This window comes from Carcharodon carcharias, chromosome 3, assembly GCF_017639515.1.
Source record: "Carcharodon carcharias isolate sCarCar2 chromosome 3, sCarCar2.pri, whole genome shotgun sequence".
NCBI classification, from domain to species: Eukaryota; Metazoa; Chordata; class Chondrichthyes; order Lamniformes; family Lamnidae; genus Carcharodon; species Carcharodon carcharias.
Genome location: NC_054469.1, coordinates 13,429,550 through 13,500,261, shown reverse-complemented (window position 1 = coordinate 13,500,261; position 70,712 = coordinate 13,429,550). Strand labels below are relative to the sequence as shown.

General features: G+C 45.8%; 1 protein-coding gene across 1 annotated transcript; it reads left to right on the top strand.

The window, feature by feature from the left end:
- The first annotated feature begins 13,550 nt into the window (after positions 1–13,550).
- c3h8orf82 (chromosome 3 C8orf82 homolog) lies at positions 13,551–40,540 on the top strand. The gene is made up of 3 exons (XM_041184413.1): positions 13,551–13,765; positions 33,055–33,103; positions 39,052–40,540. Exons 1-3 carry the CDS (start codon positions 13,631–13,633, stop codon positions 39,498–39,500), a joined length of 633 nt encoding a protein of 210 aa, XP_041040347.1. The 5' UTR covers positions 13,551–13,630; the 3' UTR covers positions 39,501–40,540.
- Positions 40,541–70,712: the final 30,172 nt, after the last annotated feature.

The window sequence follows — 70,712 nt, the reverse complement described above, 5'->3', positions numbered from 1 at the left end:
CCGAATGTCAAGGGAGACAGTGAACTATATCTGTCAGATGATACACCCTGAGATCTGCGTCAACTGTGTGGGTGGACACCCCATGCCAGCGGCTCTGGAGGTCACAGCTACCCTCAACTTCTATGCCTCTGGCTCTTTCCAGAGGTTAGTAGATGATCTTTGCGGAGTCTCCCAATCAGCTGTCCACAGTTGTGTCAAGCAGGTGACAGACACTCTATTCAGGGTGCATTGGCTTTTATCCACTTACACTGGGACGATGCCAGCCAGACACAGCGAGCCAGAGGCTTCACGGCCATTGCTGGCTTCCCCTGTGTCCAGGGTGCTATAGACTGTACACATGTGGCCATCAAGGCGCCAGCAGGTGAGCCCGGTGCCTTCATCAACAGGAAGGGCTTCCACTCCATGAACGTGCAGATAGTGTGTGATCACAAGATGCTGATTCTACAAGTCCGTGCAAGGCACCCAGGCAGCTCTTGCGACACCTACATCCTCAGACACTCCCACGTGCCGGGGCTCTTCAGTGCTCCAGCCCGGCTGGATGTTTGGCTGCTGTGTGACAAGGGCTATGTCCTCAGAAAGTAGCTAATGATACCTCTCTGCCATCCAAGAACAGAAGCTACAATAGGAGCCATGGCACCACAAGAGGTGGTGGAGAGAACCATTGGTCTTCTCAAGATGCGCTTCCGATGCCTGGACCGTTCAGGGGGTGCACTCCAGTACCCCCTGGATCGTGTGTCGCTGATAGTGGTTTCACGCTGCGCTCTCCACAATCTGGCGCTGGAAAGGGGCGACGCAGTGGATGAGGAGGATGTAGACGCAGTTGCTCTGGAAGCACATAAGTCCAGCAGTGAGTCCGAGGATGAGCACGCACAGGAGAACACTGTCCCAGGCATACTCCAGGGAGGCAGGGACACCCGGGAGGCTTTATTCCAAGGAACCTTCAACTAGCACACCACATCTTCAACACACACCAGGGCTGCAGGCTCCATACTCGATAACTGAGTGCTAAAATTGTCTGGATAGTATGATTAACTAAGGCCCTTGTCAATAAAGCTCAATGTCAAACAACTCACTCATAACATCATGGGTTCCTATCCACCTGCAGAAGTGAGGAATCACCCTGAGGCATGGCAAAGTAACTTCAGAAACCAAAAAAAAAATGGTGTTGTACATCACACCAAGTCTTAAATGAACTAATATGGGGCAACTGAAAAGCACCAGTGAGAAAGCTGTGGTGTGCCTAAGGTGCATTAAATTTATGCTACATCTTGGTGCTGTCCCCTCGCTGGGCGTGTCTTGTGAGGCAGCCTGCTCACTGTGCTGTCCTGTTGGCCTCGATGACCATAGCGGCCGTCCCTTGGCCTGTGGAGCCTGTGCTGGCCCCGCCAGGGAGAGAGCTGCCAATCCCACAGCTGGCATCTCCCCAGTCGTCTCTGCCTCATCAGATGCAATGGTCACTGACAGAGGGGCGGAGGAGCTGCCGCCCTCATCCGGGAGGGGCCTGAGAGGAGCCCGTAGAGTCGACAGGCAGCTGTGAGGTCGGTTCAGACCCACCCCGTTCACCATGGATGGATGGGCACCAAGCTAGGATTCTTGGTGCCCACACCATCTCCCACACGGGCACTGACCAGCTGAGGCCATTGCCACTGTGAGGGCTTGCTGGTCGAGCATAACCCCAGGAAGCCCTGATTGTTCTCCTGGGAGAAGCCTCTCCATGAGAGTCGCCACTCCCTCCATGGAGGAAGCATGGTGCTCAGCCATGTGACTCCTTCAGCATGGGCACCATGCCACACATAGCCTCATGCATCTCCGCCAGGTCCTTCCGCATACCCTGCTGCACTTCCAGCATTTGCTGCCTCACAGATGACTCCACAGGCACATCATCAGCCACCGGCCAAGCATGTGCCTGGTCCCCTGCAGTCCTCCGACTGCTGGTGCCCTGGGCACTCTCTGTCTCTGCCCGTACCTCAAGCGAGTGTGAAGTGCTCTCACCGCTGTGCCCCGGGACACTAGCTGAAGATCTAATTCCCACTGAGGTGCTAATATCTGCGCTGGTGCCTGCCTGACAGAGATGGTGTGACATTAGTGAGTGGATTTGTTCTGGGGCTTCAGAGGTGAAAAGCGGGCCCTCTGTATCCTCCTCCCGGCCCTGCTCTGGTGATGCTGAAAGGAAGACCAAGGACTTTTGATTAGTTACAGTGCAGATGTCAACTTGCATGCCACTCCGCCAGATCACTATGTGCTCATCTTTCCATAATCAATGGTCAACCCATGTTGCAAACTACAATCACGGAGCATTCAGCAGTGCCATGGCTTCTGTGACACGCATGGTGACCTGACTGCTTGCCAGACATACCACCCTGTGGCACTCCAGCCTCACTGCCACCGGTGGACCTGGGCACATGGCGCCTCTCCAGGTCCATGGCCTGCTGCTGAAAAGGTGTCAGGATGGCCAACTGGGCCTGGCCTCCGCCAGTCCACATCCGCTCGGTGGAATCATGCGCAGTCTTCTCTTGCAAAGGAGAGAGGAGCATTGATTAGTCCAGCCTGTACCTGGATTCCCATCACATCCCTGCCAACCCAGCCACAGTGGGACATTGCAGGACCCCAGTTCTTCATCACCCCGCAGCTGCCGCACACTCACCCAAACAAGCCAGGGCTGACCCCTCCCGCCATTGCCCAAATGCTGCCTCCTTCACATGTGGCACCGCAAGGTGTAACCTTGCTAAACAAGGAGGCACAAGCACGTGGAACGCAAAGGCCAGTAGATGGATTGATGCCCCGCCACCTAGAAGCTCCCCTCCCAGCATGTTAGCACCCTGACTTTAACATGCTTCCCAGTTCCAGCACAATGCCTAGGTGCAGATCCTTGAGTTTCACCTCCACCCCATACTCTGGGTGTCAGTGTCACACAAGCTGCAGGTGCAGAACCCATCCTAGCTCAACTCTTTCAGGGTGAACTGGGCATGGGCAATATCTGCTGGCACACCCAGCGAGGGATACATGCCATGAAGGATTCAGTGCCACTGCTGTACTCAGAGTTGCTGGGGCTGGGGGAGGGTGTTGGGGGGCAGTGGGGGGAAAAAGGGACGGCTGCATTGTGACCTCAGCCAACACGGTACTCACCCTCCCTGAGGGCAGGAGGTCGTTGAATTTTTTTTGGCACTGGACCCATGCACGGCGCACCCACATCACGGGAGCTGACACTCTCGGCCACCTCCTCCTGAGCAGCTTTGATCAGGTGGGGAGGCCTCTGCCTCCCGTCCCTCAGAAGCAGGACCTCCTGCTGCGCTGTCACCTCCTCCAGGAGGGCAGCTAGACTCACATCTGAAAAACGAGAAGCACACTGCCCCGCTGTCCTACCCTCGGCCTGGCCTGCCCCGCTGCCCTACCCTCCGGCCTGGCCTGCCCTGCTGGTCTACCCTCCGGCCTGGCCTGCCTTGCTGGTCTATCCTCCGGCCTGGCCTGCCCTGCTGGTCTACCCTCCGGCCTGGCCTGCCCTGCTGCCCTACCCTCCGGCCTGGCCTGCCCTGCTGCCCTACCCTCCGGCCCGGCCTGCCCTGCTGCCCTACCCTCCAGCCCGGCCTGCCCCGCTGCCCTACCCTCCGGCCTGGCCTGCCCTGCTGCCCTACCCTCCGGCCTGGCCTGCCCTGCTGCCCTACCCTCCGGCTTGGCCTGCCCCGCTGGTCTACCCTCCGGTCTGGCCTGCCCCGCTGGTCTACCCTCCGGTCTGGCCTGTCTTGCTGGTCTACCCTCCGGTCTGGCCTGCCTTGCTGGTCTACCCTCCGGACTTGCATGCTGATCAGTAGCCCTCTGCAGAGCTCTCCTGCTGGCCATTGTAAGCAGCCTTGCAAAGGCTGCCAGGCCTTCATTCAAACAGGCTGCCGGGTCGCCAGTGGATCCGGTGGTCTGTGCATGCTCGCCACTGCCCGCCCACTCCCGCTATCTTCAGGAATCGAGAAATACAGTGGGCAAGCCTTAATTGGCCCGCCCGCATAAAATGGCGGCGCGGACCCGATCGCGGGCAGCAATCGGGTCTGTGCCCACTCAACCCGCCCGACAAGGGGAAGATTCTCCCCTATGTGTGTGTGTGAGGCTGGGGAGCAGTGTCTATTTGTGTGTGTGTATGTGTGAGGGTGGGGAGCAGTGTCTATTTGTGTGTGTGTATGTGTGAGGGTGGGGAGCAGTGTCTATTTGTGTGTGTGAGAGGGTGTGGAGCAGTGTCTGTATGTGTGTGTGTGTGTGTGTATATGTGAGGGTGGGAATCAGTGTCTGTGTGTGTGTGTGTGTGTGTGTATATGTGAGGGTGGGGATCAGTATCTGTGTGTGTGTGTGTGTGTGTGTGAGGGTGGGGAGCAGTGTCTATTTGTGTGTGTGAGAGGGTGTGGAGCAGTGTCTGTGTGTGTGTGTGTGTATGTATGTGAGGGTGGGGATCAGTGTCTGTGTGTGTGTGTGTGTGTGTGTATGTGAGGGTGGGGATCAGTGTCTGTGTGTGTGTGTGTGTGTGTGTATATATGTGAGGGTGGGGATCAGTGTCTGTGTGTGTGTGTGTGTATATGTGTGTGAGGGTGGGGAGCAGTGTCTATTTGTGTGTGTGAGAGGGTGTGGAGCAGTGTCTGTGTGTGTGTGTGTGTGTGTATGTATGAGGGTGGGGATCAGTGTCTGTGTGTGTGTGTGTGTATATATATGTGAGGGTGGGGATCAGTGTCTGTGTGTGTGTGTGTGTATGTGAGGGTGGGGATCAGTGTCTGTGTGTGTGTGTGTATATGTGAGGGTGGGGAGCAGTGTCTGTGTGTGTGTGTATATGTGAGGGTGGGGATCAGTGTCTGTGTGTGTGTGTGTATATGTGAGGGTGGGGATCAGTGTGTGTGTGTGTGTGTGTGTGTGTGTGTGAGGGTGAGGGTGAGGAGCAGTGTCTGTGTGTGTATGTGTGAGGGTGGGGAGCAGTGTCTATGTGTGTGTATGTGTGTGAGGGTGAGGAGCAGTGTCTGTGTGTGTATGTGTGAGGGTGGGGAGCAGTGTCTCCGTGTTCTTTGCTCCTGAGGAAGGTCCGGTAAAGTGCTTGATGGGCACTAAATGCCACTGTAGGATGATCCTTAGCAGGGCAGTGCTCTGTGATGGGCTGGGTGACCCATCATGTTGGGTAACCAATGGCAGGAAGCTGGGGGAGGGGCAGTTGAAGGTGGGAGCAGCAACAGGCCCTCCGGAGAACAGGTGACGCTGGGTTCTCGAGCTCGGGGGGAGATACCCCGTCACCTCCATTATATACTGCTCTATATGTGAGGCGGGAGGCAGTGTCTCTGAGTCTGCAGGTTATTGGTTTACAACGCAGTCCAGAGACTTGAACACATCATCCACACTGACACTTCAGTACAGAACTGAGGGGTGCTACCTTTCAGATGAGGGCAGCTGGTGGCACAGTAGTAATATCACTTGGCTAGTAATCCAGAGGCCCAGGCTAATGCTCTGGGGATGTGGGTTCAAATCCCACCACAGCAACTGATGAAATTTAAGTTCAATTAATAAAATCTTGAACATAAAGCTAGTCTCAGAATGATGACCATGAAACTATCATCAATTGTCATAAAAACCCATCTGGTTCACTAATTTCCCTTTAGGGAAGGAAATCTGCTGTCCTTACCCAGTCTGGCCTATAAATGATTGAAGATGGCAGGGCATGTTGAGAGAGCAGCTAATAAAGCATGAAGTATCTAAGGCTTTAATAATAGGGACATTGAGTACAAGAGTAAGGAGGTCATATTGAATTTGTATAAGACACTAATTAGGCCTCTTCTAGAGTACCGCGTCCAGTTCTGGGCGCCATACTTGAGGAAGGATGTGAAAGCATTGGAAAAAGTACAGAGGAGATTCATAGACGTTTACAGCACAGAAGGAGGCCATTCAGCCCATTGTGTCCACACCAGTCAACAAAGATCTGACTACACTAATTCCATTTTCCAGCGCTTGGCTCATAGCCCTGGAGGCTATGGCAACACAAGTGAATATCTAAATACTTCTTAAATGTTACAAGAGTTTCTGACTCAAGCACCCTTTCAAGCAGTGAGTTCCAGACTCCCACCACCCTCTGGGTGAAAACATTTCTCCTCAACTCTCCTCTTAGTCTTATACCTCTTACCTTAAATCTATGCCCCCTGGTTATTGACCTCTCTACTAATGGAAAATGTGCCTTCCTATCCACCCTACCTATGCCCCTCATAATCTTATACACCTCTATTGGGTCCCCTCTCAACCTTCGCTGCTCCAAGGAAAACAACCCCAGCCTATCCAATCTTTCCTCATAGCTCAGACCCTCCAGCCCAGGCAGCATCCTGGTAAATCTCCTCTGCACCCTCTCCAGTGCAATCACATCCTTCCTATAATGTGGTGACCAGAACTGCACACAGTACTCCAGTTGCGGCCTAACCAGCGTTTTATACAGTTTCAGCATAACCTCCCTGCTCTTGTGTTCTATGCCTTGGCTAATAAAGGCAAGTATCCCATTTGCCTTCTTAACCACATTATCTACCTGTCCTGCTACCTTCAGGGATCTGTGGATATGCATACCAAGGTCCCTTTAAGTACTTTCCAGGGTCCTACCATTCATAGTGTAATCCTTTGCCTTGTTAGGCCCCAAAAGTGCATTACCTCACACTTTTCCAGGTTGAATTCCATTGCCACTGCTCGTCCCATCTGACCAGTGCATTGACATCCCCCTGCATTTTACAGCTACCCTCCTCACTATTTACACCTTCCCAATTTGTGTGTCATTCCCGAACTTCCTAATCATATCCTCTACATTTAAGTCCAAATCTTTTATGTACACTACAAACAGCAAGGGCCCCAGCATTGAGCCCTGTAGAACCCTACTGAAAACAGACTTCCAGTCACAGATACATTCCTCTACCATCACCTTCTGCTTCCTGCCTCTCATCCAATTTTGGATCCAATGTGCCACTTTGCCTTGCATTACTTTCTTGACCAGTTTGCCATGAGGGACCTTATCAAAAACCTTGCTGAAGTCCATGTAGACCACATCAAATGCATTGCCCTCATCAACACACCTGGTTACCTCCTCTAAATATTCAATCAAATTTGTCAAACATGACCTTCCCTTAACAAATCCATGCTGACCATCCCTGATTAATCTCCAAATGCAGATATATTCTGTCCCTCAGAATTCTTTCTAGTAATTTCCCTACCACCAAGGTTAGACTGACTGGCCTGTAGTTTCCTGGTCTATCCCTTCTTCCCTTTTTTAATAACGTTGGCAGCCCTCCAGTCCTCTGGCACCTCACCTGTGACCAGAGAGGATATGAAAATTACTGCCAGTGTCCCTGATATCTCTTCCCTTGCCTCCCTCAACAGCCTGGGATACATCTCATCTGGGCCTGTGGATTTATTCACTTTTAAGGCTGCTAAACCTGCTAGTACCTCCTCTCTCTCTATGTTAATTTCCTTAACTATTTCACAGTTGTCCACCCTGATATCTATACCTGTGTCGTCCTTTTCTATTATGAAGACGGAAGCAAAGTAGTCATTGAAGACTGTACCCATGTCTTCTGGGTCCACACACAGATTACCTCCATGGTCCCTAATTAGCCCTACTCTTTCCCTAGTTATTCTCTTGCTCTTTATATTTTTAAAAAGCCCCTTTGGGTTTTCCCTTATTCTAGCCACCAATGCTTTCTTATGCACTCTCTTAGCTTTCCTAATTGCCTTTTTAAGTTCACCACTGCACTTTTTATACCGCTCCAGGGACTCTGCGTATTGAGCCCTCAGTATCTGCCATAAGCTTCTCTTTTTTCCTTAATCCTAACCTTTATGTCCCTTGACATCCGGGTTTTCAGACTTGTTCCCCCGCGTTGTCTTTACGGTAACATATTTGTCTTATACTCTCGCTATTTCCTCCTTGAATGCCTCCCACTGCTCTGACACGGTTTCATCTGCAAGTAGCTGCTCCCAATCCACTTGGTCCAAATCGTATCTCATCTTAGTAAAATTAGCCTTTCCCCAGTTTAGAACTTTTATTCCCAGCCCAACCTTATCCTTTTCCATAACTATCCTAAATCTAACTGAGTTAAGGTCACCATCTACAAAATGCTCCCCTACGAATACACCTGTCACCTGCCCAGGCTCATTTCTGAATATTAGGTCCAGAACTGTCCCTTCCCTTATTGGGCTTTCTAAGAAAGTTCTCCTTGGATGCAACTTAAGAGTTTTGCTCCCTCCCTACCTTGCACACTAAAATTATCCCATGCTAATCGTTGGTTAGTTAAAATCCCCTGCTATTACTGTCTTACTATTCTTACACTTCTCTGAAATTTGATCACATATTTGATCCTCTATCTCTCCCTGACTGTTTGGGGGTCTATAGCACACACCCAATAGCGTGTTTGCCCCTTTTGTGTTTTTCACTTCTACCCATGTGACCTCATTTGATGATCCTTCCAAGAGATCATCCCTCCTCACTGCTATAATCAATTCCTTGATCAATATTGCGCCCCCCTTCCTCTTCTATTCCCCTCTCTATCTTGTCTGAATACCCTATAAGCAGGAATATTGAGCTGCCAATCCTTCCCTTCTTTTATCCAAGTCTCGGTTCTAGCTATGATATCATACTCCCACCTGCCTATCTGTGCCTTCAGCTCGTCTGTCTTATTCCTCAGGCTCCTTGCATTAAAATATATTCCATTTAGCCTTGCTAAAATGACTTCTTTCTTATCTAGCCCATGTTTCCTCTGCCTTCCAGGCTCATTTACTAGTGTTTTAGCTTCTAATTCCATCTCAGCTGCTCTCCCCTCTGACCTACTTTTCAGGATCCCATTCCCCTGCCAATTTAGTTTAAATCCATTGCAACAGCACTAGCAAACCTCCCCGCGAGGATGTTGGTCCCATTCCTGTTCAGATGTAACCCGTCCAACTTGTACAGGTCCCACCTTCCCCAGAAACGGTCCCAATGCCCCAGGAAGCTAAAGCCTTCTCTCCTGCACCATCTCTTCAGCCACGCATTCATCTGCTCTAGCCTTCTGTTCCATACTCACTACTGCGTGGCACCGGGAGTAATCTGGAGATTACTATCTTTGAAGTCCTGCTTTTCAATTTCCTACCTAATTCCCTAAAGTCTGCTTGCAGGACCTTATTTCTCTTTCTTTCTATGTCATTGGTTCCAACATAGACCATGACCTCTGGCTGTTCACCCTCCCCCTTCAGAATGCCCTGCAGCCGTTGACGCTGGTACCCGGGAGGCAACATACCATCCTGGAGACATGTCTACGGCTGCAGAAGCACCTGACCACTCCCCTCACAAATGAATCCCCTACCACTATTGCCTTTCCACACTTCTTCCTCCCCCAAGCTCCGGACCATCCACAGTGCCATGGCCTTGGCTCTGGTTGGCCTCCACAGAAGAACTGTCACTCCCACCGTTTTCCAAGGCCGAAAAACGGTTTTCAAGTGAGATGCACTCAGGGATTCCCTCACTACCTGCCTGGTCCCCTCCTTCTGTCTGGCAGTCACCCATTCCATCTCTCCTTGCACTTCCTTAAGCTGTGAGGTGACCACATCCTGAAACGCGCTGTCCACGAACCTCTCAGCCTCGTGAATGCACCGTAGCGCCCCCAGCTGCCGCTCAAGCTCCAAAGCCCAGAGCTCCAGTTGCTCCAGTCAGAGGCACCTCCTGCACAGATGGTCATCCAGACCACTAGGAGCATCTAGGATTTCCCACATAATGCAGGATGTGCAAATCACAAGACTGAGCGCCCCAGATATATCTTATCTAAATAGAATATGGACCCTTCCTTTTATTTTGCTCATACTCCTACTTGAGTTCAGGCTAGATGCTAGATCCTCTAGATAGGCTAGATCCTCTAGGTGCTACTGACTGCCTGTCCCAGGGTCCTCCTCTCGCACTCTCCTCTAGGAGCTGCTGACTGCCTGTCCCAGGGTCCTCCTCTCGCACTCTCCTCTAGGAGCTGCTGACTGCCTGTCCCAGGGTCCTCTTCTCACACTCTCCTTACAAGAATGATTCCAGGGATGAAGAACTGTAGCTGCGTGGATATATTGGAGGGGTTGGGACTGTTTTCCTTGGAGAAAAGAAGGCTGAGAGGAGACTTGACAGAGATATTCAAGATCCTGAGTGTGTGGACAGAGTAAACAGTGAGAAAATGTTCCCACTCAAGAGAACATCAAGAGCACAGATTCAAAATAATTGGCAAAAAGAGCAAAAAAGATGTGAGGAAGATGTTTTTCATCCAGAGGGTGGTTGGAGTCTGGAACGAACTCCCTGAGAGGGTGGTGGATGCGGGTTCGATCGAGGTATTCAAAAGGGAATTGGATTGCCACCTGAGAAGAATGAATGTGCAAGGTTACAGGGCTAAGTCTGTGGACTTGGGCTAGGTGGAATGCTCTTTCAGAGAACCAGTGCAGACTCGATGGGCCGAATGGCCTCTTTCAGCAGTGTAAAGATTCTGTGAAGTGACTCCAGACCCACAGCAATGTGGTTGACTTAACTGCCCTCTGAAATGGCCGAGCAAACCACTCGGTTCAAGGGCAATTAGGGACAAATGGCCTTGCCGGCGACGCACACATCCCATGAAAGAATAAAAAGATGGGACTCAGTGGTTAGGATCTGGAATGCACTGCCTGAGAGTATGGTAGAGACAGGTTCAATAGTGGCTTTCAAAGGGGAATTGGATAGTTATCTGAATAGAAAGAATTTGCAGGGGTGCATTGAAAGGTTGGGGGAGAGTGGGAGTTGCTGATTTGCTCTTGCAGAGAGATGGCACAGAGGCGACAGGCCGAAGAGCCTCCTGTGCTGTCACCATGCTACGATTCTATTCTGACTGGTGGAGTCAGGCTGCCCCCTTGTGGTTTACATGTTGGTTGAATGGCTGTTCCCAAGGCAGTGGGGGGTGCTTGCCCAATACGTTGCCTTTCATGATGTCAGGACGTCTCATGACTTTTCACAGGTGATGACGTACTTTTGAACTGCGTCATTGTGACGTTGGAAAGCCAAGTAATGCAAAGAAAGCTCCCACAGACAATGAAACAAAAATGGCCGGATAATCCACGGTTAATGTTGCTGGTTGTCAGGTGAACCTTGGCCAGGACACCAGGGAGAGTCTCCCTTTGAATCGTGGCATGGGATCTTTATCGACCGCCCGAGAGAGTGCGGCACTGGAGTGTCAGCCTTTCGGATTTCGGGTCAAATCTCCGGATCGAAACTTGAACCAAGAATGTTCGGAGTCAGCTGGCAATTTCTATACTCGTATTTCACTTCAGAAATGTTTGATTCACCACATTGTGCTGTTTTATGTACTGATTTTTATTAATTACACATACTAACGTACATACCAATGAGGAGCAGGAAGACAGTTCCAAAGACTTACCATCCTCTGAGGGAAAAAAATTCTCCTCATCTCAGTCTTAAATGGGAGACCCCTTCGTTTTAAACTGTGTTCCCTAGTTTTAAATCCCCCAATGAGTGGAAACATACTTTCAGCATCCACCCTGTCAAGTCCCCATGGGATGTCCCCTTACATGTTTCAGTAAGATCACCTCTCATTGTTCTAAACTCATTGGGCCGAATGGCCTACTCCTGCTCCTATTTTCTATGTTTCTAATGGATACAGGTCCAGTCTGTCCAACCTTTCCTCACAAGGTAACACTACCAACACCAACCCACCCTCCTCAGTCATCCAGGATCACTAAGGGCTGTCTTTAATGTCAGATTAACAACACCACCTACTGGTCAAGCTCCTCCAGGCCTCTGAAATTCAACTGTCTAAATGTCTGCTGCTTGTATCCTAGCTTGTATTCAGTCCTGTTCCTCCATCGCCCCTGTGCTTGCTGACCTGCATGGGCTCCTGGTCCAACAATGCCTTAGATTCATCAATGACCTACCTTCCATCATAAGGTCAGAAGTGGGGATGTTCGCTGATGTTGCACAATGTTCAGCACCATTTGCGACTCGTCAGATACTGAATCAGTCCATCTCCAAATGCAGCAAGACCTGGACAATATCCAGACTTCGGCTGACAAGTGGCAAGTAACATTCGCACCACATAAGTGTCAGGCAATGACCATCTCCAACAAGAGAGAATCTAACCATCGCCCCTTGACGTTCAATGGCATTATCATCACTGAATCCCCCATTATCAACATCCTGGGGGTTACCACTGACCACAAACTGAACCGGACTAGCCATATAAGTACTGTGACTCCCCAAAGCCTGTCTACCATCTACAAAGCACAAGTCAGGAGTGTGATGGAATACCCCCCACTTCCCTGGATGTGTGCAGCTTCCACAACACTCAATAAGCTCGACACTGTCCAGGACAAAGCAGCCCCACTTGATTGGCACCACATCCACAAATATTCACTCCCTCCATCACCGATGCACAGTAGCAGCAGCGTGCATCATTTACAAGATGCGCTGCAGCTACTCACCAAGGCTCCTTAGGCAGCACATTCCAAACACACGACCACTACCATCTAGAAGGACCAGGGCAGCAGATACATGGGAACACCACCACCTGGAAGTTCCCCTCCACATCACTCACCATCCTGACTTGGAAATATATCTCCGTTCCTTCACTGTCACTGGGACAAAATCCTGGAACTCCCTCCCTAACAGCACTGTGGATGTACCTACACCACATGGACTGCAGCGGTTCAAGAAAGCAGCTCACTACCACCTTCTCAAGGGCAACTAGGTATGGGCAATAAATCCTGGCCCAGCCAGCGAAGCTCACAACCCGTGAATCAATAAAAGAAGAAAAATTAAAATTCACATCCTCATGGAGGGGGCGGGGCGGAGGCTGGGCAGGGGGCGGGGCAGAGGTGCGGGGGGGGGGGGGGGGCAGGGGGCGGGGACAGAGGCGGGGCAGGAGCAGAGGCTGGGTAGGGGGCGGGGAAGAGGGCGAGCAGAGGGCGGGGACAGAGACGGAGGCTGGGCAGGGGGCGGGGACAGAGGGAGGGGAAGAGGGCGAGCAGAGGGCGGGCACAGAGGCGGAGGCTGGAGAAGAGGCTGGGCAGGGGGCGGGGGGAAAAGTGCGAGCAGAGGGCGGGCACAGAGGCGGCAACGGAAAATCTGGAGCGGAAAATCCCGGCTCGTTCACTCTTATTTCTCTCACCCCAGTCGATGCCGCCAAGACCTTGTCCCGTTTTTCCAGCGCTTTCAATTTCCTCCGTTTATCAAGTTTTATTTATTTTCCGCATCTCTCCGGACGCTCTTGTCAAGCGTTTTGTGAGGGTTTTACCTTGTGTAAATGCCAATTATTGTCTTCCCGTTTATTTCACAATGAATTATATTTCCACTCTATCGTAACATGAAAGAAATGTGTGTTTATTGTTTTTTTTTACCTGAAATGGCTTCTCTTAATGAGATTTAAATCCTGAGTGAGGATCTCCCGCTTCTTCTGAAGCTGCAGCTGTTTTCCGGAACCACATGAGCGGCACCGTGACTCCGGTCGGAGCGTTTCCGGCCACGGACTTCCGTCCCTTAGCCTCTCTACCCCCGCCCCTTAGCCTCTCTACACCCCCCTGCCCCGCCCCCGTCCTAGCAACACCCTAGCAACGCGGGAGCCTGGGCCTTGGCCTTGGGGGCTCACAGCCCAGCCCAGCCTGCGAGATGTCGCGGCCTTTCCTGTGCACCGGCCGCCGCCTCCTCCTCCTCACCTTGTCCCGCTCCCTGAGTTATCGCCAAGGCCAGAGCCCGGAGCCCAGGATCCGGGAGTATTTCTACTACATCGATCATCAGGGACAGGTAAAACCCCAGGACGTGGGTAAATATCAATGTAAACACCCGTGACGGGATAAATATCAACGTAAACACCTGGGACAGGGGTAAATATCAATGTAAACCCCCGGGACAGGGGTAAATATCAATGTAAACCCCCGGGACAGGGGTAAATATCAATGTAAACCCCCGGGACAGGGGTAAACATCAACGTAAACCCCCGGGACAGGGGTAAACATCAACGTAAACACCCGGGACGGGGGTAAACATCAACGTAAACCCCCGGAACAGGGGTAAACATCAACTTAAACACCCGTGACAGGGATAAATATCAATGTAAACACCTGTGACGGGAAAATATCAATGTAAACACCCGTGACACGGGTAAATATCAACGTAAACCCCTGGGACAGGGGTAAACATCAACGTAAACACCCGTGCCAGGGGTAAATATCGATCTGAACACCCGGGATGGGGGTAAACATCGATCTAAACACCCGGGATGGGGGTAAACATCGATCTAAACACCCGGGATGGGGGTAAACATCGATCTAAACACCCGGGATGGGGGTAAACATCGATCTAAACACCTAGGACGGGGGTAAATATCAACATAAACCCCCAGGACAGGGGTAAATATCAACATAAACCCCCGGGACAGGTATAAATATCAACGTAAACACTCCGCACTGGGGTAAATATCAACGTAAACACCCCGGGTCATGTGTAAATATCAACGTAAACACCCCAGACAGGGGTAAATATCAACGTAAACACCCGGGACAGGGGTAAATATCAGTTTAAGCACCCGGGACACCAAAGGGTTGGTATGTAGGAGTGCTAAGGACCAGAGCATTGGAGAAATCTGAAACCACCTGTGAGGTGGTAAATTTGACTAAAAACAGCTGAGCACTGAGCTTAGGACAAAAATGCAGTCATGCGAACGTGTAAATCCTGTTAATTCAAAATCATTTTTCTTGCACTAAACAATAAATTACCCAATAATTGGAAATAAACATCCTATCTCACAGCAAGGTATGAATTTTGTGTTCAGAAAATTAATGATCAAATAACCAAAATGGAACAACTGTGAATTGAGAGGAATGTGCTGTACCAGGGCAGTTAACTAAAGATGCTTATGAAATATGGGCTGAAATGTCAGAGACTGGATTAACATTGATTAAACAGTTAAGAGACTGGGGAAGTATCAACATAAAAAAACCAAACTGGATAGATAATATTTAATATAACCCCAGAGCCCAGTAAAATAACAAAAGGGCCATTTTTAATAGTAATCCACACTACCATGGTCTTGACAAATAGCTACAGAACACCTGGTAAATATAAAAAGAAACACTAAGATTATCATAAATCCCAGAACCTGGGAAACATTGATACAAATATTGGAGACAAAGAAATATTAATATGTTCAGAAACCAAATAGATATTGATTAAGTTAAATTGTGGTGTAAATACTTGGAACTTGGTATGTATTAATATAAAAAGGTCAATGACCAAGTAAATATTATTAGCATAAATAGCTCAGAAACCAGCTAAATATTGACAGAAATGTCCAAAACAAGGTAAATGTCATACATACCTACGAACAAGGAACAGGAATAGGCCATTCAGCCCCTCAAGCCTGCTCCGCATTTAATAAGATCATGGCCGATCTGATAGTAACCTGAAATCTGCATCCCACCTACCCCCGATAACCTATCAACCCCTTGCTTACCAAGAATCTATTCACCCCTGCCTTAAAGATATTTAAAGACTGCTTCCACCACCTTTTCAGGAGCTGGTAAACGTGAATAGAAATTCTTGGACCTATTAAATATTAATCTAAACCCTGGGACATTGTAAACAAAACAGAACCATTTAGATTTACCTTATCTGTACAGTTAAATATTTTGTACAAGGTCCCTCTCAGTCATCTGCTTTCAGGTCAGAAGAGTCCCAGTCTTTCCTCATTGTTGTGCCTCCTTCGAACTATAATTGTTCCCACAGCAAAGTCATTAAGAATTACTATGAAGGAAGCTACTACACTTAGAGATAATGACTGTGCTGCTCCCAAGCCTGTGTAGCTAGAGGCTTAAAGTTATCCGGACAAATGAAAATGCTCTAAGGATACATAAATTGTATTTCCAAACCCACCATCTAGAAGGACAAGGACAGCAGTCAAATGGGAACATCACCACCTGGAAGTTCCCCTCCAAGTCACTCACCATCCTGACTTGGAAATATGTCGCTGTTCCTTTATTGTTGCTGGGTCAAAATCCTGGAACTCCCTTCCTAACAGCACTGTGGGTGTACCTACACCACATGGACTGCAGCGGTCCATGCTAATCAGGGGCTTCACTGTCCCTCATGGGCTTAAATGTGCAATGATGGTCAAAATGGAATGGCTAATTGGAATCCAGCTAATGTAGATTATCAAGAGCACAGACCCTGGTTGTTCTGTACAGTGTTTCCTTGCCCTTAGCAAGTACTCACTGCTTCCTTTCATTCAGAATTGGAAAGAGCATTCAGCAGGATAGATGAACAAGGGGATTTAGGAGTTGTGATTTTTACAAGTGACTTGCTGTTACATTGACTGCACTTCAAAAAGTAATTCCTCACTTGTGAAGTGATTTGGGATGTCCTGCTTTTGTGAAAGGTGCCATATAAATTCAAGTCTGTCTTTCTTTTGTTTCAACCACAGAGTGTAGGATTACATGTTGGCCTGACCATGTATACTCCCTTCCTTGACTCAGTTCATCTGCTGCTAAACCCTCAACCATGCCTTTGACTGTTCCAATGCACTCCTAGCCTGCCTTCCACGTTACACCCTTCAAACACTCAAGCTCATCCAAACCTCTCCTGCCCATGTCCTAACTCACACCAATTCCCATTCACTCATCAGCCCAGTGCTTGCTGACTTACATTGCCTTGGTTTTAAAGTTTACATCTTTGTTTTCAAATCCTTCCATGGCCTCTCCTTTAAGATGCTCCTTGAAACAGACCCCTTTGACCAAGCTTTTGGTTATCTGTCCTAATACCTCCTTACGGGGCTCAGTGTCAAATTTTGTCTGATGGTCCTTCTGCAATGAATTTTTTTAACATCAAAGTCAGTACATAAATTGTTGTTGTTAGTGAACCATTTGGGACTTTTAAAATCACAAAATCTTAAACCTGCGTCCCTTATCCTTGTACCATCAGCTAATGGGATTCTTTGTCTACCTTATCTAAAATTGTCACAATCTTGTACACCTCTATCAAATCTCCTTTGCTCCAAGGAGATCAACCCCAGCTTCTCCAACCTAACCCTGTAGCTTAAAACCCTCATCCCTGGAACCATTCTGATAAATCTCCTCTGCACCCTCTCAAGGACCCCTAAAAAGGTTCAATGCACCTTCCCTGCTTTTGTACTCAATGTCTCTGTTTATAAAGCCCAAGATCCTACATGCTTACCACTCTCTCACGATGTGTGAGAATATCCTGTAAACATCCTGTGACTAGAACTAAATGCTGAAATTGAATGATTATCAATTTAAACTCATCATTAGGAAAATCATCATCAATATAAAACTAGCCACAGTTAGTCGTTGGACCACGGAATGTTTTTCCACAAGAACCGGTTGAGATAAAGAGACCACTGCATTCTTTAGGGGAAAATTGAAATACTGTTTGAAGACGAGAAAGATGCAGAGAGAGAATGGGACAGTGGGATTAGCTTTGAATTGTTCTAGCAAAGAGCCAACATGGATATTATGGGCAGAATGATCTCCTATGCTGTGATTATCCAATGCTCTAAACAGAGGGAACTGATAAATAATAAAGTGATACAAAAATAGAAATATTAATATTTATCAGATGAGGGACAGGCCAGACTGTGCCTGAATCTCCTCCAAGACTAGAACACACTCAGCATTCCTGCTCCCGATCACCGTCCCCACTGGATGTTAGATGAGATCCAGTTGTGTGTTTAAAGGATAGTTGTTACTATATGGTTGAAAGTATCAGGTCAGAATGACATTAAGATTCCATGTGCTTTTGATCATAGAATCATAGAATAGTTACAGCACAGAAGGAGGCCATTCAGCCTGTCATGTCTGTGCTGGCTTTCTGAAGGAGCAATTCACCTAGTGCCATTCCCCTTCCTTTCCCTGTAGCTCTGCAAATTTTTCTTTTTTGGATAGTGATCCAATTCCTTTTTGAATGCCTCAATTGAATCTGCTTCCATCATATTCTCAGGCAGTGCATTCCAGATCCCAACCACTTGCTGAGTGAAAAGATTTTTCCTCATATCACCGTTCCTTCTTTTACCAATTACTTTAAATCTATGGCCCCTGGTTCTTGATCCTTCCACCCATGGGAACAGTTTCTCCCTCTTTACTCCATCATGATTTTGACTACCTCTATCAAATCTCCTCTCAACCTTCTGTTCTCCAAGGAAAACAGCCTTAACTTCTTCAATCTAACTACATAACTGAAGTTCCTCATCGCCAGAACCATTCTCATGAATCTTTTCTAGACTCTCTCCAATGCCTTTACATCTCCCCTAAAGTGTGGTGCCCAGAACTGGAAGCAATACAGTTGAGTTCGAATCAGTATTTTATACAGGTTTGGTGTAACCTCCTTGCTCTTGTACTCTATGTCCCTATTATTAAAGCCTAGGATGCTGTATGCTTTATTAACCACGCTTGCAACCTGTCCTGCCACTTCCAATGGTTTATGCACATATACATCCCGGTCCTCTGCCCCAGCACCCCCTTTTGAATTATACCCTTTACTTTATATTGTCTCTGTGTGTTCTTCCTACCAAAGTGAATCAATTCACACTTCTCTGCATTAAGTTTTATCTGCCACTTGTCCAACCATTCCACCAAACCATGTCCTTTTGAAGTTTTACACTAATCTCCTCATGGTTCACAGCATTCCAAACTTCATATCATCGGCAAATTTTGAAATTGTGCTATGTACACCAAGGTCTAGGTTGTTAAGATATATCAGGAACAGTAGGAGTTCTAACACTGATCCCTGGAGAACCCAACTATTAACCTTCCTCCTGTCTGAAAAACAACTGTTCACCGCTACTCTCTGTTTCCTGTCACTCTGCCAATTTCATATCCATGTTGCTACTGTCCCTTGTATTCCATGAGCTCGAACTTTGCTCACTGGTCTGTTGTGTGACACTGTATCGAATGCCTTTTGGAAACCCATATACACCACATCAACAGCATTGCCCTCATCAACCTTCTCTGTTGGCTCATCAAAAACTTAAAGCAAGTTAGTTAAACGCGATTTGCCCTTAACAAATCCATACTGGCTTTCCTTAATTAACTCTTTATTTGTCCAAGTGACTATTAATTTTTTCCTGAGTTATTCTTTCTCAAAGCTTCCCCACCACTGAGGTTAAACGGACTGATCTGTAGCTGCTGAGCTTATCTATATATCCTTCTTTTGAATTAGGGTGTATCATTTGCAATTCTTCAAACCGCTACCCTGAGACTAAGGAGGACTAGAAAATTATGGCCAGTGCCTCCGTAATTTCCATTCTCACTTCCCTCCATATCCTTGGATGCATCTCATCAGTCCTGGTGTCTTATCAACTTTAAGTGCAGACATCCTATCCAATAGCTCTTCCTTATCAATTTTAAACCTTTCAAGTGTCTGAACCACCTCTCTTTCACCATGACCTGGACAGCATCTTTTCCCTTGGTAAAGACAGATGCAAGGCTTACTGTGTTCTGCCAGTAGAGGTTGCTGCAGCTCTGTATCAACAGAAAGCGACAGCAGCAGAAAGTTCTTGCTGCATCACCTTCCATTCATTAAAGGGACAGTGTATACGACTGAATTATCACCCAGTCTCAACACTATAAGGGAGTTTTGCATGGTGTTCCTCATGGCGTCTGTCAATCTTCCTTATTGTTTAAAACTACAGGTTAGAGGCAGCCTGGCAATGAATGTACTTTAAGCTGCCCTCATGAATATATTATGAAGTTATATCCTAGTGAGTTTCTAATGTCACAGCAGAGGGGCAAGACTAGGTCTTGCTTCCAGCCTGCCCCTAACCTGCAATCCCTCCTATACAGCAACATGTGGGGGTGGTGGTGGTGCTGGGGGAGAGGAGACAGCTAGAGCAGACAATTCAACAATTTTAGCGCATAGCCTCTACTTCCATTTTGTTTGGTATTTTTTCTGGTTTCTTTCTTTATTCCTTTGCATTCTAACATCATTCACTGTTCATCTGGACACATCTTTTGTTTCGTTGCTTTACCTATTACCACCCTCTTTGGCTCTTCGACAATGATTACCTGGTCATTTGTATCATTACTGTTGGGAACTGTGCTGTGCAAAAATTGAGAGGCCCATTTCATTACACTACAACTGTGGCTACGCTTCAAAATAATTTCATGAGTTGTAAAACACTTTGGTTGTGAGTATAGTTTGGATGGATATCTAACACTCGTTTGTGTCTGTCAGACTTTGAGTGTGACATCGTGAGGCGTGCAAAATTCTGCCACGTTTCTATATATTTCAGTGCTGGTGCGATGCCAGAAATGTAGGTCGTACATCCCAGCAATTGAGTGATCAAATTAAACAACATGTTCCTTCAGTTGTTTGGAATAGATAGAGTACAGGTCGTTCTCTGCAGCCTGCACTTGCAAAATGAAAACAAAATGTCTGCTGTTAGATGTGATTCTGCAATTGGACAGCACTTGCTAAACTTGCACTACACTAGCTACACCGGCAACCAATTTAAGATAATCAGTCAAACTCATTTATGCTAGCTAGAAGTGACATACATTCATACACAGAGACCCATTCTCTGCAAAAAAAAAGGCCTTTCAAGCCTTGTGCCTTTCCATGGCCTTGTCCAATCAGATACCAACCAAACCATACCTTATTCTCCTCTAGTATAAATTGTTGTGATCTTTTGAAATTTAGCATTTTTTTGCTTGTCCTGATAAGTGCAAGCTGAAAAGCTTCGGCAACATGTCTCACGGAAAGGCAGTCTTGCCTCTCATTGGCCTGAACATCTGCTATAACTGATTAGCCCCTAACTGATTTAAGCATTGCCTATAAATTACACTGCGTGCCACTAAAGAGACACATCAGTTTGTACACTGCCACGTTTAAAACCAGGCTAATAAATTTTGCACTGTGACAATCTGCTTGTCTCTCTTAACCAAGATGTACTCTGACTTATTGGGAATAAGACTTTGGAAGAACTTCCAGTATTAGTTGTCTGCTGTGGCTCAGTGCGTAACACACTTGACTCTGAATCAAAAGGCTCAAGCTGTCCTCCAGGCACCAGAGCACAAAACCTAGGCTGGCCATCTAGGGAAGTGCTGCAAGGCAGAGGTGACATCTTTGGGATGGAGACATTAGACCAAGGGCTCCTTCTTGACTCTCTCTGGTGGTCACAGAAGATCCCAGAGTGGTATTAGAAGAAGAGCAGAGGGGTATCATTCCCCCCCAAACCCCCCCCCCCACAAGTGTGTATTTAGCAACATTTATCTCTCAACCGGCACCTGAAACAACATTGTAGTTCTTAGCTTATTGTGCACAGCAAGCTCCCACAACATATTGGCAGCTGCAATTCCTATATTACAACAGTGACTATACTTCAAAAGTGCTTATTTAGGATGTACTGAGGTGATGGAAGTCACTATGTAAATGTATCTTCCATTCTTCCTTATTTATAGAGTGGGGTACAGTATGCTGGTATGGTGGGAGTGTCAAGGGACCAGTAATCCAGAGGCCCAGTCTAATGCTTTGGGAGTACAGATTCAAATCCCACCATAGTAGCTGGTGAAATTTAAGTTCACTTAATAAAATCTGGAAGTGAAAGCTAGTTTCTGTAATGGTGACTGTAGATTTTCATAAATCCCATCTGGTTCACTAATGTCCTTTAGGGAAGGAAATCTGCCGTCCTTACCTAGTCTGGCCTACGTGTGACTGCAGACCCACAGCAATGTCGCTGACTCTTAACTGTCCGAACAAGCCAATCAGTTCAAGGGCATTTAGGGATGGGCAACAAATGCCAGCTTTGCCAGCAACACCCACATCCCATGAAAGGGTTAAATAAGAGGACTCTTGCTGTAATTTTTGACCTTCCAGACATTTCCGATTTTATTTTTTAAAATTTGATTTAACAGTAACTACAATATACAAAACGAAAAAGAGCAGAAGTAAAGGGAGGACAAAAAGTAAGAGCTGTGGGAGAACTTGAACACAGCAGCAGAGAGCATTGGGGCAAGGAGGCAAAGATCATACCTGTATAATGTCACACAGAACCATCAGTCAAAGAATGGGAGGGGACAGAGACAAGCGGCCAGCACTGAGATTGTCTTAATTTCCAAGTAGCTTAGTTCAGAGCGAGATGCAGAATGGTCTGGAGTTAATCTTCTTGTAGCATCATCCTGTTATTGTGAACATGTCATGTGCCTCAAACGATTATCTGCTTTGATTGCCACGCTTTCTGGCATATGTCAGTTCATCTCTTTCTCCTTTCAACTTGTCAGGATCTGTTATTCTGTTTCTTCACTGCTCAGTGGCCTTTTCTTTCTCTCTCTCTTGTTTTTTGCCCTCCCCCTTCTCTTGCTGATTTCCAAGTTGCCAACGCCAGTCATTAATTTGGCTTTCTTGTCATCTAATTCTGATGTGCTGAAGCTGCCTATTTTCACAGAATCTCACAGAATTTTAACGGCACAGAAGGAGGCCACTCGGCCCTTCGTATCTGCACCAGCTCTCGGAATGAGCATTATGACCTAGTGTCATTGCCCTACCTTTGCCCCGTACCCTTGCACATTGTTTCAATTCAAATAATCGTCCAATGCTCTCTTGGATGCCCCGATTTAACCTGCCTCCACCACCACAAAAAGAGTCTCTTTTTTCAGCAATACTCAAGTTCTGTACTATCAAATGACTATTTCTGGCTATTCTCTGAATAAAGATACTCCTTTAAGAACAATTGTTATCCAGCCTTTCCCCCACACCCACAACAGGCTTGGCTTGTTTCTCCAATGATCCAGCTTGTGTGTGGTTTCACTTCCAGGCAATGCATTCCAGACCCGAACCATTTGTTCTGTGAAAAAGTTTTCTCTCACATCACGTTTGCTTCCTTTGCAAATCACTTTAAATCTGTGCCCTCTCATTCTTGATCTTTTTTGAGCAGAAACAGCTTCTCCCTATCTGTTCAGCCCCTCATATTTTGAACATCTCTATCAAATCTCCTCTCAGCTGCCTTCTCTCCAAGGAGAACAGTCCCAACCTCTCCAATCTATCTTTATAACTGAGGTTTCTCATCCCTGGAACCATTTTGTAAACCTCTTTTGCACTCTCTCCAATGTGTTCACATCCTTCCTGTTATGTGGCATCCAGAACTGCACATGACACTCCAGTTGAGGTCTGACAAGTGCCTTATATAAATTCAGCATAACCTCTTTGCCCTTGTACTCTATGTCCCTATTAATAAAGTCCAGCATACTATATTCTTTATTAACTGCTCTTTTCACGTGTCCTGCCACGTTCAATGATCTATGCACATACACCCAGGTCTTTCTGCCCCTGCACCCCCTTCAGAATTTCACCCCTTATTTTATATTGTCTGTCCATGTTCTTCCTACCAAAATGCATCACCTCACACTTCTCCACATTGAACTTCATCTGCCACCTATCTGCCCACTCCACCAACTTGTCTATGTCCTTTTGAAGTTCCACACTGTCCTCCTCGCAGTTTATAACACTCCCAAGCTTCGTATCATCCGCAAACTTTGAAATTGTCCCCTGTGTACCAAGATCTAGATCATTAATATATATCAGGAAAAGCAAGGGTCCCAATACTAGCCCCTGGGGAACTCCACTACAAACCTTCCTCCAGCCCGAAAAATATCTATCGACCATTACTCTCCGCTTCCTATTTTTCAGCCAATTTTGTATCCATGTTGCTACTGTCCCTTTCATTCCATGAGCAATAACATTTCTCTCAAATCTGTTGTGTGGCACTGTATCAAATGCCTTTTGAAAGTCCTTGCACACCACATCAACAGCATTAGCCTTATTGACCTTTTCTGTTATCTCTTCAAAAAACTCCAAGTCATTTAAACATGATTTCCCCATTAAAAATCCATGCTGCCTCTTCCTTATCAACCCATATTTTTCCATGTGACTACTAATTCTATCCTGAATAATTGCTTCTAGAATCTTGCCCACCACTGTCATTAAACTGACTGGTCTGTAATTGCTGGGCTTATTCTTACAACCTTTTTTGAACAAAGGTGTTATGTCTGCAATTCTCCAGTCCTCTGGCACCATCCCTGAGTCTAGGGAAGACTGAAAAATTATGGTCAGTGCCCCTGCAATTTCTGCTCTCACTTCCTTTAAGGTCCTTGGATGCATCTCGTCCCGTCCCGGTGCCTTGTCAACTTTAAGTATTGACAGTTTATCCAATACCACATCCTTATCAATTTTGAATCCTTCTGGTGACAGTGTTTCCTTATCTGTTACCATTGCCTGGGTAGCATCTACCTCCTTTGATCCAGCTCCATGTTTCTTCTCCTGTCTAACTTATTCCGGACAGGGAGTTCTTAACAAGGTGAAACCATACACAAGTTGGATCATTGGAGAAACTATCCAAGCCTGCTGTGGGTGTGGGGAAAAGGCTGGATAACAATTGTTCTTAAAGGAGTATCTTTATTCAGAGAATGGTTAGAAATAGTCATTTGGTAGTCCAGAACTTTGAGTATTGCTGAAAAAAGAGGCTTTTTTTTATTGAAGCTTTTCATCTTGCACTCATCAGGACAATTCACAAGAAAGTACCAATGTCAGGGGAAACAACATATTTATACAGAATGAGAAGAGAGTACTGATTCTTTGGCAAGTGGACTCTGATTGGTAAAGGCGTTACTGTGGGGAATGCACTAGTTGATGGTGACTGACAGTTTACTGCCGATCATTATTTGAAATTGAAACCAGGCTACTTGACTCTGATTGGTTGAGACATTGCCCTTGGGAATGAACCAGCGAATGGCTGTTACTGTTTAGCTAAAACAGATGCAGTGTGTGTCTGCAAAGAACAGGACCCTGTGTAAATTAATATGTAGCTTCCAATGTAAATGTGTCACACTGAGTCAACTGACAATCTTAGTTGTCAGTGTCATTCTGAGAACATAGGATTATTTAGAAAATGTTATAGAGTCATAGAGGTCTACAGCACAGAATAAGGCCCTTCGGCCCATCGGGTCTGTGCCGGTCAAACTAGTACCTAACTATTCTAGTCCCATTTTCCAGCACTAGGGCCTTAGCCTTGTATGCCATGGCATTGCATGTGCACTTCCAAATACTTCTTAAATGTTATGAGGGTTTCTGCCTCTATCACCCTTTCATGCAGTGGGTTGCAGATTCCCATCACCCTCTGGGTGAAAAAAATCTTCCTCACATCCCCTCTAAACCTCCTGCCCCTTAACTGAAATCTATGCCCCCTGGTTAGTGATCCCTCCACCAAGGGGAAAAGTTCCTTCCTGTCTACCCTATCTATGCCCCTCATAATTTTATACACCTCAATCATGTCCCCCCTCAATCTCCTCTGCTCCTGGGAAAATAACCCCAGCCTATCCAATCTCTCCTCATAACTAAAACTCTCCAGCCCAGGCAACGTCCTGGTAAATCTCCTCTGTACTCTCTCTAGTGCAATCATATCCTTCCTATAATGCAGATTCCAGAACTGCACGCAATAATTTAGCTGTGGCCTAACCAGCATGTCATACAGTTCCAGCTGTATAAGAGATGTGATAACTGGGCATTTAGAAAAGAATGGTGACATTGGGCAGAGTCAAGATGGATTTCACAGAATCACAGTGCAGAAGAGGTCCCTCGGCCCATCGAGTCTGCACCGACACGTGAGAAACACCTGACCTACCTACCTAGTCCCATTTACCAGCACTTGGCCCATAGCCTTGAATGTTATGATGTGCCAAGTGCTCATCCAGGTACTTTTTAAAGGATGTGAGGCAACCCGCCTCCACCACCCTCCCAGTTAGTGCATTCCAGACTGTCACCACTCTCTGGGTAAAAAGAAGTTTTTCCTCACATCCCTCCTAAACCTCCTGCCCCTCACCTTGAACTTATGCCCCTTTGTGACTGACCCTTCAACTAAGGGGAACAGCTGCTCCCTATCCACTCGTCCATGCCTCTCATAATCTTGTATTGATCAGGTCGCCCTTCAGCCTTCTCCGCTGCAACAAAAACAAGCCAAGTCTATCCAACCTCTCTTCATAACTTAACTGTTTCATCCCAGGTAACATCCTGGTGAATCTCCTCTTCACCCCCTCCAGTGTAATCACAACCTGCCTATAATGTGGGGACCAGAACTGCACACAGTACTCACCAAGGCTCTATACAACTCCAACATGACCTCCCTACTTTTGTAATCTATGCCTCGATTGATAAAGGCAAGTGTCCCATATGCTTTTTTCACCACCCCACTAACATGCCCTCTGCCTTCAGAGATCTGATTTATGAAAGGGAAATCATGTTTGACAAACTTGGAGTTTTTGAGGATATTACTTCTGGCATAGATAGAGGAGAACCGGTGGATGCAGTGTGTATTTGGATTTTAAGAAGGCTTTTGATAAGGTCCCACACAGGAGGTTAGTAAATAAAATTAGAGTGCATGTGATTGGAGGAAATATAGTATGGATTGGGAACTTGTTAACAGACTGAAAGCAGAGAGTAGGGATAAACAAATCATTCTCGGGATGGCAGGTGGGATGGCAAGTGAATGGGCTAGAACGTGGTAGATGGAAAATAATGTGAATAAGTGTGAAGTTATTCACTTTGGTTGAAAAAACAAAGGCAGAATGTTTCTTAAATGGTGAGAGGCTGGAAAGTGCAGGTGTCCAATGGGACCTCGGTACTCTTGTTCATGAGTCACTAAAAACTAGCATGCAAGTGCAGCAAGCAATTAGGAAGGCAAATGGCATGTTGGCCTTCATCACGAGGGGATTTGAGTACAGGAGTAAGGATGTCTTGCTGCAGTTATGTAGAGCCTTGGTGAGACCTCACCTGGAGTATTGTGCATCATTTTGTCCCCTTATCTAAGGAAGGAGATACTTGCCATAGAGGAAGTGCAACAAAGGTTTACCAGATTAATCCCTGAGATGGCGAGATTGTCGCTTGAGGAGAGATTGAGGAGACTGGGTCTGTATTCCCTAATATTTTGAAGAATGAGGAGTGACCTCATTGAAACTTACTAAATTCTTACAGGGCGTGACAGGGTGGATGTGGATAAGACATTTTCCCTGGCTGATGAGTCTGAAACCAGGCTTTTAGGATAAGGGGTAGGTTACTTAATACTGATGAGGAGAAACCTTTGGAATTCTCTACCCCAGTAGGTTGTGGAGGCTCAATCATTGAACATGTTCAAGACAGAAATCGATAGATTTCTGGAGACCAATGACGTCAGGGGTATGGATATTGCGTGGGTTTTGGAGTAGATGGTCAGCCATGATCTAATTGAATGGTGGGCCAGGCTCAATGGGCTGAATGGCCTACTCCTGTTCCTATGTCCCTAAGGCCTTGGCAATGGCAGCCAGGTTTCCAGAGATGGACTGGAAAGCATATGATGAGGGACAAATTCAAATTGTTTAGGCAGAGGATTGAACTAGGCTTCCTGAACCTGCTGTAACCATTCAAAAAAAAATTGATAAAATGTGCTTCATGGGACTGCTACACGATAAAATATGACACTGAGCTACAGAGAGAGATATTGATCAGATGGCCAAAAGCTTGTCCAAAGAAGCCGGTTTTACGAAGTGCCTTGAAGGAGGAAAGCATGGTAGAGAGGTGCCGACATGCAAGGAGGGTATTCCAGAGCTCGGTAACATGCATGTAATACTCCCATCTTCCTTACATCACCAGAAGTGACACCATAAAAATAATAAAGGTGTAACAGTTTAAGCTTCTTAAACACTGCATTCTAATGGTCGTAATAATTTCTACTTGAGCGGGCTGTCTCTGTTAAGAACTGGCAATGTACGGATTGAATAGCCCAGAGCTAATAATTACCCCATTTAGCAGCAACGTGCTGCACTTGAAATTGCAGATTATTCTCACTATGTTGCTATTCAATCTGCAAAGTAGAAACTAGCACACTGAGGACCTGAGCACTGTTAATCCAATTTATTTACTAATGAGGAATCTAAAGCACTAAAGGAATACTGCACGTTACAATAAAGGCAAATGAAAGTTGTAGAAACTGTCCACAAACTGTCTGTTTTATCCCTCTCACATCACCGTTTTTAGATGGACCAACCCAATAATACCTCTTCCCCACTTTTTCTTCCGGTTTCTTGGGTGAACTTGTCTTGTTGCTTAATACATAGAATGTAGCCTTGAGTTGTGTCCTCCGAGTCGAGGTAGAACATATTGGCTCTAATATTCACTGTGTTCCCGAATATATTTTGGCAACTGTGCCAGAAAGGCCGGCTGTTGAAGGATTCATGAATTTTATACTTTTTAATTTCTTTGAAGATAGGGATGTCAATCAATGCTGATCAAAGGAACAGTAACACCAGTTAATATGATGAATTCCACCACCCCGTCCCTATCCCCCAGAATGCCATTGAAGAGAGAGTGTAAATCCCTGGTATGAATGTGACTTTGATTCACCGTAACCTATGCTACATAATCTAATATGTAACACTGCCTTTCTCTGAGCAGGCATTTTAAATTGTCAAAGCAAATGGCATTTCTTGTCAATAATATAAAAGCAAAATATTGCGGATGCTGCAAATCTGAAACAAGAAAACAAAAAATTGCTGGAAAAACTCAGCAGGTCTGACAGCATCTCCTAGAGCCATAGAGGTCTACAGCACAGAAAAAGGCCCATCGGCCCATCAAGTCTGCGCCGGTCAAACAAGTACCTAACTATTCTAATCCCATTTTCCAGCACTAGGCCCATAGCCTTGTATGCAGTGGCATCGCAAGTGCACATCCAAATATTTAAATGTTATGAGGGTTTCTGCCTCTACCGCCCTTTCAGGCAATGAGTTCCAGATTCCCACCACCCTCTGGATGAAACAATCCTTCCTCACATCCCCTCTAAACCTTCTGCCCCTTACCTTAAATCTATGCCCTCTGGTTATTGATCCCTCCACCAAGGGGAAAAGTTCCTTCCTGTCTACCCCATCTATGCCCCTCATAATTTTATACACCCTCATGTCCCCCCTCAATCTCCTCTGCTCCTGGGAAAATAACCCCAGTCTATCTAATCTCTCCTCATAACTAAAACTTTCCAGCCCAGGCAGCATCCTGGTAAATCTCCTCTGTACTCTCTGTAATGTAATCACATCCTTCCTATAATGCAGATTCCAAAACTGCACACAATACTCTAGCTGTGGCCTAACCAGCATGTTATACAGTTCCAGCAATAATCTCCCTGCTCTTATATTCTATGCCTTGGCTAATAAAGGTGAGTATCCCATATTCCTTCTTGACCACCTTATCTATCTGTCCTGCTACCTTAAGGACCAGTGGACATGCACACAAAGGTCCCTCTGATCCTTGGTATTTCCCAGGTTCCTACCATTCATCATGTATTCCCATGCTTTGTTTGTCCTGCCCAAGTGCATTACCTCATACTTATCCGGATTAAATTCCATTTGCTGCTGTTCAGCCCATCTGACCCGCCCATCTATATCCTGTAATCTATTCCTCACTATTTACCACCCCACCAATTTTCGTGTTATCTGCGAACTTATTGATCAACCCTCCTACGTTCAAGTCTAAATCATTTATATTTACTGCAAACAGCAAGGGACCCAACACCAATCCCTGTGGAATCCCACTGGACACAGGCATCCAGTCATAAAAACACCCCTCCACCATCACCCTCTGCTTCCTGTCACTCAGCCAATTCTGGATCCAATTTGCCAAATTCCCTTGGATCCCATGGGCTCTTACCTTCGTTATTAGTCTCCCATGCGGGACCTTATCAAAAGCCTTGCTGAAGTCCAAGCAGACTACATCAAATGCATTGCCCTCATCTACAGACCTGGTCACCTCTTCGAAAAATTCAAATTGGTCAGACATGACCTCTCCTTAACAAAACCATGCTGACTGTCCTTGATTAATCCCTGCCTCTCCAAGTGTAGATTAATTCTGTCCCTCAGAATTGCTTCCAATAGTTTCCCCACCACTGAGGTTAGACTGACTGACCTGTAGTTCCCTGGTTTATCCCTTCCTCCCTTCTTGAATAACAGCACCACATTGGCTGTCCTCCAGCCCTCTGGCACCTCTCCTGTGGCCAGAGAAGTATTGAAAATTATTGCCAGAAATTGCTCAAAAATTGTTGTCCAATTGCAGAAATGCATCTAACGTTAGACACTGTGTTTTGAGTTTTGCAAGCATGGACTGGTTGGGTACAGTCCATCCCCTGCCTGTTGCAAACAGCAGAAGGAACGTGCTGTTTGACATGAACTGCCAGCCTTTGGGACGTACAGTCTACACACCTAGCATCATACTTGGACGGGAACTTCCAGGTGGTGGTGTTCCCATTTATCTGCTGCCTTTGTCCTTCTAGATAGTAGTGGTCGGGGGTTTGGAAGGTGCTGTCTAAAGAGCCTTGGTGAATTTCTGCAGTGCATCTTGTAGATGGTGCACACTGCTGCTACTGTGCATCCGTGGTGGAGGCAGTGCATGTTTGTGGATATGGTGCTAATCAAGCAGGCTGCTTTGTCCTGGGTGTCCTAGTGCATGAATCACAAAAAGCTAGTATGCAAGTACAGTAAGTAATGAGAAAAGCTAATAAAATATTCCAATGCCTTCCGGACTGAATATTGAATTCAACAACTTTAGGTCTTGAGCTCCCTCCTCCATCCCCACCCCCTTTCTGTTTCCCCCTTCCTTTTGTTTTTTTCCAATCTCTACATTGGAGAGACCAAACGTAAACTGGGTGACCGCTTTGCAGAACACCTGCGGTCTGTCCGCAAGAATGACCCAAACCTCCCTGTCGCTTGCCATTTTAACACTCCACCCTGCTCTCTTGCCCACATGTCTGTCCTTGGCTTGCTGCATTGTTCCAGTGAAGCCCAACGCAAACTGGAGGAACAACACCTCATCTTCCGACTAGGCACTTTACAGCCTTCCGGACTGAATATTGAATTCAACAACTTTAGGTCTTGATCTCCCTCCTCCATCCCCAGCCCCTTTCTGCTTCCCCCTTCCTATTGTTTTTTTTCCAATAAATTATATAAATTTTTCTTTTCCCACCTATTTCCATTATTTTTAAGTATTTTAAAATATTTTATGCTCTCCCCACCCCCACTAGAGCTATACCTTGAGTGCCCTACCATCCATTCTTAATTAGCACATTCGTTTAGATAATATCACCAACTTTAACACCTATATGTTCTTTTGTTCTATTGTTGGTGACATCTTTTGATGATCTGCTTCTATCACTGCTTGTTTGTCCCTACAACCACACCACCCCCCTCCACTTCTCTCTCTCTCTCTTCCCCCCCCACCCCACACACACACACACACACACACACACACACACACCTCAAACCAGCTTATATTTCAACTCTTTCTTGGACTCGAACTCAAGTTCTGTTGAAGGGTCATGAGGACTCGAAACGTCAACTCTTTTCTTCTCCACTGATGCTGCCAGACCTGCTGAGTTTTCCCAGGTAATTCTGTTTTTGTTTTGAGTAAAATATTATTGCTTATTGTGAGGGGAATTGAATACAAGAGTAGGGAGGTTATGCTTCAGTAGTACAGGGAACTACTGAGACCACACTTGGAGTACTGTGTACAATATTGGTCACTTTATTTAAGGAAGGCTGTAAATGTGTTGGAAGCACTTCAGAGAAGGTTTACTAGACTAATAACCTGAAATGGGTGGAAAGATTGGACAGACTAGGCTTGTATCTGCTGGAGTTTAGTTGAGTAAGAGGTGACTTGATTGAAACATTTAAGATCCTGAGGGGACTTGACAGGGTGCATGTTGAGAGGATGTTTCCTCTGGTGGAAGAATCTAGAACTAGGGGTCATGGTTTAAAATAAGGGGTCACCCATTTAAAACAGAGAGAAGGTGAAACGTTTTCACTCAGGGTCACGAGTCTTTGGAACTCTCTTCCAAAAAAGCTGGTGGAAGCAAAATCTTTGAATATTTTTAAGGCAGAGGTGGATAGATTCTTGGTAAGCAAGGGGGTGATAGGTTATCGGGGGTAGGTGGGATGCAGATTTCAGGTTACTATCAGATCAACCATGATCTTATTAGATGCCCTCGAGCAGGCTCAAGGAGCTGAATGGCCTACTCCTGCTCTATGTCCCTGTGGAGTATTTCAGAGTGAGGGACTCCCTTTTGAACGTGGAATATCTGAGTGAGGGAATCCCTTTCGAATGTGAAGTATCTCCGAGTGAGCTCAACCTTTTGAATATGAAGTGCCTGGGAGAGGCTGCACTATGAACCAGGCACGTTAGCATGGAGTATGCATGGCTTGTGTAAAAAGTTGACAGTGTTGACACTGACCTGTGTGTTCTTGTGTGAGATGTGTTGACTTTGTCCTGTGTTTTTATGTGAGATGTGTTGACACTGTCCTGTGTTTTTTGTGTGAGATATGTTGCCACTATCCTACCTTTTCTTGTATGAGATATGATGTCGATTCTGTCCTGTGTTTTCTTGTATGAGATGTGGTGTTGACACTGTCCTGTGTTTTCTTGTGTGGGGTGTAGTGTTGACACTGTCCTGTGTTTTCTTGTATGGGGTGTAGTGTTGACACTGTCCTGTGTTTTCTTGTATGGGGTGTGGTGTTGACACTGTCCTGTGTTTTCTTGTATGGGGTGTGGTGTTGACACTATCCTGTGTTTTCTTGTATGAGATGTGGTTTTGACACTGTCCTGTGTTTTCTTGTATGAGTTGTGGTGTTGACACTGTCCTGTGCTTTCTCGTGTGAGTTGTGGTATTGACATTGTCCTGTGCTTTCTCATGTGAGTTGTGGTATTGACATTGTCCTGTGATTTTTCATGTGAGTTGTGGTGTTGACACTGTCCTGCGCTTTCTCGTGTGAGTTGTGTTGACACTGTCCTGTGTTTTCTCGTGTGAGATGTGGTATTGACATTGTCCTGTGTTTTCTCATGTGAGATGTGATGACACTGTCCTGTGTTTTCTCGTGTGAGATGTGGTGTTGACACTGTCCTGTGTTTCCTTGTGTGAGATGTGGTGTTGACACTGTCCTGTGTTTTCTCATGTGAGATGTGGTGTTCACACTGCCCTGTGTTTTCTTGTATGAGATATAGTGTTGACACTCTCCTGTGTTTTCTTGCAGCTCTTCCTTGATGACACAAGGGTGAAAAATTTCATCACTTGCTTTAAAGGTGAGTGTTGCTCTGCCAAGGGGTACCTTAGACACATCCGACACTCAGAAACAAAAATCTCACCCAAGAATCAGATAACATGTGATTTTCATAATCAGATCAAAAATCCTATCTTATGTTTGCCATGTAAGGGTTTGCATGCCTCAGATTGCAATATGGGCTGTCCCCAACACTCTCCTGACTGGTAGTCATTTCATAATGTGGAGATGGTGGCGTAGTAATAATGTCACTGGATTAGTAATCCAGAGCTGCAGGAATATAAAGCTACTCTTAGTAATGACAACTATGAAACTATCATTGATTGTTGTAAGAACCCATCTGGTTCACTAATGCCCCTTTAGGGAAGGAAATCTGCCATCCTTACCTGGTCTGGCCTACATGTGACTCCAGACTCAGAGCAATGTAATTGACACTTAACTGCCCTCTGAAATGGCCGGCAAGCTACCCAGTTCAAGGGCAATTAGGGATGGGCAACAAATGCTGGCCTTGTCACTGACAACCACATCCACCAGAAATGCAGAAATGTACTGAGTCCTTCCTTGTGGGGCAGGATTGTCAGGAGAAGCTAAGCCACATCCCCTTTTTTACAGCACTAGCTGCCCTATTTCGGTAGGTCTTTATTCACTAACACAGTGAATAAGTTTGGGACATTTAAGTAGCTTGTGTTAGTGAATGAGTGTGAGTGAGGTAAGTTGGTGGGGGGGATTGGATAGGATGGTAGGGTGCCAGCTGGGTGGCAGGAAGCAGTTGGGTTAGTGAGTAGGTAGCCGGGTGTTAGGCAGGGAGACGGTGGCGTGGCAATCTCATTGAACTAGTAATTCAGAGGCCCAGGCTAATGCCATGGGGATGTGAGTCATAGGGTCGGCGGGTGGAGTTGGAGTCAAAGGGGTGAGGGTAATTCGGAAGGTCGGGGGTGTGTTTCGGAGGGTCGAGTGGGTGAGTTGTCAGGTTTGGGGGCAGGGGCTGGGGGTGTTAGTTGGAGGGCCGGGGGGTGTGGGGGGGTGGTAGAGTCAGAGGGCCAGGGAGGGGAGTTATGGGTGTGTGTCAGTGGTGAGTTGGGGGAAGGGGCTGATTGTACACAGAAGTTAGGCATGTTGTTTTGCTGTCTAACATTTCCTGGGTAACTATTCTGGTAAGTGAGTCAGAACCCTCCAAAGTTCCTGCTCTAACTCAGAGTTGGAGACTTTTTCGGAGGGTTCCAGGTGCAGGGGAATTGCCATCGGAATTTGAAACGTCCTAGGAAATTCCTGCAGAGTCCTTGTGTTGGGACATCCTAGGGGTCCCCAGCACATCTTCTGGAGTACCTCCTGGGTGCGACCATCCAGAGACCAGAAGATCTGGGCCATTATGATTTAGAACCAACTCACCATTCCTTCACTGTCGCTGTGTCAAAACCCTGGAACTCCCTCCTGAATAGACCGTGGGTGTACCTACACCACATTGACTGCAGAGATTCAAGAAGGCAGCTCACTACCACCTTCTCAAGGGAAACCAGGGCTGGGCAATAAATGCTGGCCCAGCCAGCGACGCCCACATCCCATGAAGGAATTTTTTTTAAAATCAAGTACAGAAAATTCCACATTTTGTCAAATGTTACAGGATGTAGAGACTTTGAACCCCTCCCCAAGTAACGTTTTATTTTAGAATCAAATTTGTGAGTGAGTTGTATTTTGTCCATTCCTCACTCCCCGGGAGATTCTCAAATCCTCTTACTCTTCCTGGATGGGACTATTGATTGCTCGCAAATCACTGCTCTGTACTGATCACTAGAATGAATGAGTGGAACATGTAGTCCAATCTGTCTTTCTCCCTTTCCCCATAGATAAATCTGTGACTTCTATTCAGAGATTTCTGTTGACAATGTGACTTAAAATCAGGAAATGATGTGGAGAGTACGGGTGTGAATACACATCCTTAAGTACTGAGTGTGTTCTATCAAATATTCAGTCACTGCTTTCTAAAAATGTAGGGTGAAAATTGTCCTGAGTCTCACATCTATAACTAATTTAAAAATAAAACCTCTTACAATTAAACCTTGTGTACCTTATGGCAAATCCTGTCAATTACAGAATCACAGAATCATAGTGCAGAAGAGGCCCTTCGGCCCATCGGGTCTGCACTGACACATGAGAAACACCTACCTACCTAATCCCATTTACCAGCACTTGGCCCATAGCCTTGAATGTTATGACATGCCAAGTGCTCATCCAGGTACTTTTTAAAGAATGTGAGGCAACCCGCCTCCACCACCTTCCCAGGCAGCGCATTCCAGACTGTCACCACCCTCTGGGTAAAGATATTTTTCCTCACTTCCCCCCTAAACCTCCTGCCCTTCACCTTGAACTTGTGTCCCCTCATGACTGACCCTTCAACTAAGGGTAATAGCTGCTCCCTGTCCACCCTGTCCATGCCTGTCATAATCTTGTACACCTCGATCAGGTTGCCCCTCAGTCTTCTCTGCTCCAACGGGAACAACCCAAGTCTATCTAACCTCTCTTCATAACTTAACTGTTTCATCCCAGGCAACATCCTGGTGAATCTCCTCTGCACCCCCAACAGTGTAATCATATCCTTCCTATAATGTGGTGACCAGAACTGCACACAGTACTCCAGCTGTGGCCTCACCAAGGTTCTATACAACTCCAACGTGACCTCCTACTTTTGTAATCTATGCCTCGATTGATAAAGGCAAGTGTCCTATATGCCTTTTTCACCACCTCACTAACATGCCCCTTCGCCTTCAGAGATCTATGGACACACACGCCAAGATCCCTTTGTTCCTCAGAACTTCCTAGTGTCATGCAGTTCATTGAATACTTCCTTGTCAAATTACTCCTTCCGAAGTGTATCACCTCACACTTTTCAGGGATAAATTCCATCTGCCACTTATCTGCCCATTTGACCATCCCGTCTATATTTTCCTGTAGCCCAAGACACTCAACCTCACTGTTAACCACTCGGCCAATCTTTGTGTCATCTGCAAACTTACTAATCCTACCCCCCACATAGTCATCTATGTTGTTTATATAAATGACAAATAATAGGGACCCAGCACTAGGTGTCCTGTGGTATGCCACTGGACACTGGCTTTCTGTCACTAAAGCAGCCTTCTGTCATCACCCTCTGTCTCCTACAACTGAGCCAATTTTGAATCCACCTTATCAAATTACCCTGTATCCCATGTGCATTTGCCTTCTTTATAAGTCTCCCATATGGGACCTTGTCAAAGGCTTTGCAGAAATCCATATAAACTACATCAACTGCATTACCCTCATTTACACACCTGGTCACCTCCTCAAAAAATTCAATCAAATTTGTTAGGCATGACCTCCCTCTGACAAAGCCATGCTGACTATCCCTGATCAAACCTTGCCTCTCCAAGTGGAGATAGATTCTCTCCTTCAGAATTTTCTCCAATAGTTCCCCTACCACTGACATGAGACTCACTGGTCTGTAGTTCCCTGGCTTATCTCTGCAGCCCTTCTTAAAAAGCGGAACCACATTAGCTGTTCTCCAGGCCTCTGGCACCTCCCCTGTGGCCAGAGAGGAATTAAAAATTCTTAGGACTTAACCTTTTTCTGCCTTTAGCATCTAGGCTCTTCATCCATCTCTCTTATGTTAGGTGTTGCCATTTGGATTATGGACGAAAGCTCTATTAACCTTACCTCAACAATTGTTCCAGCCTTAGAAGAGCTATAGAATCTCAGTTTCCCATGCCACTAAACCCTTCTCAACTGATAGTGCTACAATAGATTACAAAGTTCGGAGCAAGAGTTGGACATTGATCTGTGAGACTCCTCAGATGAACTCAGTCTTTGATGGGAGGTGTCCTTCAGTCAGTTAGCCTGATCCACATGAAAGCCCAGTTCTAGAAGTGAAGGTTGAAATTCTAACAGACTGTACCATTCAGTACCTTTGAGATTTTTTTCTACTTTTCACTGGAAGCTCAACTTTGAAGCAGCCCCTGTTACTGATCCAAACTTTAGCAGACATGTCTACATGCCACTGTGTGTCAAATCTGACTCTCTGAATGTGCCTTAATAATTTTGACACTGTTATGTGTTAACTTGATAGAATGACTTCAATAAAGGCACAGTTCCGCTCAAGGGAGAATGACTCCAATTTAATGGTTACACTTGGATGACACCACTATGCATAGGGAGAGGTCTCCTTCGTAGTTCCAAAATGCTACTCTCAGAATCTAGACACGCTGTTGTGGGCTAGTACTGGCAGAGGCCAATCTTGCATTTTTCAAGTGATTAATTACTTGTGCATGCTGCAGAGACAGGGAAAGTGAGGAGAAATTTGGGTCCAACTGATGTTTTAGTATATTAACATCATTCTCCACCTCACGTGTGTTGGGGTTTGGTTTCATAGGCACCAGTCCCCTTCTTGTACCCATCCTTCAGGTGAGTCTACATACTGAGCATCAGAAGTTCTCAGATAAGCTCTGCCCCAGGAAATTCAAGTCATTTCTAAGAATTCGCTGCTATCTGGGCTGAGATCAAGAAAGCAACACTTGTATTCGTATAGAGCCTTTTAGGACATCCTACAGTGCAAAGTGCTTTCACTGTTGTAATGTAGGAAACATAGCAACCAATTTGCGTACAGCAAGCTCCCACAAACATTAATGTTATAAAGACTGGACAATATGATTTACTAATGTTGATTGAGGGATAAATATTGCTGGGGACATCAGAGGAATCTCCCCCATATCTCTTTGAAATAGTGCTGTGGAGAGAACAGATGGGGCTTTGCTTTGTGCCTCATTGGGAAGATGAACTTCTGATGGTGCAGCCCACCCTCAGTGGCAGTCTAGCTTTTGTGCTTAAGCCTCTGGAGTGGGACTAAAATCCACAAATCTCTGACTCAAGTGAGAGTACAACCACTGAGTCACTTTCCATGGGGACTTAAACCTGGGTGGTTTCTACGTCATGTAGTGTGTTTACCAACAAAATAAGAAATGGGGGAAGGGGGGAGGCATCTTTTTATTTTGTGAGGCTGCATGCTTTTTTTAAAATTCATTTTTGGGATGTGGGCATCGCTGGCTAAGCCAGCATTTATTGCCCTTCCCTAACTGCCCTTGCATTTAAGAATCAGCCACATTGCTGTGGGTCTGGAGTCACATGTAGGCCAGACCAGGCGAGGACAACAGATTTCCTTCCCTAAAGGGAGTTGGTGAACCAAATGGGTTTTTACAACAATCGACACTGATTTCATGGTCATCATTAGACTTTTAATTCCAGATTTTAAAAATGTATTGAATTCAAATTCCACCATCTGCCATGGTAGGATTCGAACCCAGGCCCCCAGAGCAATACCACCACGCCACTACCTCCTTACATTCCACCGAGCTAACCTATGTTAACATACCTCGCTGTTGTCAATCCAGAATTGATTCCACCCAGGAGGCAACAGTGCCAAATATACCATACCAAAACCTCCAGGTGCACAAAATTCAAACAGGATCAATCAGCAAATAAATATTAGTGAAAATAGGACCAAGTTTCCTGAACTGTGAAAGCTGGATTGTTAGTGCTGAGAGGAGACAGATGACCTCAAGCTGCAGTTTGAGTAGCTCTGCACCAAAGGGAGCAACATAGAATTTACAGCCCAGAAACAAGCCATGCAGCCCAGAAAGTTGATGTTATTTGTTGTACTCCATAAGAGCCTCCTCCCACCTGACATCATCTCACCCTGTCTGCATCTACTTCTATTCCTGTCTCTTCATGTACTTATCTAGCTTCCCCTTAACTATATCTATATTTCTTGCCTTAACCACACACTGTGGTAGCTAGTTCCACATTCTCCTGAAGTTTCTCCTGAATCCCATATTGGTAACTAGCTATTTGACAGTATTTTGGTGACTGATTGCTTGGTGGAGATGCTGCCTGTTGTTCAATTCCCTCCATTTAATTGAACTGCTCTCTCTGTTGGTTATTGAACAGATAAACAATTCCTCGTTTTCTTCTTCAAGCAACTGAGGAAGAACTCCACTGGCCGCTACCAGGAATTCCCCTATGTGTCGCTGTGCGGTCGGGAGCGGAACTTTGTTCGCTGTGATGACCTGCCTGTCGTGTTCACACACCTGATTAAAGGAATGGGATCGGAGGAGGAGCTGCTGTCCTACTGCGGGGGCGGCGACAAGTTGGCCGTGAGGTTTGAGCCCGAGAGGCTGTTCATGCCGGAGAACGGGCGAGTCTATCACCCGGCCCCAGAGAGGTCAGGTAGCGTGGGGCTGGTCAAGTCTTCCCTGGCCTTCGAGTTTAGTCCTCACTTTGAATACGCTGCTGGCAGCCCAGAGAGCAGTCCACCATCCCACTTTCACTGGAATGGTCAACGTTTCCAATTGACTAATGAACTTGCCTCGTTCATCCAGAATGAAGAGCCCACTTAGAAGTGAGTCAGCCTTTATGCTGCCAGGATGGGGATGGGAGGTGTCACGAATATCTGATGAGGGTCATGTTGTAATGTTGGAAATACAATATATTGTAATTACTAATCCTGCCACCCAGTGCAACTCAGGCACTTCCAACTGAAAAGATCTGTAACAATTAAATCTGCTGTCTTGGGAAATTGTGTGTTTCTACGACCTGGTACGAATACAATCACTGCCAACCCCTCACCTCCCAATGGGGCACCTCCTGACTGATGCTTTGACATCAGAGTGCACGACTTGTCTTTCTCACTCGCCAATAACGGGCCCAGAAACACTGCTTTCTCATTAACTGGCAAGTGATTATTCAGTGAACACTTATATAAAAATATTTTCTTTCCCCCTGCCCTGTGCCTTCTGTATGGTTTGTATTTGGAGCGATTCCATCATTTTGCCAGAGTGAGTGAGGGCTCGACAGAGAGGGAAATTAGATATGTGAAATGGTTTTCTAAACTGACCCCACCACCAATGTACTCAGTGCAGCTGAATAGCAGAGCAAAGCCCTATGGTGAATACTGCAGCAGTGACGGGTCTTGCTGATTCTTAATGTTTGACCATGCAGTTCAGTGGCAGGGTGAAACTAGCACGGTTTAACAGGTTGACAGGTTTACACTGATGTGGGCACAGACCAGGGATTGAACTTGGGATCTTCTGGGTGTCTACGACATGGTGTGACATTCTAATTCCCAACACCAAATTATTCGAAGAGTTTGTCTGATCGTTGAGTGCAGAACCATCTCGCACTCGGCATTGCAGACATGGATTTGCTATGAACTAGAGGGGGGGTGCACGTTTCTATCTCGCTGTGGACTTCCAGTCATGATTTTTGTTCACCGATCATGCTGTCTGTTCAAGTGCCAACTGAAGTCAGTTACTGAGGAAGAGTGCTCATCCATGTAGCAAGCGGGAAATATAAGTGTTTTCTTGCATGGTTGTCTGTTCAGACAATGCTGTTTAATGCTTCATTCCATCAGTGCAATAAAAGAAAGCATTTTATTATTGAATGCAGCACTAATTTATTTACTCAGCGATGCACAAGAAGTATATTTTCTGTAAAAAAAAACATTTAAAGTAGCAATTAAGTAAATGCACATGCTCTTGATATTGCTGGAGCTACAGTATTTGTGCTTTCGTTACAATTCTCTCACCATTGCGCTTATGGGTTTGGGAGAATGCTTTTAATAATTGGTACCAGTTTCCCTCATCTTTGCAGCTTAACATTTTGCTCTTTTTGAATGTTGTTCCACTGAATCTCAGGATCCCAGCACCACAGTGATTTCCCATCCCAACCCGCAGATGCTCAGTTATAGTACATGAATGTTGAGGATTTTTATTTAGTGAGTCACTTGGTGTGAGGCTGGCATCTCTGCTTATCTACATTTGGATACAATGGGCTCATGCAGTGCCAGCCAGATGACGGTGCCATTCAGCATACACTGGCAAAGGAAGCTGACAACTCGCTCTCAGGCACTACCAACTAGAAGGACAAGGGCAAGGGCAGCAGACACATGGGAACACCACCTCCACCGCCTGCTTATTTCCGTCCAAGTCACTCACCATCCTGACTTCGGAAACGTATTGCTGTTCCTTCACTATCACTGGGTCAAAATCCCTCCCTAACAGCACTGTGGGTGTACCTACACCACATGGACTGCAGCAGTTCAAGAAGGCAGCTCACCACCACCTTCTCAAGGGCAACTAGGGATGGGCAATAAATGCTGGCCTAGCCAGCGATGCCCATATCCCGTAAATGAATTTTAAAAAACAGCCAGTGTGTCTCTCATGAACACTTACTGTTAAATAATAACACCTCCAGGGTGCCTTGCTTTCTCAACTTGTAATTTTAATCCGCTTACTCCGTGTAGGGAGAGAGGCGGCCTTTCCTTGTCCCTCTTTCTATTTGTGAGGTGGGTAAAATGGGGAATTAGCTGCATGACTAGAGGCATTGAGAATATTGGTCTTCATAAATAGAGGCATTGAGTAGAAAAGCAGGGAATAGAGGAGGCTGAGGGGAGATTTGATTGTTGTGTACAAGGTTGTGAAGGGCCTGGATAGAGTGGATGGGAAGGACCTTTTTCCTTTAGTAGAGAGGTCAGTGACTAGGGGGCATAGATTCAAAGTGTTTGGTAGAAAGATCAGAGGGGTATGAGGAAATTCTTTTCACCCAGAGGGTTGTGAAGGTCTGGAACTCACTGCCTAAAAGGGTAGTAGATGGCAAAAATCCTCAACTCATTTAAAAGGTGTTGGAATTTGCACCTGAACTCCCATAACCTCCAGGGCTACGGAACAAGTGCTGGAAAATGGGATTCGGTTGAGGGAACGACTCAATTTTCAGCTGGCGCAGACATGATGGGCAGAGTGGCCTCCCTCTGTGCCCTAAATTTTTCTACATTTTCTCAATTTTCTAAATATCTGACAAAGGAGGAATATGCAGGGATGTGGGGAGAGGGCGGGGGAGTGGCAGTATGTGAATTGCTGCTTAGGAGAGCCAGCACAGAGACACAGGTGGGGAGGGGTGGGGTGGGGTGGGTGGATTGGGGGAGCACAGCGGGGTGGTTGGGGGTGGGGTGGTGGTGGTGGTCCCTTGTTCAAAGACACTCAGTGTCTAATCAAGGGACTCAACACCAGGAAGAGGGGAAGACTACTGAGAGCCACCAACCCTCTCCCCCGCCCCGGCCTTGCTGTCAACCACCTGACCCCCTCCCTGCGCCCCCCCCCCCCCCCAATTCCGCCTTCACTCTCTTGTCACCTTGGTCACTGGATGGCACTGCCTGCAATAGACAGCTACCAACCTCTGATTGGCCGGTAGCCCTCAGGGGGCAGGACTTTCATCCGCAGGGTCCTTGATCCTGGGGAAATTCACCATTTACGTTAACACGAGTGGGCTCTCACCAAAGGAGGCAATTTGGGGCTCTCCAGATAGTGGGTAAGAGCCCCCCCCCACCACCAAAACTGTCGTGTTGACTAAGTACCGCCCAACGTTTCAGATCTGGTCTGACCTCTCTGACCTGTGTCACAGGGTTCTGGGTCTGATGAAGGATCATCATCCTGAACCATTAACTACTTCTCTTTCCACAGATGCTGCCTGACCCTGCTGAGTATTTCAAGCTTTTCCTGCCGTTCGTTTTCTCCCTCATCACAATTCCTGCACCATTGAGCTCAACTAACAACATTGAGTGGGGATAAACCTTCACAGTTTGTGCGATACAGGACCATTCTGTTTCCAAGCCATCGGACAGAGTTTGATTGCTATTTGTGTCATTAAGACTACTCATGCACAGCCCCTTGCTGATGATTCTTGTCCACAGCAAATAGTGAAACAATTAACAGACAAGTAATTGTAGGTGTCGTCTGGGAGAAAAATGCTGCAAACCGAAGTAATTAGAACCCAGCGCACTTAACTCATTAACTTTCCTGTGATTCTTCCTTCAGCTGTTCAATTAACCTTTCACACTAGCATAATCTACCAGTGTCCCAGTGTGGGAGATGGGGTGTCAGGTTCTATTTAACTCTTAAGTACCAGCTTTCGATCACTGGTAGCACTCTTACCTCTGAACCGTAAAATCCTGGGGTTGAAGTCCCACATCAGCATCTCGAACACGCCATTGCAGCACTGAGGGAGTGCTGCATTGTCAGAGGTGCTGTCTTTTGGATGAGACCGTAAACTAAAACTCTGCCCTCTTGGAAGAAGATAAAGGGTGGAATCATCCCAGATTTGCACAAAGTGCGGTAGCAGGTGGGAAGTTGTTTTACCCGCCAGCCACATTGGCAGGTATTGTCCCATTCCTGTCTTATTAATTGTGCAGCCACAGGAAACATTCTATCTCACTGGTGGACGGCCTCCGATTTGCCTGCTATGCAGTTACCTCCCAGCTTCCTCGTGCAGGGCGCCATATTTAAACTGCAGCCGCGTGCACACTTCTCAATGCTCCCAGCCCAGGACTGTTCTGGCGAAGGCATAGCCCCAAAAGACAAGAATGGTGTAGCCCCCCCCTCCCCGATTCAGTGACACATCCCAGGGATGCCTTCTGGAGGCCATGGAGGCCCGTTGCGATGTCCTTTATCCCAGCTCTGGCCACAGGAGGCCCATCAGTCTCACCACTCCAGCTTGCGAGGCGGTGGCAGAGGTGGTCAGTGCTAATGCTGCATGCAAAAGGTCGGCCATCCGTGCAGAAAATGGATGAACGATTTAATCAGTGCCAACAGGGTAAGGCAGCCATCTTATCACTCTAAGCTCACACATTCACAAGCCCATCACATATTCACTGGCATCTCACTCAGTGCCAACTCAAGGGACATCACCACTCTCTCTCTTACACACACTCACATCTCCATCTGACCTCATCTCCTCTGGCTTCCTCAGCCCTCACCATCTCGAGGTCACTTGCACAGATCAACATCTGCCCCCACACACACACCCTTGGATACCCCTCCTTCCCCAGCACAACCCTCGGTCTGCAGCATCTTCTCTTGCCTGGGGCCGCTTCTCCCCCCCTCCCCAAGCAAGCCCTAGCCCTGCAGCAATTGAAAATCCAGCCCCGCCTTACAGCTGGTCAGGGAGGTAGAGACCTGCCCGTGAGCCCCCCTAAAAGTGATGTGGTGCTGTCTGTGAAGCCTGGTGCTGATGACCGTGAGTGCTGACTGAAGCAAGGTCAGCAAATAAACCTTCAAGTCCCAAGCGGTGCAGCTCCCCAGATGCACGTCGCTTGTGCACAGTTGTGAAACATGTCGGCATGCAGTTATGCCAACATGCCCGGATGACCCAGCATGGGGGGATAATTGTTGCGAGCAGGGTTTATAATGAGATGGTAAAGTATTGAAATTCCCGATGTGCGGCAGCAGGGAACGTGGCCCATCATTGATGGGTGGTGCGGACAATTGCAAACTGGTTTCACGATGGCGAGTAACCGATTTTTGGCCGTCTTGCCATATTGTACCCTCCCCCTTTCTCCCCTGCCAGCCGTGACGACCAATGCCAGAAAATTCCAGTCAAAGGACCCCATAGCACTATCTTGAAGCAATGTCCTGCCCAATATTAATCACTCAACCAGCATCACAGAAAATAGATTAACTGGCCATTGTCACATTGCTGTTTATGGGAGCTCGCTCATCCATTTCAATACTATTCTGCTATTACATTACAACAGTTCAAAAAATACCTAGAGAAAATGCTGGAAATGCTCAGCATCTGTGGAGAGGGAAACGAGGTTAATATTTTAGCTCACTGAGCTTCCATCAGTTCGATATGAAACATTAACTCTGTTTCGAGCTCCAATTTCCAGCATTTTCTGTTTTTATTACAGGTTTCCAACATCGCAATGTTTTGCTTTTGGTCAAAAATGGTTTATAGCTGTAAAGCGCTTTGGAATGTCCTATAAGAACAGGAGTAGACCATTCAGCCCTCTGAGTTTGTTCTGCCATTTGATAAGATCATAGCTGATCTGATTGCGGTCTCAACTTTACTGTCTGCTCCATAATGCTTGACTTCCATGTCTTATCAAAAATGTGCCTAACTCTGCCTTGAATAAATTCAATAAACCAGCCCCCACTGCTCTCTAGGGAAGAGAATTCCACAGACTAATGACCCGCTGAGAGAAAAAAATTCTCATCTTTATCTTAAAAGGGAGACCCCTTATTTTTAAATTGTGTCCCCTTGTTCTAATCTCCCCCCACAAGTGGAAACATCCTCCCAGTATCCACACTATCAAGTCCCCTCAGAATCTTTTATGTTTCAATAAGATCACCTCTCATTCTGCTAAACTCCAATGGATAGAGGCCAGACCTGTTCAACCTTTCCTCATAAGATAAGCCCTTCATCCAAGGAGTGATTCAAGTGAACTTTCTCTGAATGGCTCCTAACACAATGATATCATTTTTTCAAATAAGGAGACAGAAACTGCACACAATACTCCAGATTTGGACTCACCAAGGCCCTGTACAGCTGCAGTAAAACTTCCCGACTTTTATATTCCATTCCCCTTGCAATTAATGCCAACATTGTGCACAAGCTTATGAGGGTCATGGACAGGGTGAATAGGGAGCAGCTGTTCCCCTTAGTTGAAGGGTCAGTCACAAGGGGACATAAGTTCAAGGTGAGGGGCAAGAGGTTTAGGGGGGATATGAGGAAAAACTTTTTTACCCAGAGGGTAGTGACGGTCTGGAATGTGCTGCCTGGGAGGGCAGTGGAGGCAGGTTGCCTCACATCCTTTAAGAAGTACCTGGATGAGCACATGGCACGTCACAACATTCAAGGCTATGGGCCAATTGCTGGTAAATGGGATTAGGTAGGTAGGTCAGGTGTTTCTCACCTGTTGGTGCAGACTCGATGGGCAAAGGGCCTCTTCTGCACCGTGAGATTCTGTGATTCAATTTGCCTTGCTAATCACTTGCTGTACCTGCATATTATCTTTTTGTGATTCATGTACCAGGACACCCAGATCCCTCTGTACCACTGAGTTCTGTAATCTCTCTCCAGTTAAATAAAATACTGCATTTCTATTCTTCCTGCCAAAGTGGACAAGTTCACATTTTCCCACATTATACTCTATCTGTTAATATTTATATCTCTTTGCAGACTCTCTGCCTCCTCTTGACAACTTACTTTCCTAACATCTGGTGAAGAGTCATATGGACTCAAAACGTTAACTGTGCTCCTCTCCGGCAGATGCTGTCAGACCTGCTGAGTTTTTCCAGGTATTTTTGTTTTTGTTTCGGATTTCTAGCATTGGCAGTTTTTTGCTTTTACTTTCCTACCTACCTTGGTATCATCAGCAAATTTAACTAGTATAAATTTGGTTCCTTCATCCAAGTCATTGATATAGATTGTAAATAGTTGAGGCCCCAGCATTGATCCTGGTGGCACTCCACAAGTTACAGCTTGCCAACCCAACAAAGCCCCATTTATCCCTACTTTCTGCTTCCTGTTAGCTACGTCATGAGTTCTTATTTCATACAGTAACCTTTGATGTGGCACCTTATCAAATGGCCTTTGGAAATCCAAGTACATCACATCCACAGGTTCCCCTTTATCCACCTTACATATTACTTCCTCAAAGAACTTTAAATTAGTTAAACACAGTTTCCCTTTCACAAACCATGTTGACTCTGCCTGATCTCATTAGGATTTCCTGCTAAATATCCTGCTATTAATGGATTCTAGCAATTTCCCTAAGACAGAAGTTAGGCTAAGTAGCCTGTAGTGTCCTGTTTTCTGTCTCCCTCCTTTCTTGAATAAAGGTGGCTATTTTCCAATCTGCTGGGACTCTTACAGAATCTAAGGAATTTTGGAAGTTTATTACTGTTTTGACCACAGCCGATGCACAAACCAAATCCCAGAGGGAAACCCTTTTTTTTTGTATACTGTAAACGAGAAGACGACGTACTGATCTCAGCAACAAGAAGTCCAGTAACACTTCTGGAATTAAATTAATTAAAAGTAAAAGTTTTATTAACAAGAGTAAAACAAAACTTAAGCACACAAGATTGCAGTTACACAATTAAACTTAGTCTTACAAAACATTCCCCTAAAAAGACACTCTACTTGGTCAGACCTGCAACTAAACACCTTCCAGGCAACATTCCCTTATAGATTTTTAGCAATAAAAATCCAGTAATATTACCCAAGGCAACCTGCTGTAGCTTTAACAGAGGTATACCACATGACCCCTTTAACTCTCTTTCACTCTGCTATGGAAATCCAAACTTTAGAATAAACCTGCTTTTTGCAGCCCAATACTTTTCTGGCTTGACTGGATGGCTGATTCAAACCTGCATCCACTCCCAAACCAGAACTCCAACTATAGCTCCAGCTGCTTCATCTCACAGCTCCAGCTCAACAGCTAAAGCTCACAGCTTCAGTAACTCTAAAATATCCTTTTTCCCCTTTCATCTCAGGATCCATTGTTCTCACACCTCTTTGAATCTCACATCCTTCTAAATACAAAATCTTTCATGTCTCTATTCTGTCTTTGCTTTTGGGTCAACAAGATATAATAACCCCACTTCTGTTTACCTATGGAACTCCTGCAAGATACAGACATGTTTCTTGGCACATCTGACTTCCCTTTGATATTTAAACAGACTCTCAATTTATCTAAAAATACAAATACTTGATCTAATATATTCACTTGTACCTCAATCCTAACATCTCTCCTTTTCATGTTTTAAACCCCCCAGACAACCTGTCTCCTATTATTCTCTGCCCAGCTTAATTAAATCATACATACACACAGATGCACACACAAGCACACATACCCATCTTCACAGAATAGCACAATATTCCCCAAAAATATTTTTTAAAAAACATCCATTTCTCACACCTCCCTCCTTGTAAACAAAATGAACCATCATAATTCCAAAAAGATGGTTTCACTTTTTCACCCATTTCTTATAGCTTCCTACATTTAACTATACCAACCGAAACTATTACACTATGGTGTACATGCATTAACCATGAAACTATACATAAGTTGTTGTAAATATAGAGTTCTTTCCAGTCCATTCTCTATTTGCCAATCTCCAAGTTCTTTTGAATTTTAAACTCTTGACAACGCATCTGCAATTAAATTTTCTCCATGTAAACTTCTATGTGAATTTTCCTACCATCTTCTCAATTCTCAGTTCATCATCTTGTAGCAACAGAGCACCAGCACCCACATCACTGGCGTCAATAGCTAGCTTAAACTGCATTGTATAACCAGGTGCTGATAGAACAGGCATTGTAGCTAGTACAGGTTTCAAGCTGTCAAATGCATTCTGGCACTCCTGTGTTCATTGGATTTTCTTTGAACAACCCAGTCAGCAGAGCAATGACGCTGCTGAAATTTGACATGAATTTCCAATAAAACCCACTCGTGCCTAGAAATCTCAAAACTTCCCATTTTGCTTTAGGCACTGGGAATTCCACAATAGCATTTACTTTTGCATGGGGCCACTTGACAATGTCCAACAGTGTGGCCTAAAAATGCAACTTGTGCTTTGGTAAATTCACTTTTAGCCAAGTTTACACCCAAATTGGCTTCCTACAGTCAATCAAACAGTTCCTTTAAATGTTGCCAATGTTCCTCCCACGTTTGACTGAATATTATTAAGTCATCGATATAAATAGCAGTTTTGAGTTCTGTTGAAGGGTCATGAGAACTCGAAACGTCAACTCTTTTCTTCTCCACCGATGCTGCCAGACCTGCTGAGTTTTTCCAGGTAATTCTGTTTTTGTTTTTAATATAAATAGCACAATGGTTAAGTCCCTCAATCACTTTGTTTATTAGTCTCTGAAATGTTGCTGGTGCATTTTTCATACCAAGGGTCATTACTTTGCATTAATATAGACCATCTGGTGTCATAAAAGCTGATATCTCTTATGCCCTTATATGATAAGAGTACTTGCCAATATCCGTGCAGCAAGTCAATTTTTGTAATAAGCATTGACTGTCCCACTTTCTCAATACAATCCTCCAATTGTGGAAAGGGATATATGAATCTGTCTTTGTTACTGCAATCACTTTTCAGTAATCAGTGTGTGTGGGGGGCACATGTTGAACTGTTCAAGTGCCCTCAAGATGGTGAGGGCTGAGGAAGCAGTCTCCAGAGGAGATGAGTCTAAAAGGAAATGTGAGGGTGTGTGTGAGATGGTGAGTGGTCCCCTGAGCTGCCAGTGAGTGAGATGCCAGTAAATGCGTGATGGGCTTGTGAGTGTGAGAGTTGGGAGTGACGAGATGGTTGCCTGGCAGCATAGATGAGATCATTCATCCTCAATCTGCAGTGGATGGCCAACCTCTTCTGTGCAGCGTTGGCACTGACCACCACTGCCACCGCCTCCCAAGCCAGAGTGGTGACACTGATGGGCCTCCTGCGGCCAGAATAGGGGTAGAGGATATTGCAACAGGCTTCAAGGGTGAACAGAAGGCGTCCCAGGGGTGCGTCACTGAATCGGAGGTGGGGTGGGGGTGTGGGTGCAGTCTTCTTGCCTTTCGGGGCCATGACTTCTTTGAAGCAGCCCTGGGCTGGAAACACCAAAAGGTGCGGCACGCGGCAGTGCTTTAAATATGGCGCCTGGTGTGAGGAAGCGGTGAGGTAACAGTGTGGCGGGCAAATCGGAGGCCAATCCCCCAGCGAAACAGCGTGTTTCCCGGGAATACACGATTAATGAGGCGGGATTGGGACGATACGGCGTGATAACCCGCCATTGCTGCCAGCGGGTGAAACATCCCTTTCCCTGCCCGCTACCACACAGTGCAAATCTGGGACGATTCCGCCCTTCCTTTCTGTTTTTATAATTCTAGCTGGTCTGATGATGATTCTAGCTAGAGTTATGAGGGCATGAAATCAGAGCTAGCTCGTGTGAACTGGCAAATTAGGTTGAGGGATAGGTCCATATAGATGCAGTGGCAGACTTTTAAAGGGATATTTCAGAATGCACAGAATAGATACGTTCCAATGAGAAAGAAAAATTCCAAGGGGAGTGCCCACCATCCGTGGTTAACTTAAAAAAGATAAAGACAGTATCAAACTTAAAGAAAAAGCATATAATTGTGCAAAGGCGGGTGGCAGGTTAGAAGATTGAACAGAATATAAAAAATAGCAAAGAATGACAAAATATTAGTAAAGAAGGAAAAATTAGAGCACTAGAGAAAGCTACTTGGAAATATAAAGACAGATAGTAAGAGTTTCCATAGATAATTAAATTAGAAAAGTGTTAGCCAAGTATCCTATGGGAAGTGAGTCTGAGGAATTAATAATGGAAAATAAGGAGATGGCAGATGAATTGAACAGGTTATTTTACATCGGTTTTCACTGTATAGGGTGTGAGTAACATCCCAGAAATAGCTGTAAATTAGGGAATGGAAGTGAGGGAGGAACGCAGGAAAATGACAATCACTAGGCAAGTGGTATCAAGCCTTCAAATTCCTCTTCAGAGGTTTCTTCAGGGCTTGATTGGAGGCCCTGGGTCATGGAGTCCATCGGCTGTTTGGCAGATGTGCCTGCGAAAGCAAGGAGAGATAACTAGTGTATGGCAGTGGCCTGTGAAACTGGACATGTCACTCACAGCATGGTTGTCTGATGAATGTTGCACTGCTGGATCCACACTTGGTAGAGCAGCACCCACCTCACCGTCAGCACAGGACTGGTCCCAGTTCATCGCCGGCCAGCTGGATGGCTCTGTTTTCAAAGCCTGTGAGGACCACCACCGATCTGCGGCCTCTCTCTCTTGTTGTGTGCCAGCTTGTCCTGCCTGAATAGAGATGGAGAGAGTGTAAGCAGAATGCCTTCCCGGCCAGTTGATAAGTATGCCTGGCATGTGTGGGTGGTGAGTGGTCCCATGGACGGGCTGAGGACAATGATGGTGAGTGTGAGAGAGTGAATGGTGATGTCCCTTGAACTGGCAGTGAGTGGCGCACACACACACACACACCAACACACCTGTGGATGTGTGATGGGTTTGTGAGTGTGTGAGCTGAGCGTGGTGAGAAGACTGACTTACCCTGGCGGAACGGAGGAGATCGTTCATCCTCTCGTGGCACTGTGTAGTTGTCCTCTTTTGCAGGGTGTTCGCGCTGATCACCGCTGCCACTGCCTCCCAAGCCGGATTAGTGATGTTGCTGCCCATCCTGCAGCTAACGCAGGGATAGAGGACATCACGGCGAGCCTCCACTGTGTTCAAAAGGCGCTCGAGGGACAGGTCATGCACCTGGGGGCTGTAGTCTAGTTACCATTCGGGACCAAGTCTTCTTTGTAGCAGTCGTGCGCTAGAAGCACTGAGAGGTGAGCGCGCGGCTGCACTTTAAATATGGCGCCCGGCGTGACAAAGCGATGACGTGATGGCGGGAGAATGAGAGCCTGCCCACCATGGAAACGGCGTGCTTCCCGGAATTCTACGTCCTTTTTCCCGCCCGCTACCGCACTTAGTGCAAATCTGGACTCAGAGTCTTTGAATATTTTTAAGGCAGAACTATATAAATTCTTGATTAACAAGGGGGGGGGGCAGTGAAGATTATCAGGGGTAAGCAAGAATGTGGAGCTGAGGCCACAATCAGATCAGCCATGATCTTATTGAGCAGGCTTGAGGGGCCAAATGGCCTACTCCTGCTCCTAATTCGTATATTTGTGTTTATTCCTTCCTGCATACTCTGTCCTACAGCGTAACTACTGTCAGGGGGCCTGTGAACTACTCCTACATGTGACTGCTTACCCTTCCTATTTTTTATCTTTACCCAAACTGATTCAACAACTTGTTCTTTCGAGCGAAGGTCACCTCTCAATGCTGTGCTCACGTCATCCTTAATTAACAAAAGCTGTCCTCAGAACTTGAAAGGTGCTAAATCTCCTCACCCACACACTAGGTGCACTTCATCGACCTGTTGGACACACAACATCTAATCCTCTTCGTTCACTCCATTAAGCAGATAGATTTTACACGCTTGAACAAGAGAGCATGAGCAATTAGAGGAGGCACTGACCAGTCAGCAAAAAGCTATGCATGACCTCAGGATCAACAAAGGATATTCAAAAAGATTGCATTTAAATAGCACTTCTAAATTGCTGAAACTTAACAAGGCATATCAGAGGAGATTGAGACAGGTGACCCGAAAACTTGGCCAGAGGTAGTTTTTAAAGGAGCATCTTGACAGAGGATAGAAATGTTCCTTTGACAATACTCCTGTGGAATGCCTTGTGATGTTTTGCTAAGTCAAAGGTGTTTAAATGTACCACAGGGTTGAAGTGAATTTAATTTGCATTTAAGAGGAAGCTGGACAAACATTTGAGGGAGAAGGGAATTGAGGGTTACCTTGATCCATTTAGATGAAGAAAGATGGGAGGAGGCTCGAGTGGATCATGATTACCAGCAAGGACTTGTCGGGCTGAATGGCCTGTTTGTGTGCACTATATTCTGTATATATAAATGCCAATTGCTGTTATACTTTTTAACATGCACACACGCATACAAACATATATGCACACATGCGCACATACACACACATGCATACATACACATGTACACATATACACACACACACGCATGCGAACAAATGCACACACACGCACGCATACATGCACACACACGCACACACATACACAAATGCACACATACACACGTCCGCATACACACACGTCCGCATACACACACACACACACACACACACATGCATACACACACATACATGCATACACTTATGCACCCGTGCACACACGCACACACAGACAAACGCACACATGCAGGGTCACAGGCATGCACACACACAGATGCACGCATGCATGCACAAACTCTCCTGAGAATGATTGCAGCATGATACATAAAATATCTGCACCATTTCACACCAGTAATCTAACAGTTTAGATCAATCACTGACCAGGGAAGTGAAATTACATTTTATACAGCCTGAGATTAAATAAAATTAAATTATAGCCAATATTTTTTTCTCCAGAATCTGTAATTATATTTTTAATGATACAAACTACAACCCCAATAAGGGGTAAAAAATCTGAAGAACAGTTTGAGTTGAACTGATGTGATATCGGGATCTGGAAGAAACTATGGTAATGCCTTACTGGCAGATCCAACTGTCAGTCGATTCACAGAATGGAATCAGGCTGTATTCCTACGGGGATTTAACTTCATCTTTATTGGTAAGTGGAGTTTCGATCAGAAAGAGTTGCAGGGAGAGGATCTAACAGATTCACAGGAGGAAGGACCATCAAGGACCTTAGTTGTAGTTTTACATGCTTGAGTAAGATGCAGAGCTAACCCTGCCTCTAATCTGCCCCAGGATTGCACCTCAATCCCGTAACCATTCCCCCCTCCCAACACACTCGCCACCATCTTACCCTGCTCATCTCTCTCTCTCTCCTTACACTGCACCAGTACCGTCTTTCCAGTTTTTTCTATTTGTTCATCAGATGTGGGCTTCGCTGGCTGGGCCAGCATTTTTTGCCCATCCCTAGTTGCCCTTGAGAAGGTGGTGGTGAGCTGCCTTCTTGAATCGCTGCAGTCCATGTGGTGTAGGTATACCCACTGTGCTGTTAGGGAGGGAGTTCCAGGATTTTGACCTAGTGATAGTGAAGGAACAGTGATATATTTCCAAGTCGGAATGGTGAGTGACTTGGAGAGGAACTTCCAGGTGGCAGTATTCCCATCTTGTCCTTGTACTTCTAGATGGTAGTGGTCGTGGGTTTGGAAGGCGCTGTTGAAGGACCCTTGGCAAATTCCTACAGTGCATCTTATAGATGGTACACACTGCTGCTACTGTGCGTCGGTGGTGGAGGGAGTGAATGCTTGGTCTGGAGCTCAGTCACGTGGTGATGGGCCGCTAGTCCCAGTTGATGTCTGGAGGTTCTCATCCTGCGAACTTTATCCTTTATTTTATAACACTCATCCTCCAAAGCCCATATCTGCAGAGACCCTATCTGTTTGTCCTTTGTTTGTTTGTCTGTGTTCGTGCACATGCTGGGGGTTTTTAAAAGGGATAGATAGTTATAGTTCCAGATTACAATTGTGTGTTAACCAGTTATTGCAATTTGTCTTAAAAAAATAAGTTTTATTTTATAATAAATCAATCGTTGTGAGTTTATTTGGCGTGAAGGAGAATAGAGCCAGATTAATCCCTCTTGTCTCAATCTCTCGGGTTTCCAAATAGAGACAGGTTTCACTGAGATGAGGATCCTTATCCGGATGCTGTCAGTCACACAGTTTCAGGCAAGACAAGGCAGCGAGCTGGGCAGTTTGTTAACTTTCTCAGTTCAGTTCCAACTGAATTCAAAACACCAAGTCCAAAACTTAAAGCTCATCCCTGTCCTGCGATTTCCAGTAAATCACTAGCCACTAAACCAGTTTTTTGTTCCCCCCGTCCATTAAAATAATTGCAGTGCAAACAGCTCTTCCCCCTCAAGTACACGCTGGTCAGGTGATTTGTTGGAAAAGGCATGCTTGCTCCCAGTCCAAAGGCGAACTTATGACCCTTTTGAAAAATAATTCCAGGTCAGCTTCAAAGTGACCAGGTAATGCAGAGTCCTTCCATATTTTTAGAGCAAATATGGTTTTTAATAGGCACACATGAATTAACAGGCAAACTGTGGTCGAACACACCACACTGCACAATAAATAGCAAATGCAAACAAAATCCCACGGATTTCTCAGCAATCCACCCTGATGTCAGTAAACACTGTGAGTCAACCGGTCTCGTTGAAATTCCGTCTCCCTCAAGAGTGACTCCAAACTCATCACTTTCGAAGATCAAACCTCTGAATTCCCTCAAAGCCGCTCCAACCTTGACTGCCTCAATGACTGCGCACCTCCCAGGATTTCAATCCCGCCTCCCAATGTGCCGTTCCCTTAGATTTCCGAGTCTATACTCCAGCCTCTATTTACTGGAACAGTTTCGGCTCTTCAACAGCCGGCTAGTTTCACTGGGCTGGCACTCTCCTGGGTTTCACCCAGCTCCAATCTTCCCAGCTACACCGAACTATAAATGGGTCCCAGAACTTCTTCTGAGCCATAACCCTTTCCAGCATGGAGCCACCTTGTGCCACCTGCTCAGCTCCCCCCAGCACTTCTCCTGAGCTCTAGCTGCACAGAGCCATCAAACGGCTCCTGGGACCTCTCCTGAGCCCCAAACACACAAAGCCGACTAACATCAACACTTTTGCTGCCTGGAGCCTGCTAACAATAGCACCTATTCAGTGTAGCCTTTTCCCCAGTTGCAGAGCGCTCACTCCCCAGCAAATAGACAGATAAATTCAAGCCCTAGGACTTTCTTCAGCCCCACTCATTTCCATGACAACATAACTGTCCAGAGCTCGCTGAATGCTTTTAAAAGCAAAACACCTCGACACCCAAAACAAACAACTCTCTGGGCTGCACTTCTTTTCAAGCAGTGCAGACACCTCGTCTCCAATTCTCCAACTAAGTATGGCTCTTACCTTTCTAGCTGTTAATCCCTTAAATCAACATGGCCCCAGCATTTTGAGTGTAATAGACTTCAAGCTGCCTTAGTTGCATTTATCCCATTTTCTACAGTTAAACTTTAATCTTCCCAGAAATAAGCATTGTCTCTAAAATATTGACATGAACCATGGACTAGGTTTATAACAGAAAATTTCCATGAAGGGGAAAGGGAGGGCAAATAAATTCTGAGCTCCCTGGATGACGAAAGAGATAGAGATTAAGATGAAGAAGAAAAAGTGTGCTTCTGACAAATGTCAGGTGGATAGTACAACCGAGAACCATACTGAATATAAAAGGTTCAGAGGTGAATTGAAAAAGCAAATAAGGGAAGCAAAGAGAGAGTATGCAAAGAGACTGGCAGCTAACATAGAAAGGAATCCCAAAGTCTTCTATAGGCATATAAATAGAAAAAAGAGGAGTGGGGTCTATTAGGGACCCAAAAGGGGATTTACGGATGGAGGCAGGGGGCATTGCTGAGGTATTAAATGAATACTTTGCACCTGACTTTACCAAGGAACAAGTTGAAAGAGGAGGTAGTTCAGACATGTGAACAGTTTAAAATTGATAAGGAGGTGGTATTGGATAGATTGACTGTATTTAAAGCTGATAGGACATCAGGCCAAGATCAGATGCAGCCTAGGATACTGAGGGAAGTGGGAGTGGAAATTGTGGAGGCACTGGCTATAATTTTTCAGTCTTTCTTAGATTCAGGAGTGGTGCCAGAGAACTGGAGAATTGCAAACGTTATACCATTGTTCAAAAAAAAGGTGTAAAGATAAATCCAGCAACTATAGTCCAATCAGTTTAACCCTGATTGCGGGGAAGCTTCCAGAAATAATAATTTGGGACAAAATTAGTAGTCACTTGGGAAAATATGAGTTAATTAAAGGATGCCGGAACGGATTGTTAAGGTCCCAAGAAGACCTTCTCGTCAAAGGAAAAGAATATGAATCTGGAAAAGGTCCTGTTAGGTGAAGTTAAGAGCGAGGAGCAGAGGAAAGTTCCAAGCTTAAAGGGAGAAAGCTGCAGGACGCAGACTAAAAGCAAAAAAGGCTTGCAAGAAGCCAGAAGATCCAGGAGACAGCTAAAGGTTTGGTGACTCCTTACTATGGACATATGAAGCAGTGGTGCTCTGTTGGCATGGCTGAGTATCTGAGAGAGAGTACATGGAAGGCAAAGCTTGAATACACATGTCTAAACGGTGAGAGGAACATCAGAAAGGAGAGATCGATACCCTGGAGGAGGACCCTTGTGGAAGGCATCTGACAGAACACGTTGTTTGGGAGAAGATTCAAAAGCGAATTCTTCAAGAGTGGAGATTGAAAACTCTCATCTGAAAGACGGGGTTCAGTGAGATTGGATGGTTCACAGTTTGACAAGAATCTGGGGGAGCTGATGAGAGATTCATAGCATCTGTTTGGGGTGGCATCTGTCACTTGGTTTCAGAGTGTGGTGTGCCTGACCACAGATCACCTAAGGGTTTGCATGGCCTGTGTACTTACTGTGAACATTAGAGTATAAGATACTCTATATGATACAAGTACTTTTGTATTCTTACAAACCTGCATATATCTGTGTTGTGGATGAAGGAATATTGTCATATAGTTAATCTTTTCTTGATTAATAAATGTTTTATTCTTTTGTTAAAAGTTCATCAGCTGATTCCTGTGACCCTGTTCAGTAGCCACCTTCCACACTTGTAAAGAAAAAATAAAAGTTAGGACCTGTCAAGCTGGGTTCCACCCTGGGAACTGGCTTGTCCAGTAGTAACATCAGCTGGGATCATAACACTTCCTAGGCCATTTCAGAGGGCACTTAAGAGTCAACCAGAGTACTGTGGATCTGAGTCACATGTAGGCCAGACCAGGTAAGGATGACAGATTCATAGAAGCAGGAGTAGGCCATTTGGCCTATCGAGCCTTCTCTGCCATTTAATTAGATCATGGCTGATCATTTTTCCTTCCCTGAAGGACATTAGAGAATGAAATGGGCATTTTACAACAGTTGATGATTGTTTCATGGTCACAATTACTGAGGCTAGCTTTCAATTCCAGATTTTATTAAGTGCATTTAAATTCCTTTAGCTGCCATTATGGGATTTGGACCCATGTCTCCAGAGCATTAGCCTGGGCCTCTGGATTATTAGTCCAGTGTCATTTAGAAGGAGACAGTCCATGTCCATATGGAGCAAGACCAGGACAACATTCAGGCTTGGGCTGACAAGTGACAAGTAACATTCATGCCATACAAATGCCAGGCAATGACCATCTCCAACAATAGAGATTCTAAACATCTCCCCTTGATGTTCAATGACATTACCTTCGCTGAATCCCCTACCACCGACATCCTGGGGGTTACCATTGACCAGAAACTGAACTGGGCTAGCCATGTAAATACTGTGTCTGCAAGAGCAGGTCAGAGGCTAGGAATCCTGTGACGAGTAACTCACTTCCTGACTCCCCAAAGCCTGTCCACCATCTACAAGGCACAAGTCAGGGGTGTGATGGAATACTCCCTACTTCCCTGGATGAGTGCAGCTCCCACAACACTCAAGAAGCTTGACACCATCCAGGACAAAGCTGCCTACTTGATTAGCACCACATTCACTCCCTCCACCACCGACACAGTAGCAGTAGTGTGTTCCATCTACAAGATGCACTGCAGGAATTCACCAAGGCTCCTTCGACAGTACCTTTCAAATCCATGACCACTACCATCTAGAAAGACAAGGGCAGCAGACAGATGGGAACACCACCACCTGGAAGCTCCCCTCCAAGTCATTCACCATCCTGACTTGGAAATATATCGCCATTCCTTCACTGTCACTGGGTCAAAATCCTGGAACTTCCTTCCTAACAGCACTGTGGGTGTACCTACACCACGTGGATTGCAGCGGTTCAAGAAGGCAGCTCACCACCACCTTCTCAAGGGAAACTAGGGATGGGCAATAAATGCTGGCCCAGCCAGTGAAGCTCACATCCCATGAAGGAATGTATACAAAAAAAATTACCACTCCACTACCGCCCCCTAATGTCTAGGGACATGGGTTCAAATCTCACCATGGCAGCTGTTGGAATTTAAATTCAATTCGCAAAATCTAGAATTGAAAGTTAGTCTCAGTAATGGTGGCCATGAAACCATCATTGATTGTCACAAAAACCCATCTGATTCAGATGGCTTTAGAGAAGAAAATCTGCCATTCTTACCTGGTCTGACCTACATGTGACTCCAGACCCACAGCAATGTGGTTGACTCTTAACTGCCCTTTGAAATGGCCGAGCAAACCACTCAGTTCAAGGGCAATTAGGGATGGGCAACAAATGCTGGCCTTGCCAGTGACACCCACCTCCCACCAAAGAATAAAACAAAAGATGGGGGTAGGGCTGTTTGATTGGGGAGGGGCTGTTGGAGGCAGAAGGTCGTGTGATGAAATTGCCAGGTATCGGTCCAACCAGAGTCGGTAACACTACAGCGAGCTGTGGTGAGCCATTTGCTTTGAAAGTTTCTATAGCAGGGCTATCCTTGCATGGAGTGAATTGCACAGTAAGACAGTAGCAGAGTGATAAATGTTACTGCAGTAGTAACTGAGAGGCTAATGCTTCAGAGGCATGTGTTCAAATCCCACCACAGCAACTGGGGGAATTTAAATTCAATTAATCAATAAATCTGGAATAAAATGCTAGTCTCATTTAATAATGACCATGAAACTACCAGATTGTGGTTAAAAACCCATCTGGATTATTCCTGGGGAGATAATCTGCCATCCTTACCCAGTTTGGCCTACCTGTGACTCCAGATTCAATGTGCCTGATTCTGAAATGCCTAGTGAGCCATTCAGTTGTATCAGTCCATGATAGAAGCAGCACTGTGGGTGTACCTACAACTCATGGACTGCAGTGGTTCAGGAAGGCAGCTCACCACCACCTTCTCCCAGGGCAATTAATGCTGGCCTAGCCAGTGACGCCCACATCCCAAGAACAATTTTTTTAAAAAGTCACTGCCACCATCTGAGTGAAACTGTGTTGCTGTAGCAGCTGCCAGGGCCTGAGAGAGACAGATATAGACTATGGCAAAAGAGCAGCAAGACCAGTTCTGATGGAGACTTAGGCCCAGAGCCTGCCCTTTCTTTAGAGCGATGCTATAGTCTGATGGAAGATCATTGTCCCGAAAGATAGACTCTGTTTTACTCTCTGTCCCGCTGCAGGTGTTGCCAGACCTGCTGAGTGGTTCTAGCATTTTCTGCTGTTTTTCTCTTTGTTTCAGATCCCTGATGTGTGTTTTATTCCTGAAGAAATGATAACCGTCAAATCAAGGGTCACTTAGCACATGATGGATGAGCACAAGTGAAGGAGGAGTGAATAACATAAAGGAGAGATTCACGTCAAATCATAACACAATATCCTGAGCATTCTGGAGACCAATATTCATTGACCTCAAACTCATTGATGTAAATTGACATCAATTCCTTTTCTAATGTTGTTTATGTGTCAAATGTGACTCTGTGTTTATCACCCTTGCCTCCAAGTCCTCTGACGGTTCAAGTCCCACTCCAGAGATTTAAGCACAAAATCTAAGCTGACACTTGTCATGGTCTCCTACAGTCTGCTGCCCTGATATATGTTGAGGGTCTTGATGTACACCTTGAGGGATCTGTCTCTGTGCTATCTATGCTAAGCAAGATATTGAGATTGACGAGGGTTCTGGTCAAACATAATTACATGAAGTTTATTACTAGCAACAACTATAGACTGCTCTGCAAAGGCCTCGATCTAGCCTGGGTCTTAACAGTTACATAGGCTGATTTCTTGACTGTATGCCTGACACATAAGGTATATATAAAGGCTTACTGATACAGGGGCCGGGATTTTCTGTGCCCGCTAGCATTGGGCGTGTTTGGTGGCGTCAGTGGACAATATGGCGCAATTGGTTTCTCAACGGTGTCAAACCAGTTTGCACTTGTCTGCTCAGCCCGCCAATGGTGGGCTGCGTTTCCCTCATCGGACATGGGGAACCTCATTGTAATATATAAGCATATCATTGTAAGGCCAGCCCGCTGGACCCATTCCCCCTGCTGGATCATCAGCTCATGTCGGCTGGAAAACACGCCAACATGTTTCACAGCAGCACATAAGTGACATGCACTTGGTGGGCTGCACTTCGCTCGGGACTTCAATATTTGTGTGCCTGCCTTGCTCCGGGCAGCACTCCCGGTCATCAGCACCAAGCTTCACAGACAGCGCCACATCACTTTTAGAGAGCCTCATGGGTAGGTCGCTACCGGACCAGCCATATATGGGTGGCTTTTCAATGGCTGCAGGGCAAGGTCTTGCTTGGGGAAGAGGGAGAGGTGGCCTCAGGCAAGATAAGAGGCTGCAGGACGAGAGCTGTACTGGGGAAGGAGGGTATCCCAGGGTGTGTATGTGTGTGGGGGGCACATGTTAATCTGTGCAAGTGGCCTCAACGTGGTGACGCCTGAGGGGGCAGTCTCCAGAGGAGATGAGGCCAGATAGCGATTTGAGGGTATGTGTGAGAAAGTGAGTGGTCCCTTGAGCTGGCAGTGAGTGAGATGCCAGTGAATGTGTGATGGGCTTGTGAGTTTGTGAGTTTAGAATGATGAGATGGTTTCCATACCCTGGCTGCATGGATGAGATCATTCAGCCTCTATCTGCATTGGATGGCTGACCTCTTCTGTGCAGCATTGGCACTGATCACCACTGCCATTGCCTACCAAGCTGGAATGGTAATGTAGCTGCCCCTCCTGTGGCCAGAGCAGGGGTAGAGGACATCACAATGGGCCTCCACAGCATCCAAAAGGCGCTTGAGGGCTGCCATCTTCTTTGCCGCAGTACTGGGCTGGAATCATTGAGCGCGGCTGTACTTTAAATGTGGTACCTGGCGTGATGAAGCAGTGAGGTGGAAAGTGCACAAATGAGCACCCGCCTGCCATGGAAATGGCTTGTCTCCTGGGAACACATAAATAATGTGAGAGGTTTGGGAAGATACAGCGTGAAAACCCACCATTGCGGCTGGCAGGTAAAACATTGTTTTTACCTGCCCACTACCGCACTTAGTGCAAATCTGGGATGATTCTGCCCACAGACACAGACAGTAGTGAACATCTGCAGTGGAGATTACGGGCAGTAATGAACATCTAACATGGAGACTGTCCCTTTACCATCCAGCCTCACACACGGTGCTGTCATAGTGATGTCACTATGCAGCTTCTTAAAGGTGTAGGTCATTGTCTGCATTGGCCTGCGTACACTTGCAGGGTCATACTGAGGGCATGTTACACTGTTGGATGGGCAGTACTGAAGGAGTGTTGCAGTGTCAGAGGGGAAATACTGAAGGAGTGCTACACGGTCAGAGGGGCAATACTGAAGGTTTGCTGCACTGCCAGAGGGGAAATAATGAGGAAATGCTGAAAAAGTCAGAGAAAGAGCATTGCAGTGTTAAAGAGGAAGTACTGAGGGAGTGCTACACTGTCAGAGGGGGAGTATTGAGCATATGGTGCACTGTCAGAAAGGCAGTACTGAGGGAGTGCTGCAGTGTTGGGGGAAATACAGAGAGAGTGCTACACTGTCAGAGGGGCAGCATTGAGGATATGCTTTGCTGTTGGAGGGGCAGTACTGAGGGTATCCTGCACTGTTGGAGGCAGGACTGAAGTGCCGCAGTGTCAGAGGGGCAGCATTGAGGGAGTGCTACATTGTCAGAAGGAAATTATTGACTGAGTGCTGTAGTATAAGAGGGTCATACTGAGGGAGTGCAAGACTGTTAGAGGGATATACAAGAGAGTGCTATACTATCAGAGGTAATGATTTCTGGATGAGATGTTAGACTGAGGTTCCAACTTGAAATAAATGAACCTGAGAGATTCTCTGCCCTGTGAAAGGGACAGGATTATTGATGAGAAGCTATGGGGAGTTGGGACATTGTGAGGGGGAAGGGGTAACATTATGCAGTCGGGTAGAGGTGACACAAGTACAGCAGGAGGATAACATTCAGTGCAGGGAGTTGAGACACTGATACAATGAAGGAGTGGATACTTGTGCAGTCTACAACGATGGAACTGAATTATTGAACATTCCAGTACAGAACTCGATTATTCAGTTCCATCAGCTCTGTACCATTGTGTTTCTCCAGTGAGACACCAATTCTCAACCCACCCTCCTGCTTGCTTCCTATAACCATTAATATTCCTCTTCTTCCAGCAGCCCATATAATTTAATTTTTAAAGAAATTTACGGATTGTGCTTCAATGATGATCTGTGACAGTGCATTCCACATTCCAGTCACTCTCTGTGACCAAATTTTTTCTGACCTCTTTAATTCTACTTGTGATTATTTTAAATGTGTCCCCTACTTCACTGGCCAGGGTAGACAGTCCATCACTATTAACTGCATCAGAATCATTTATAATCATAAATGCCACCCTTCATCTTCTTAGTGGCAAAAGCTCAATTTCTCAAGGATCTCTTCACAACTGTAACCTCTCATTCCTGGTAACATCCCACGAATTTACACTGCACCTTTTCTAATACTTTCACATTCTCTCCAAAATGGGATACCCAACACCATACGTTGTGCTCTGACTGCAGCTTAATTAAGATCTTGTGCAATTTAAACAACATACCAATATAAAGGGAAAGCAACAATTTATATTGCATGTAAAGAGAGCGCTGATTGGTTAGCAAGTGGGCTCTGATTGGTAGAGGCATTGCCATGGAGAATGTGCCCGTGATGGTGACTGACAGCTAACTGCCAAGCATTGTTTGAAATTTAAACCAGGCAGCTTGACCCTGATTGGTGAAGGCATTGCCCTGAGGAATTAGTCAGCGAATGGCTGTCACTTATTTTGTTCAGCTGAAACAGGAACAATGTGTATACATGTTCTTTCTTACATATTGCTACCCTTTTGCTTTTGAATTCTGATTCTAGTTGCAAAACCAAGAATTTCATTTGATTTACTTTAATGGCCTTACTTACAGCTGCAGGGTAGCAGGGTTATTTGAGACCTCAAGGGGGTGGTCATCTCTGTCCTTTTGAGAATTGGCCCAGGTCTCATGCTCAGGGTTAAGAGCCATGGCTAATGGCAGATTCAGCACATTTTCAATGGTGATGGTGTAAGAGCTGGAACCTTGAGGGACAATGACTGCTTATAGACGGAAGATCCTTTGAGAAGAGGACTTGTGCTTCCTTTAAGAATACACGAGGAAGGCAATGGGGAAACCAGCTCATGCATTCATTTCTCTAGTTATGTTGCTTATTGAAGTTGAAAATGGGAGGCTCCTACCAGCAACTGAAGGGGAACGTGCAAGAGCATGAGGTGTAGAGAAATGAGTAGAGACCTTGCCCTCAGCCAGATCGCTACTACTTAGAGTTTGGGGAGAGGGGGAGTTTTAATTAGCAGTAACTGGAAAGTGTTGTGTAAGCAGGCTAAGTTCTTTCTTTCTTGCAGTTTAGATAGGGTAAACTCACTCTCAGCTGTAGGAGCTGAGTAGCTAATGAGATAACTGGTTGAATCTGGTTACTGTAGCCCCAGTTCAGTTTACTACAAATTCAGGATTCTTTAGTGCAGCTGACAAACTGAATGAGAATTTGGAGTTTGATGAGAGGGGAGTTGGGGGAAGGATGTGTTCGTTTCCTTTTTCTATCTTTCACACCCCACAGAAATTGGTTTGTGTTCTACTACAGGGAAAGGAGCTAGCTGTTTGGTGAGTAGGTCAGTTCTATTCTAACCCTAAGGTTTAAAATTGTCCACAAATTGGTGGTAAAGTTAATAAAATATATTAAAAAAGCAACATAAATAAGTGATTAATATAATTAAGTAAGTAATTAAAACACATGAAGGATGGTAGGACAGGTGACGTGTCAAGGCTGCAGCATGTGGGAACTCCTGGATAACATTGTGATCCAGGGCAAACACATCTGCAGTAAGTATTTGCAGCTTGAGGAACTTCTGCTCAGAGTCATTGAGCTGGAGGCTGAGCTGCAGACACTGTGACGCATCAGGGAGGGGGAAAATTAACTGGATGCTTTACACCAGGAGGCAGTCACACCGCTTAGGATAGGGTCTTCTGATTTGATCAGTGGCCAGGGACAGGAGGGTGTGACTGCGAGTGAGGCAGGTAAGGGGACGCAGAGGGCAGGACTGTGAGCCTCTGCAATTGTCCAATAGATTTGAGGTTTTCTCAGCTTGCTTAGATGAGAGTGGGGGCTGCAGGGTGGATGAACAAACTGACCATGGCACCGCAGTACAGGAAATCATCCAAGTGGGGGGAGCAAAAAGGAACCTAGAGTTAGAAGGAGACAGTATAGAGAGGGGGATTGACACTGTTCTCTGTAGCAAAGAGTGAGAGTCCGGATGGCTTTGTTGCCTGCCAGGTGCCAGGGTTCAGGATATCTGCTCAGGGCTGGAGAGGAACTTGCAGTGGGAGGGGGAGGACCCAGTGGTCGTGGTCCATGTACCAACGACATGGACGGAATGAAGAAGGAGGCTCTGCCTAGTCAGTACGATGAGCTAGGCACCAAATTAAGAAGCAGAACCTCAAAGGTAAAAATTTCTGGATTATTACCTGAGCCACGTGCAAATTGGCATAGGACAAATAAGATTAGAGAAATGAATGTGCAGCTGAAAGACTGGTGTGGGAGAAGTGGGTTCCGGTTTGTGGTGCATTGGCACCAGTACTGGGGAAAGTGGGATCTGTACCATTGGGATGGTCTACACCTGAACCATGCTGGGGCTGCTGTCCACCTAACTAGGGAAGTAGAGAGGGTTTTAAACTGAATGGTGGGGGCAAAGGATCAAACTTCCAAAGATGTGGTAAACCAAAGAGTAGAGCCAAGGCAAGAGAAAAAGGTATTTTTTTAAAAATTCATTCAAGGGATGTGGGCTTCGCTGGTTGGGCGAGCATTTATTGCCCATCTCTAGTTGCCCTTGTGAAGTTGGTGGTGAGAGTGGCTTGCTAGGCCATTTCAGAGGGCATTTTAAGAGTCGACCACATGGCTGTGGGTCTGGAGTCACACATAGGCCAGACCAGGTAAGGAGGACAGATTTCCTTCCCTTGGCAGGAAGAATAAAAAGGAAGCTTATTATCTAAATGGTGGGAGTTTGCAGAGCTCTGAGATTCAGGTACAACAGGTAATTAGGAAAGCTAATAGGATGTTGTCATTTATTGTGAGGGGAATTGGTTACAAAAGTAGGAAGGTCACTCAAGTTCTGTCGAAGGGTCATGAGGACTCGAAACGTCAACTCTTTTCTTCTCCGCCGATGCTGCCAGACCTGCTGAGTTTTTCCAGGTAATTTTGTTTTTGTTTTGGATTTCCAGCATCCGCAGTTTTTTTGTTTTTAGGAAGGTTATTCTTCAGTTGTACGGGGCATTGGTGAGACCACATCTGGAGTACTGTGTACAGTACTGGTCTCCTTATTTAAGGAAAGATGTAAATGCATTAGAAGTAATTCAGAAAAGATTTACTAGAATAATACCAGGAATGGGTGGATTGTCTTATGAGGAAAGGCTGGACAGGTTAGGCTTGTATCCACTGGAATTTAGAAGAGTAAGAGGTGACTTAATTGAAAGCTTCAAGGTCCTGAGGGGCCTTGACAGGGTGGATGTGGAGAGGATGTTTCCTCTTGTGGGAGAATCTAGAACTAGGGAGTCACTGTTCAAAAATAAGAGGTCACTGATTTAAGACAGAGATGAGGGGAAATGTTTTCTCTCAGAGGGTTGAGTCTTTGGAACTCTCTTCCTGAAAAGGCAGTGGAAGCAGAGTCTTTGAATATTTTTAAGGCAGAGCTGGATAGATTCTTGATCAACAAGGGGGTGAAAGGTTATCGGGGGGTAGGCAGGAATGTGGGGTTAAGGTTACTGTCAGATCAGCCACGATCTTATTGAATGGCTGAGCAGACATGAGGGGCCGAGTGGCCTACTCCTGCTCCTGATTCATATGTTCGTATGTACTACTGTCATGATCCTGTTAGGGGCCGTTAAGTTTAAAGAAGAAATCCGAACGCCCAGCAATTAACTGACAGAGCGATGCCACAAGATTTCATATTTTTAAATGATTGTATATGAAAATGAATGAAAGCAAGTGAGTACACTAAAGTCCCGCTGTTCCAGGGGTTATGTTCCCGCGAAAACTTGCAAGTGGCGAAATCGCGAACGGGGAATATGCTTTTGAGTGGGATTCAGTTAGATGGGTTCCAGCCAGGCGAGGGCAGTATTGTAGCGCAGTCCCTGAATACAACAGACGGGGAAGCCTTTGAGCTTCTTCATCAGTGAAGATTTCAAATTGAGTCGGGTATTAGTTTTGATGGAAGATCTTGTGGTAAATGATATTTTTGCTGGAGGGAAAGCAGAAGGCCCAAAGGATTTGAGCATTATTTCATCACAGTGGTGCCACCACAAATGATAATTAGGTATTTTACCTGGACACATATATAAAAAAAATACTCCATCCCACTATCCACATCCTTGCACCACTCCCCTGGTTTCTACTGTCTACCAGAAAGAGATGGTGCCTCAACATGAGGAAATCGCGGATAATCAAACATTTCTCACATGATGGATGAAGTGGTATACAGAGTACAAAGCGAGGATAAGTGATAACGTGATCCAGGTAGGTGAGAACGGCAGGACTTTGATGTATTTTTAACTTAACACTATAACTTCTGAAGACTTATGCTACGAACTAAGTTCTACTTTTTACTCCCATCCCCCTCCACCCTAGCAAAAGAATTCAATTATCTTATGACCTGAAGTTTCATTCACTCTTCCTGGGACCAATCCAATGGTATGCCACAGCCCTCTGGAAGTCACTTTGATTTCTCCTTCATATTCCAGCTAGTCTTCAAGGTATAAATTTCTTGGAGATCCTTCCATTATCTTTCGGATAAACAATCCTCCAATTTTCTTTAATGACCTTATGTCTGTAGAGTGTTCAGTTCCTTGTCCTGGCTTTGGACATATATGGACTGCTTTTTCTCAGTCTATTTCTGTACCCAACTGCTGTACAGCTCTTTCCAAGCTAACTATTCAAGCTGACCTTCTGCCACAAGGTTCTGTGAGGACCACTGTAGACTTCTTCTACTAACTGCAAACTAGAGCAAATCTTCCAGCTGATTTTCCCTCATGAAACACAAACTGAATTCTGTCAGCAAACACACACAGTTAAATTAAACAAAAGAACTTAATAACCAACGCTTCACCCTGAATTTTGGGATGATTCAAACAGAAATGTTTGAACTAATTATTCTACCTTGATTCTGTAACCCAGATAAATAATTTATATTTCTAGTGGGTGTAATTGTTCTCGCTCCACATCCCTGGCGTTTTAGAAGCTTAGAGCTGTATCTTTGTTTTTCACTACCACTCCAACGTCAGACAAAGACAGGCTATCTTTTAAGTGTAATAAACCCAGGCTTGTTAGAGTTGTATTTGCATCAGAGTATTGCTGAAAAAAAGAGACAAGCTTTTGAAGTACACTCATTAGGACAGATTGGCAAGAATACCTAATCTCAAAGGAAACAACAACTTATACTACATGAGAAGAGGGTTCTTATTGGTTGGCAGTTAGACTTTGAATGGCAGAGGTGTTACCATGGAGAATGCACCAGGGAGCAGTTAACTACCAAGCTTCTGTTTAAATTTAAACCAGGCATGTTGACTCTGATTGGGCCTCTTTTAATGTTACCAGCTTTGCTGTGGCTTTGTCACTTGCAAGCAGCTCTTGCTAAATGCTTATGGGTGTTATTTCAACTTTTGGGCCTCTGAACATTCCCCAGCCTTCTACACTCCTGCAGATTTCTGCTGGCTGATGTTGGCCACTTTTCGTTTGCTGGCTAACACTTTGCTGCCAGCCAAATTGTTTCCAAGGAGCAAGTTGATTCCTGTTTCTGGTAGTTCAGGATCAAATCCTACCGTGACAGGGCCTGAAACAAGGTTACGCTCTCGGTGGATCCAATGGAGTGGGGGGGGCAAACACAGATCCTCCTTTCACTCCACTGATCAGGGCTTTGGCCTTCACAGAATCACACAGTGCAGAAGAGGCCCTTCGGCCCATCGAGTCTGCACCGACACGTGAGAAACACCTGACCTACCTACCTAATCCCATTTACCAGCACTTGGCCCATCACCTTGAATGTTATGACGTGCCAAGTGCTCATCCAGGTACTTTGCAAAGGATGTGAGGCAACCTGCCTCCACCACCCTCCCAGGCAGTGCATTCCAGACCATCACCACCCTCTGGGTAAAAAAGTTTTTCCTCACACCCCCCTAAACCTCCTGCCCTTCACCTTGAACTTGTGTCACTTCGTGACTGACCGTTCAACTAAGGGGAACAGCTGCTCTCTAGCCAACCTGTCCATGCCCCTCATAATCTTGTACACCTCGATCAGGTTGCCCTTCAGTCTTCTCTGCTCCAACGAAAACAACCCAAGTCTATTCAACCTCTCTTCATAACTTAAATGTTTCATCCCAGGCAACATCCTGGTGAATCTCCTCTGCACCCCCTCCAGTGCAATCACATCCTTCCTATAATGTGGTGACCAGAACTGCACACAGTACTCCAGCTGTGGCCTCACCAAGGTTCTATACAACTCCAACATGACCTCCCTACTTTTGTAATCTATGCCTCGATTGATAAAGGCAAGTGTCCCATTTGCCTTTTTCACCACCCCACTAACATGCCCCTTCGCCTTCAGAGATCTATGGACACACACGCCAAGATCCCTTTGTTCCTCAGAACTTCCTGGTGCCATGCCGTTCATTGAATACTTCCTTGTTAAATTACTCCTTCCAAAGTGTATCACCTCCCACTTTTCAGGGTTAAATTCCATCTGCCACTTATCTGCCCATTTGACCATCCCATCTATATCTTCCTGCAGCCCAAGACACTCAACCTCACTGTTAACCACCTGGCCAATCTTTGTGTCATCCGCAAACTTACGAATCCTACCCCCCACAGTCATCTATGTCGTTTATGTAAAGGACGAATAATAGGGGACCCAACACAGATCCCTGTGATACGCCACTGGACACTGGCTTCCAGTCACTAAAGCATCCTTCTAACCCCACCCCCCACCCATCCCCCCACCCCCCAGCCTCCTGCAACTAAGCCAATTTTTTTAATCCACCTTATCAAATTACCCTGTATCCCATGTGCATTTGCCTTCTTTATAAGTCTCCCATATGGGACCTTGTCAACAGCTTTGCTGAAATCCATATAAACTACATCAACTGCACTACCCTCATCAACACATCGGTCACCTCCTCAAAAAATTCAATCAAATTTGTTAGGCATGTCCTTTTTCTGATAAAGCCATGCTGACTATCCTGATCAAACCTTGCCTCTCCAAGTGGAGATAGATTCTCTCCTTCACAATTTTCTCCAATAGTTTCTCTACCACTGACATGAGACTCACTGGTCTGTAGTTCCCTGGCTTATCTCTACAACCCTTCTTAAATAGCAGAACCACATTAGCTGTTCTCCAGTCCTCTGGCACCTCCCCCGTGGCCAGAGAGGATTTAAAATTTGGGTTAGAGCCCCTGCGATCTCCTCCCTTGCCTCCCTCAGCAGTCTGGGACACAAATCATCCAGACCTGGAAATTTGTCCATTTTTAAGCCTGCCAACACCTCCAATACCTGGCAGCATCGGTGGAGAAGAAAAGAGTTGACTTTTCAAGTCCACATGACCCTTCGACAGAACAGTTCTGTCGAAGGGTCATGAGGACTCGAAACGTCAACTCTTTTCTTCTCCGCCGATGCTGCCAGACCTGCTGAGTTTTTCCAGGTAATTCTGTTTTTGTTCTGGATTTCCAGCATCCGCAGTTTTTTGTTTTTTGTTTTTACCTCCAATACCTTATCACTCTCTATATCAATTTGCTCAAGAACCTCGCAGTCTCTCTCCCCGAGTTCGATACCTTCATCCTCATTCTCTTTGGTGAAGACGGATGTGATGTATTCATTCAACACTCTACCGATGTCCTCCGGCTCCACCCATAGATTGCCCCCTTGATCCCTAATGGGCCCTACTCTTTCCCTGGTTATCCTCTTCCCATTGATATACTTATAGAATATCTTGGGATTTTCCCTATTTTTACCAGCCAGAGCTTTCTCATATCCCCTCTTTGCTCCCAAATTGCTTTCTTAAGCTCCACCCTGCACTTTCTGTACTCCATTAATGCCTCCACTGATTTGCTCCCCTTGTACCTGCTAAAAGTCTCTCTTTTCCTTCT

Excerpts from the sequence above, each read along its gene's own strand:
- c3h8orf82 (XM_041184413.1), top strand. The coding sequence starts at position 13,631 with ATGTCGCGGCCTTTCCTGTGCACCGGCCGCCGCCTCCTCCTCCTCACC. Across the intron at positions 13,766-33,054 it reads ACATCGATCATCAGGGACAG|CTCTTCCTTGATGACACAAG; the intron begins GTAAAACCCCAG and ends GTTTTCTTGCAG. Across the intron at positions 33,104-39,051 it reads TTTCATCACTTGCTTTAAAG|ATAAACAATTCCTCGTTTTC; the intron begins GTGAGTGTTGCT and ends GTTATTGAACAG.